The following is a 72,089-nucleotide window of genomic DNA, read 5'->3' as shown; positions in this document are numbered from 1 at the left end:
GCTTTCATTTTTCACAATGCAAATTTGAAAAGTGCTGCATAAATGAGCAAGGAGAGCAATCACAAGTACTTAGCCAGGATGGATGTGAGATGATGAAAATAAAATGAGGACTACTAAGGGGTTTTATCAACAGGGTCTCAGGGGAATAGGTGATATTTTGGTGGATTTATGTGGTTTTTTTGTTCAGCCACCAAAAAATGTAATTCTGCTTGCTTTTACAATGCACTATTCCAGTTGAAATCCAGACATGCCCTTAATCTTCCACACAGGGAGTGTGAATTTCAAATGAGGTTACCTGAATGGGTGATTCTATTTGAAATGTGCAACCCCTGTGTGGAAAATTAAGGTATTGTCTTCCATAGTTAGTGTATGGATATTTTCATCTGGAATAGCCCAATTTGTATGAAGAATGTTCTGATTACCCAGGACTGAAGGGCAGAGTGAGTGCCAGTCTCTTAATTTTACATGGAAATAATGTAAAATGCATGTTTTACATGCAGGGCTAGAATATATTTTGTTTGGTGTTTCAAAGCAAAAAAACATTTTATAAATAAATAAATTTATTTGTCTATCTACCCAGGGCCATAGCCAATTTAAGATTTATTTATGGGGGAAGGGACTAAAAAGTGGATCTTTTGTGAATATTTCCTTCAAAAAGGGCTGAATTCAACTTTTTTACAGAAAAAAGCAGAGGCTGTTGAGGGTGCTTTAATACATTCGGTTTCAATCAGTTTTAGGCTTCTAGCCAGCTAAAAATACTCTTTTTTCTAATTTCTGCACTGCTTGTTGGTAGACAGTTCAGGTAGTCAATTCTATGGTTCAATCAGTGCTCATCCTCTAAATTAATATGTAAGGCCCTACTATTATATTGGCCTACTGGTTAAGAAACAAAGGTGGCTGGTACTGAACAGCTCAGTTGAACCATGCACATCATCTAATTTGGATGCACTTTCATTTGCTAATAGCACAGTCATTAATGGACTACTTCTGTGTTTTGTTCCAAATTTGTTGCATGACCACCACCGTAGGCTATGAGTTGACCTACATATCCACACAATCAATCAATAATCAATTACCATTACTTCTTACTGGATTAGATGAGGGGAAAACTAGCTTAGCTCTTGATATTATGTCTGTAACTGGATTACCATGATCCTATTCACTGACTGGAAATGTCAGAGCACAGACGTAAGCAAATTAAGTTTTCAAATGTAAAAGAGCCAAAAATCCAGTCTTTGAGAAGTAATGCAAGGACAGCTCATTTGCAAATGAGAATTCCACTATAGTACTATCTGGGTGGGGTGGGGTGGGTAGAAAAAGTCAGCAATATTTCAAATAATTGAATTTATACTAAAACTTCATGTTTTGTAAATTTATCATCATTTCTAGGAGCATGTATTATTTGAACCCCTGAGAACTGCAAGTGACATGGAAAGAGAGAGAACAAATTCCTGGATCCAATAGACAAGACAGGTAGGCTACATGTTTAACTATCAGAAATAACATATTGGAGAGAAACCTGAAGTACTTTGGCCATATTGTCAGAAAACAATTTTGCAATGGACTATGGAAGGCTGACGAGGAAGGGGACGTCCACCAACATCTTGGACTAATGATGTGAAGCTGGTTTCTAACCACGGAATGCAAGGTGCAAGTTCGTGCAACACAGATCAAGTGAGATGGCATACTCTTGTGAAGACCACAGCAGTGCTACAGAGCACCATCTGACAGAGAGAGAGAGAAAGAGAGAGAGAACTACAGTCATTTCTGATTGGTTAATGTGTCATCTAAGTGACCAATCAAAATACAGCTTATAGATGTTTAAGCTCCATCCTCAGCCATACTAACATTCTTACCATCACCATATGCCACTGTCAATCAAATGAGATACTTAAAAATTGATGAAAACTATATATGATTCAGGAGCAATCCATACAACATCAAATACACCATGTGCTGCTCTGTGTTGCATACAGTGGCGGGCGCCAGGAATTTTTTTTTCCGGGGGGCATTGAGGGGCAAAGTGAATTTCAGGGGGGGCAAATGTACAAATTTTATGCAAAATTACTGCAAAAAGGTGAAATTTTCGTAATTTTGGGTTTTAGTGGGGGGGAGGCAACAGGGGCAAGAGTTCTGACTGGGGGCATTTTCCCCTCATACCCCCCCCCCCCGCACCGCCACTGGTTGTATATAGTATTTAGAAAGTCTGTCTCAGACACATTTGGTAAAAAAGCTAATTGCTATGCTTTTTTTTTTTTAGAAAATGACCTATGCGATATGCCACTTTTCTTACAGTCAAGGCACAATTTTTAATATGTACTTTATAGTATTCAAAAACAGAAACATAGTTACCCCTCCCTGCACTTATGTAGAGCCCAATTTCGGAGTAAAACTGTTCCTTTTTTTAGAATTCTAACTCTTACAATCATGCCAAAATGTGTACAAAAACAACAACCAAACTGCAAAAAAAGAAAGACACTTTCATTGGATCGCGATACGATGAAAATATCAACAACAAAAATTTCACTGTATTTAGTGGCCCTCCCATAAAGGAGTGGCTCTATCATCCTCTTTTTATAGTATGTTTCAGTTGATATCCATGAAGAAAGGTTTTTCCTAAAATTTCAGTTGATTCCGATTTTGCATTTCCAGGTGCAGTGACATTTTCATATAAAATGGACAGGAATAAATATACAAATTAAAATCAGTACTGCATGACGAATGTCTCATCTCAATTAGCACGGCCATGTTATTTATCAACTAAATTATTTATGTCTAAAACGAATGGCTCGTAAACTGCAATGAATAAATAATTAGTGTAAGCAGAAATTGTGTGTATTGGAAAGATGGTTTTAAAACATGCATCTGTAATTATTTTATTCTTTTTTGTAAATGTATGTTTTATTCTCCATTTTGAAATAATCTTTTGGTGGTTCCCACTGGAACCTACTACCTAAGTAGAACCAAATTGAAGCAAAAATCTACTTGGTACCATGCACAGGAATAACAAACCGATTCAATCATTTCTTTACCTTCCCAAATTGGTAACTATATTTAGCTTGTTTTTGTTGATCAACTGTGTAGGCTTATGGTAATATTTGGTATTTTCCCCCGGGTATTTTTCAAGTCATCTTACTATTTTTATTGTTTGAAAGAAAATTTTGTATAGAAATGACACAACTATAATTATTTTGATATTTTTCTTCATTTTCAGAGAATATAGACAAATAAGATGTATTTAAAATGGTGTAGCATGAGTCATCCTGGGGCACTAATGTGGGGGGACCAGGCTGGGGGGTACAAGCCATTTGTCAGCAATTTTCCTGTGGGATTTTCTAAATTTTCAAATGATCTCCTTTCCTAGTATGTGTTGCAGAAAAAATTGTGCTATTTCAAATTAGCAAGTAAAAAAGAGAAAAAAAGCACTTGAAATTTTAGCCTTCAACTGTGGCAGCTGCACAGTGACTTCATCAGTAAGCTAATGCAGCACACTTATCCAAAGGAGAGCAGGCAATGAAAAAATTAATAAAAAATTGATGAAAACCACATAGCAAATGGTTTTGAGCACCGTGCATTAACATGGGTGAGTTGGACTATCAGCTGTGCTTTGACAGAATCCATGATTGCTTAGCTAAAAGTGTTAAATGGACCTCAAATATTTGTAACACTGGAGAATAGTTGTGATATGACTGCCCAAAATGAATAATTTGTCAAAAAAAATTAATTACAAGAATATGACCAAGAAACATTCATTAAATTTCTCTTATAGTTGATTATTCCCAACTTGTCAAAGTGGCTTTATCTATAAGCAGTATTGTATACAGCCCTTTTGACATGGGCGCTTGCCCCCGGTATCAAAATAAAAAAAAGACAAGAGAAATTGGAGAAAAAGAGAAGAGAAACGCCTGTGTGCATGTGATTTTGCATATTTGACCATTTCAGCTTAAAAAACAAAACAAATTTAGGCCCACTTTGTGCGAATTATGTTCCAATTTAAACCATATCTACCATAAGCTTCAATATGTTATATTTACATGTTTCATGATCATTTCTTAGCTCACCAAGAAATTTGCACCCCCGGTTGCTGAATTTCTGTATGCGCGCCTGAATATGCACAATATACAGGGGCGGATCCAGGAAGTTTTGATAGAGGGGGCACCTTTTGGTCGACGACGAAAAAATGGTGTTAAGGGGGTTACCCCCTCGAAAACTCAACGGTTTTGGCCCATTGTTTGCTGTTCATGGCCGAATTTGTTAATTTTGTTAAATTTCATTTTTTGTATTTTGAAGTTAGGCCGGTGCCCATTGCTAGTAAAAAATAGAGGGGGTGCGCCCCCTCTAAATCCGCCCCTGATATAGGGAAGCAAAAACTATCAAAAACTATAGATATAGTTGACAAATTTCTTGTTTCACTGGATCCTTGTATTATATATAACTGGGTGTGAGCATAGATGGCATGAGTTTACTTGTGCATTTGACCCTATATGCAGTATACATTACATGAAGTAGGTATAGCAATTATACTGTCAGTTTATCATATTGATAAGTGTAGAAAATATCAATAACTAGCACTTAAAATATCTCCATACCTGGAAAAATTAGGTCAGCATGTCTCAATTACACAGCTATGGTATTGGCCAATGATTTGTTGGATTCTTCACAAAATAAATGCAAGAAGTTATTTTTAGATGAACTTGGAAGTAAGGCAAACACATATCATGGAAGATTGTGATCTTATTTTTGTTACCATCAGCTTTGTGTCTTTATTGCTATCATTATGCTTCATCATTTAAACTAAAATTATTATCATCATCAGAGTCATTAGCATTATCATCAGCAGCAGCATGAAAGGATCCAGGCTTACAATTTTACGGGCAATTTTACATGGTGGCTCTATTTATGCTTAATTTTTCATCTTCCATACCTTTAATGTGGGTCGTTTGTTAGCATCCTAACCCTAACCTTAAACCTACCACTGATAACTATGAACCCTAACCTTATAAAACGTAAGCCTTACTTTCAGACCAGCAACACTTTTTATTGTTTTGACTAGGGAACCGTAATTTCTGACTAGCGAACCTTAGGACTAGTGAATCTAGTGAACAGTTCCCTTATCTTCATCTCCTATTTTCTTGTGTATACACTGTCATCATGGTCATATGTCATCATCATAAGGGGCTGTGCAATAATTATGTGTACCCCCAGGGTGGTGAATTCTCAAAGTGGTCTGCCAAAAATCGTTTGCCCCCCACTTTCGATGTGCCAAAAAATCTTTGCCCCCCCTTTCCACGTGCCAAAAATCTTGCCCCCCCCCCTTTACACACTAAGATTTTGGTGAACCCTAATTTATAACCTTAAATTGTTTTATCATATAATGTGAACGTAGCGAGCAGGAGATTTTGAATATTTCAACGTGTTCCTAATGTTTTCCTACACCAATTTAGGGCGTAATATAGAAACGATGCCCAAAATATCTGTGCCAAAATCGCTTGCCCCCCCCCTTTCGACCTGCCAAAAATTGCTTGACCCCCCCTCCTTTCAACCTGCCAAAAATGCTTGACCCCCCTTTTGGCCTGCCAAAAATGCTTGACCCCCTTTTGGCCTGCCAAAAATCTTTGCCCCCCTATAATTCACCACCCCAGGGGTACACATAATTATTGCACCACCCCTAACATAAACACCATGGTCATCAACATCATCATGCACATAATGAAGATGATGAAGACAATGATGATATCAGCAGCATCATCATCATCATCATCATCAATCATCATCATTGTAGCCATCTGCCTTCATCATCATCAGAATCATTACAAAAGGTGTTTATATACAACTCTTCATTTTAGCCCCAAGCATGTTTCTGATATCTAATTGGTAGACAACCCCATTTTATTGTATTGATGAATATCAAATGAAATTTAAATCTTTCACCTTATGCATGACTGAAAAGAAAACTGAATTATTTATAAACTATTCCAAAAATATATTTAATTGTGTATTCATTTGTTGTGTCATATTATATTTCTCTACTGTGTTGTGCACTTAAATGTCACATTTTGTTGTGACCCTGATTTAATACCATGCTGCATTCTGTGTGTAATGCCACAGTACATACTTTTAGCACTTATGCCACACTCTCTATCGCCTCAACACATTTTAAAGGTGAGTACAGATTTGATGGATTTGGCGTTCTCCAAAAATTTGATATTCAAATTACATTACCTTATGATATCTAATACATGTGGGAATCACTTAACACCCTTGTGACATTCAAGACAAATGAGGATGTACAGCACAAATGACAAGTCTGGGAATAAATTCCCAATAACATGAGAAACCAGATGAATACTAACTTCCAATAAAGGGTGTTGACTCCCCGGTTCCAGCACTCCGGCTGACATCCATTTTTGAAAATAGCCCATAAACATAAAGCTACAAAAAAAAACCCACATGCACATGCATAATTCTCCAGGTTAGACCGTGGTAATCCATGGATGACACAATGTTACCAAGGTAACCTATGCGAAAAAGGCATGGTTGAACTATGGTCAACCATGGTTCAACCATGGGTTTTGACCATGGTCAAACCATGGTCAACCATGCTTTTGAAAAATGGCACCACGGCCAGAGACCATGGTCAACCATGGTTAACCTTTTGACCATGGTCTATCTAAAGTGACCATGGTCAACCATGGTTAAAACTTAGCATGTTTGACCATGGTTGAACCATTGTCAACCATAGTTCAACAACCAGGGTTTTGACCATGGTCAACCATGTTTTTGACCATGGTCAACCATGTTTTTGACCATGGTCAACCATGTTTTGACCATGGTCAACCATGTTTTTGACCATGGTCAACCATGTTTTTGACCATGGTCAACCATGTTTTTGACCATGGTCAACCATGTTTTTGACCATGGTCAACCATGTTTTTGACCATGGTCAACCATGGTCAACCATGTTTTTGAAAAATGGCACTGACGGCCAGAGACCATGGTCAACCATGGTCTATCTAAAGTGACCATGGTCAACCATGGTCAAAAATTATGGGGTAAATATTTAACAGAATAAACTGCATAATTATATTATTTAGATTTATTTTGTTAAAAATCTTATTTTAACTTATCAAATTACTAGTTTTTATATTCTATGGTGTCAAATATTTATTCACAACGTTGTAAATACGCATTAAATACGATTAATAACAACAGAGGGTGCTTTTTCTCATTCACTACCCAGAGTCAACCATGGTCAGGTGAGGTGATGACCATGGCTGACAATGCTCAGCCATGCTAAAGCATGGTCGACCATGGTATACTTAAAAGTGACCATGGTCAACCATGGTCAGGTGAGGTGATGACCATGGCTGACCATGCTCAGCCATGCTAAAGCATGGTTGACCATGGTATACTTGAAGTAACCATGGTCAACCATGGTCAGGTGAGGTGATGACCATGGCTGACCATGCTCACACATGCTAAAGCATGGTTGACCATGGTATACTTGAAGTGACCATGGTCAGGTGAGGTGATGACCATGGCTGACCATGCTCACCCATGCTAAAGCATGATTGACCATGGTATACTTGAAGTGACCATGGTCAACCATGGTCAAGTGAGGTGATGAACATGGCTGACCATGCTCACCCATGATAAAGCATGGTTGACCATGGTATACTTAAAAGTGACCATAGTCAACCATGGTCAAGTGAGGTGAAGACCATGGCTGACCATGCTCGGCCATGCTAAAGCATGGTCGACCATGGTATACCATGGTGACCATGGCAACCATGGTTGACCATGGTCAAGCCACCATGGCTGATCATCGCTGACCATAGTTAACCATGGTCAACCATGTTTTGACCATGGTTGACCATGGTTGACCATGCTAGCACGGTTGACATTTCGCCTAGGAACAGGCTCAACATAGACCCTTGCGAAGGAAATAAACATGTTAGCATTTCAACGTTATTGACAAATCAAGTCACAGACAAATTGATCCACATTAATGTCCTTTTAAAAAAGGGGTCAATATCATTACCTTGGTAATGTTTTTAATGTCCCAACCAACAGTGGCGGCGCCATGGGGGGGGGCATCAGGGGGAAAATGCCCCCAGTCAGAACTCTTTCCCCCCAGTTAATACCCAAAATTACAAACATTTCCACTTTTTGCGGCAATTTTGCGCAAAATTTGTTGATTTTGCCGCCCTGAAATTCACTTTGCCCCTCAATGCCCCCCTCCCCCGAAAAAATTCTCTGGCACCGCCACTGCCAACCAATAATCCCACAACTGTGCAATAACATCATCAGTAGGGCCTATGTTTCCATTTTGTTATCTTTGACAATATATTGTGGTTCTGTAAGGTTAAATAAGGAAATATTTGGTCAAAGTGGTCAAGACAAAGCATATCCCATATCTCAATGTACAAGAGACAATAACTATTTTAGCTTTGTGTGACGATAAAAAACCAACCCTGTTCTTTGGGCAGAAGGACCTTCCACTGGTTCTTGAAGAAGGATCAGTCGGTCCTTTTTTGTTCATTATTTGCAATTGACCCTAAAAAATCCACCAAAAATCAATCCACTTTTGGGTGTATCCTTCGTGTAAGAGAATACCAAACAAATCACAACTCTAATCCTAACCCTAATCCTACCCTAACCCTAACCCTAACCCTAAATCCTAACCCTAACTCTAATCCTATTAGTATTTCATGCTCCCTTACACTAAGGATAAACCCACTTTTGTCACAAGATTTTACATGTATATAGTAAAACAACAAAAATACCTCTAATAGCCCAAAATCTAGGTCGGTCAGGCCAAACTGGCTCTTTCGTTGACGCCTTAAGGGGAAAAAGCTACTGGCTAAAATAGACAAACATTGCTATGCAATGTTGAAAAGGCATAAAAAGCTAAGTGGATAGCCCTTGAATCCTGAAGTATACTCAAGCCAATAAGCAAGTACATTAGCTTGGCCACTAATGTCTATTCTCTACATATTCTCACTCAATGTATTGTACATAGTACTATTTGAAAAAATAATACGAACATAGACAACTTATGAGGCATCAACAAACTGATGTGGATCTACAGAAGATGTTATCAAAATAACATGGAAATGCAGTATAGGCCGGGAGTAAATAATGTATGGCACATTGAATGGTGCTGTCAGCTGAGTGCTTCATCATATCAGCTCAATAGCCCTTAATGTTTCTGACATATTTATAATAAAATGGAAATGAAACTGACCGTACGTGTAAGAGAGTGAATCTACTGGGGAAATTTCTTAAAGGCAAAAGAACGATCTGATATTATGAAATTGGTTGATTTTTTTCAAACCTAATTTTTTGCTATATTTATAATGTTTACACATGTCCCAACTTACACCTAAATGGAATCGGCCAAATTTGCTATATTTGTAGGTCAGCAAAGCAATTTAGACATAAAGTTGTAATATCATATATGACATGTCTGACATAAGCTAAAACAGCCAGTAGGGTTTCTTTCACTTTACCTGGTTATTTTGCTTTAAAATGGACAGAAGCCCTTTCTGATACTACAAAACATGTCCATTGCCTTGTTTTGTAAATTTACCGCACAAATTACTATCTATAGTTTCAAACCAAAACTGACAGTAATCATCTTAGCTCTTCAGGCAAAAAACAAAAGTAAAATAATCCAGAACAGAATCACCAGTACCTCATAGGTATGTGGTACATTCATAAACTCCACGTATCACACCACAAGCGCGTCCCAATCATAGGCGTAGATCCCAGGGGCAACGTGCCCCGGGCGCCACCCTTAGGGGGTACCAAATTGACCAATTCAGCATCAATTCTGCGCCCCTCCAAGCGATGAAAGTCAAAATTTTCCAACACAAAATCAATTGAAAGAACATTTTAAGACCGATATTCAACTTCTAGTAACCAAAATTAATTAGTGGTAGGCCTTACTTGTCCAAAATTCGGTGCACAATTGTTTAAAGAATGGGGGGATTATGTATCCTTAGCCCTGGGCGCCACAACCCCTAGCTGTGCCACTGCCCGCGTCTAAGATATTCTCGGGTGGGGTGGGGGCGCTACCAACCCTAGTTATGCCACTGTGCTGCTGTAATAGGCCGTTAACGGAAATTGCATGCGTTTTAGCCTGTTTGATTTCAAGGGCAAAATGTAAGTTGTGATTAAGATTTGTTTTTATACCAATTTACCAATAAAATTTTGTTATTTTGAAAAGAAATGAGTTTGAAAGTGACGTTTATGGATTCGGTTACTAACTTTGCATCAGTTGTATGTCGGGCATTGTGAAGACACTGGCCTCGATCAAAATATATTCCTCGGTTCCAAAAGAATGTCTTGAAATAACTGATGTGTAGTTATTAACCTCTAATTGGCTGTGATACACTGTTTTAGCTCCAATGAGATTGAACTCAGGACCTCAGTGCAGTCAGTGGCATCAAAAGCAAAACTTTAACCACAAAACCTCAATAATTAGTCAAATATGTAGATTTAAAAATAATAAACATAATGATTTGCTCTTTTGAACTTTGATAGTGGCGTAACATGGGTCATTATATTGGGAGGTTGACTTAATTGGGGGGCACTGAGCCTGAGCATGGCCCAGTGCCCCTATGATGCTATGCCACTGAACTTTGACTTTGAAATGTGAGTGAACTCTAATCCTGTGGTGGTTCACCTCAAGTTTGATGTCAATGCCTTTTCACCTTTTCAAGCATGCCTACAAACCGCCCTTGTACGGGTGTGTGTATGCTCTCAGGTACGAGTGCGATTCAATACTGCAACCAGCAAAATAAGCACCTATGTCACGACCAAACTTGAGGCAAATTAGCACATCTCTGATTTAATTAATTAGGTATTCCTATAATACTGACAAGTGTATACCTATATAGTTGCCAAATCAGTATAAGCTAGTATAGCATAATACTAATTCAGTATTCCACACCTCTATCACACCTTTGTCCATGTCTTGTAAATTTACCGTACAAATTACTATCTTGTTTCTAAACAACACCTCAAAGAAATTGAAATTAAAACTGACAGTAATCATCTTAGCTCTCCAGGCACAAAGCGAAAGCAAAATAATCCACTATGAATAGAAACAACACAATCACAGCGTACGTATGTCGGTCATGATATAAAACAGCGATTTCAAATCGGGTTTATTGCAAGTAAAACATTGCTGGTTTACGATTCTTTCCTCTTTTGTATGGCAAGCAGGAAGAAAGTAGTCACAATATTCGCTAAAGTGCCCACTTGTGTCGGGAAAATAAAACCACTTGCCCTGATGTTGTTACAAAACCATGGTATGATCTCGATGGTTAAATTGAGTAACGTATATGTGGTTATTAAACACGCTATGTGCTATTCCAGTTGAAATCCATACACCCCCTAATGTGACATGACCTTAATCTGATCTCTTATAAAGGGGGTGTAGATTTCAAATGTACGGTAGTCTCCCAATCAGGTAACCCCATTTGAAATTCACACTCCCTGTGTGAAAGATTAAGGTCATGTCTTCCTCAGGGGGTGTATGGGTTTCAACTTGAATAGCCCCATACGACAGGCAATTGCCAGGTATATACATTAATAACTCTAAACTCGAGTGCCTTCCATTATAGTGTGTAGAATCAAATGAATGAGAATGTACAACCTAATACTAAGTGACAGCTTTACAGTGAAAATACGCAATTTTCTCGCCAATTTTCAGTTTGAGTGGATCCAATTTCTCTAATGACTTGCCGATGGGTAAATTATGACTTTTCTAAAAATATGATGACATTGATCAACTACGATCATTTGTTCCCATTTTTTGTGATCTATATGATTATGCAAATTAGTACAAGTCTATTTCCATAAGGCAGTAAAATTGTGTTAGTATACAGTCTAGCAAAATTGCACATAAAGGGTTAATATTACATGGTAAAACAACTTAATTTGTGTTCATTTAATTTAAGATTAAACCAGAACTTGAACTTACGTAGGATGCAATTCCATCAAATTGAATTACTCAAAACCTATAAACAGATTAATATAGGGTAACCAACACTTGCAAATTTCACTCAAATAAAATTAGCAATTAAAACTACCAAGTATCACAAAATTTAAGTGCATCAAATATTAATATAATATAGAGCATGTTGCAAAGATGGAAAATATCATCATATTTCCATATAAAATTGATTTTATAAATTAAGTTTGATCTCATCAGTAATTGGTGATGTTATACAGGTAGTATAGAATATCAAATATATATAGAAGTATATATATATCTGTACCTTTCATCCAGTATTAATGTATTCAGAATTTGAGGCACAGTAATTCAATTAATTAGAGAAATAGTTCACATTATGCAAGCCTTGTCGTGACTGTGTAATGTGCTAATGGTGATGTACAGACAGAACTTGGAAATGCAGCAATGATTCAAATGAAACGGACAAAATTTGTTTGATTTCTGGCAAAAATTTGTAATGTGCATCAGTGGCGGAGCTAGGGGTTGTGGTGCCCATAGGCAAGGATTCAGAATGGTGCCACCTTTCATGAAACAACTTCACAAGGAGTGCATGAAAATGTGCACAAATACCACTATTTTGGATCAAAATCAAGTGGAATTTCAGTCTTAAAACAGTCTTTCAAATTACTATTTATGTTAAGTGCACAAAAGTGCACAAAAATTTAGACTTTCACTGCTTGGAGGCGGGGCAGAATCGATATAGGTGGTGCTCAATTGGTCGATTTGGCACCTACTTCAAGACAGGACCCAGGGCATGTGCCTCCCTTGCCCTCCTCGCTTCACAAGTGATATGCATGAAAAACAGCACACAATTTTGATATTACACATTCAACTTCACAGAGAATTATTATAAATTCAGACAAAAAAGTGTTGTTGCTGCACCGGCATCCACAACTCAAAATATTGGACCTGTCTGTCGTCTATCACACAGAAGTGGATGGTAAAAAAAATTCCCATCGTTTATTCTCTAAATAAATGGCAAATGCATGCACACTTGGTAGAAAAAGTCTAGTGCCTTGTCTGGCTACACATAGTCTGTTTGCAATCAGGGAAGTATGTAAATGAAATATGGCCCAATTTCCTACATACTATATCGGTCTATACTACTCACTAATGTGATTGTAACATTCTTGTATGTGTTACATGTGTGATCTAAACTCTTACATTGGACTTATTTTATGTTGTAGGATAAACCAAATATAATTTGCCTACTCCCATTATGCAGTGCGATATTTGGCCAAGTGAAAAAGTTTATTTTGGTGTCCTGGTCTGACAGAATGTGATGTAACATACTTTGAATGTATATCATCATTATGTAAGGTTTTTAAACTTTTGAGAAAATCATTACAAGATATAGTTTTCATTTAAAGAAATGATGCAACTCAAAGTGCATAATGTATAATGTATAAGATGAGATGGGCTAATCGTTTTAGGCACACACTCCCCTTGTGGAAGATGGAGTAGGCTAAGTACATAAACAGGCCCCATGTCACATGGGAAAACGTGGCAAATCGCACATTATTTTTGCAGAATGTTTACCATTTTGCAGATTTTTGGCGATATGATTACAATTTAGTCGATTGATTACAATTTGAAACAATTTTGTAAAATTTACCTTGATTTGCTGTGATTTATCAAAATTTAACACAATTTGTAGTGATCGGTCACAATTTGGCATAATTTTCGGCAATTTACTGTAATTTCCAGCAAGTGTAATTTTGAGCAATTTCCTGTTAATTCCCATGTGACATGGGACCTATAAATTTTTAAACACACCCTCCCTCTCTGAAAGATTCAGGTTGAGAGAGAGGTAAACAAAGAGCAAAAATAGAGAAGAAAATATGGTGCTATAGTGAAAGGCTAAATTTTTAGTCCCATTTCTAAATCAAAGTGCATTGTGGGACATGTATGATTCTAACAGGTGCAAGTAGGAGTAGCTCTGTGTAGTACTTAACTTGTTGATGCACAAAAGCACTTTACCATAATTGAATCGTTGCATCGTTCATAAAATCATTTGCCTCAAAATAGTAACATTATGCTAATTACACCTGCATTTGCAATGTATTTGATATCCTTGACTTATTTGATATTGTATGGTAAAATAGCAGAACATAGTTTGCATGGAGTATGGAACACATTGATTAATGGTTTTAAAACAAGGTATTTGAGTAAATTTTCAAATTACATTTTCCATACCAATATCATGAAACATTTTTCCACTCACCAATTAAATGATTTGTCTGGCGATGTATTCTATACAAGTTGGTTTCTCCCATATATAAGTGGTTTGAAAACATGGTATTCCCCCTGTCAGAAATCTTCCTCTCCCAGTTGCCCCCATTAATTCCCCCCAATTACCCTCCCCATTTTGTGAGAATTTCATGATTTTTGACCCATCTGAAACTTCACTTTTCTCCACATAAACATTTCTGGTGATACTACTGGCTTACAGTGAAAGTATTTAAAAGTATAACAATGCTGATGGTTAAATAAAATATTGACCAAATAGCAAAGAAACATATATTCTTTTCTTTGCATCATAGAAATAATATGAAACTGAACACTTGTATCAAACAAAACAAGTGAAGCTCTGCTTCAGAAAATGCTAGAAATAAGTGTTGCCAAAACTTTTCAGCGTCAAGGCGCGGCGCATTGACTCGCCAGGCCGCGCTAAAGGATTCTCAAGTAGCCCAATTTTTTAAGCTTCCAAAAAAGTGCCCAATACCGGATATTTGGGCGGATATACCCGAATTTAGAATGCAAAACACACAATCGGGCGGAAAAGCACTCGACTTTAAAACTTCCGGTACTTACTGGGAAGTTACTGACCAATCAATAAATGGTCACATTAAAACCCATTGTAATTGCAATTTGGAGCTTCAGAGACTTAAAACCTTTATAAATCGGCTAAATTGAAAGGAAAATACATCAAATTACTGCCGCAGCCTGAGACTGGCAAAAGTAGCCCAATTTTAGGCAAGTAGCGGCATGCTTTTTGGAGTAGCGGCAAGTGATCGCCAAGTAGCCCAATTGTGTGCTAAGGCGCGGCGTTGGCATCACTGGAAATAATACTCATATAAAAATGATAGGATTCATAGGATTAAGTTTCAATTTTCACAAGGCTTTGACAATAACAATATGATTGAGTATGAAGTTTTCTTATAGTAGCATGCAAAGCCATGCATCACATACAAATTCAACTTAGAACTGTTCTGCAGAGAGGAACAACGATTGTTGATGTTTACTATAGACCTGTCAGATACTTCTAAAACACAGAATGATCCCGCGATAGAATATTGCACCTATATATCACTATAATTAGAACTTTCCTTTTATTGACATGAATTATGTAAAATCAAGATGGTGTCAAAAATCCACCTAAAATGTATTCTAAACACCACTCTTCAAATTTGCACCAAAGACAGTAGCGAGCGGGGGGGCATGGGGGCAGTTGCATTTGTTGAATTATTAAAATGTGGTTTTCTGATTTTTTCCAAAATTGTTGTTTTACACCAAGTCTGTGTTTATATTATAGATTCCTTGTCTGATTTTTCTTCCCAAAAGGTATACTTGTTTATATCTTGCATGAATAATGAATGCATTTCTGAAAGTGCACAGTCCCCTTAAGAACATACAGTATATAAATGCACACATCACATTAAACTTTAGCCTGTACCAAATCACGCCGTGAACTGTAACTAAATTGCACAACTGAAAATAACTCGGAATCAATATTGGTCATCACAGTAGATCGTCCCATGTTATTACTACTGGGCCTGTCTAAACAAATGCCATTATAGCAAATAGTCTATCGCCTTACTCAATGATTAATACTGGCAATGTTATAGTGTTACTATGTGCTCAATGGATGCATACTTACTCACATAGGGAGATTAAGAACTACTAACCCAGTTTAGACACATATTTGAGATGGATAGACAGGCAGACAAACAAACAGGTTGAAAGAGAGTTTAGAAAAAAAATCCATCATCACTGATATCTAATAAAGGTAAGACAGAACCGGAAGTATCATTGCACATCTGCTATCTAATGAAGATAGCATGTAAATGGGTTATTCCAATTGAAATCCACATACCTCACATGGAAGATGTAGGGAGTGTGAATTTCAAATGGGATTACCTCAATGAGTGACTCCATTTGAAAGCTACACCCTTCTGTGGGAGACCAATGTCATGTGTTACATTGAGGGTATTTGCTATCTACTGTAGATAGCACAGAGCCAGAGAATATCTGCAGATAGCACAGAGCTAGAGAATATCACTTGTATGTCTATTCCAGATAGCACAGAGCCAGATAATCTTATTTATGATTGATGCCTACTGCAGGTAGCACAGTATCTAACTTGTAATTTGCTATCTACTGCAGATAGCACAGAGCCAGAGAATCTCACTTATATTTAATGTCTACTACAGATAACACAGAGCCAGAGAATCTAACTTATATTTGCTATCTACTGAAGATAGCACAGAGCCAGAGAATCTAACTTGTATTTGCTATCTACTGCATATAGAACACAGCCAGAAAATCTAACATGTATCTACTGCATATAGCACAGACCCAGAGACTCTAACTTGTATTTGCTATCTACTGCAGATAGCACAAAGCCGGAGAATCTAACTTATATTTGCTATCTACTGCAGATAGCACAGAGCCAGAGAATCTCACTTATATTTAATGTCTACTACAGATAACACAGAGCCAGAGAATCTAACTTATATTTGCTATCTACTGAAGATAGCACAGAGCCAGAAAGAATCTAACTTGTATTTGCTATCTACTGCATATAGAACACAGCCAGAAAATCTAACATGTATCTACTGCATATAGCACAGACCCAGAGACTCTAACTTGTATTTGCTATCTACTGCAGATAGCACAAAGCCGGAGAATCTAACTTATATTTGCTATCTACTGAAGATAGCACAGAGCCAGATAATCTAACTTATATTTGCTATCTACTGCAGATAGCACAGAGCCAGAGAATATCACGTATATTTGCTATCTACTGCAGATAACACAGAGCCAGAGAATCTAACTTATATTTGCTATATACTGAAGATAGCACAGAGCCAGAGAATCTAACTTATATTTGCTATCTACTGCAGATAGCACATAGCCAGAGACTCTTAATTTGTATTTGCTATACTGCAGATAGTATAGAGCCAGAGAATCTAACTTGTATTCCCTATGTACTGCGGATAGCACAGAGCCAGAAAATCTCACTTGTATTCTGCTATCTACAGAAGATAGTCGAGCCAGAATTACTGTTCACCATATCAGCATTATCAACAGACAGGGTACAATCAAACATAACATTTCCCATTTTCAATACAAACACATCCAAGGACATTGCTAGCTTAGTACCAGCAACTAAATTATTTTACCAAAGTGCAAGAAAATATCCTTAGTTCTTTGACTTGTTTGATGCATAACTATGTGGAAAGATATACAAATGACAAACTGTACAAATGACCAAATTTTACAATATATGTTCTGCCTGCACACACAAATCAAAATGAGGAATGAACATGCAACACAACTTTGCTCTCTACCAGAAATCCAGGCCTTTATCTTGTGAATAAAACATGATGGTTTAAATAATTTCCTGACAATAAAATTTTGGCACCAGTAGACGTGCAGTTAAAAGCATCATTTATTTTCTCAAGAAACATCAGATGTCTGATTGACTCATTCTAAACCTTCCAAACATTTCATAATGTATCTTGAGGTTTAGTCTGCCAATTGGCTATTCTAGTTGAATAACATACACCCTCTGGACAATATGGCCCTAATCTTTCACACAACAGGTGTAGAGTTCAAATGGAGTCGCCTATTCAGGTAAACCCATTTGAAATTCACACTCCCTGTGTAGGAGATTAAGGTCATGTCTTTCATAGGGGTGTATGGGTTTCATCTGGAATAGCCCAATATTTTGTGCAGATATACTTGACACTCATCAGAATGTATAAATGACCTCCATCTGAATCAACACTAATAATTTTGTGTAATGCTTTAAGGTTCAGGATTCAAAATTTATGAGTGTGTTTATTAACTACATAAAAATATTATGGCAACATGTAAACTATCGTTCAATATTTACTCAATCTATTATTTTATCAATTCAGTGTAATGTAGAATTAACCTTACAGACCAATTTTAAACCTAATAAAGTTTTCATCTTGCCGACAGCAAGCATACACACTGATCTATCCTATTCCCTGCATTGAGAAGGATGCATGGTATTTTTAATCCCTAGATTTCTTCACTCGTTTGGTGTTATCATAAGACGATCAATCCGGGGTGAGCAGGAACAGGCTTGTCCGTTGCAACGAAGGGTGTATTAACCGTCAGAGCGTGAAACACTATTAATAAATGTTGTGCTTGGCAGGCGGGTAGCGGTCCTACGTTGAACCGTGTCATCCATGCGGGACACGGCCGGCTCGGGAGATAAAACCCTGAGGGGGCAACGTGACTTGATTAAAAAATAATGCTGATTATGCGGTCATTAAATCTGCTTTGATGCCCTTGATGTGTGCTAAGTGGAAAAATATAACTGTCAATTTGAAAATAGTCTTGTAATGTTCTTACAAGTTAAAAAAATCCAGTTAATAATGTAAAATTGAATTTTGGATTGCACTAATAATGCACAGGTTTCAATTTGAAGAGTAATAGTATTGATTTTGTTTTATCACTCGATAGACCAATAAATGAAATCTTATTGTTGGGATGATGAAAGGTTAAACAGTTTGACAGGTAAATCTGCAGTTGCTATTGCAACATGCTTTGGTTTATAGCGGAAAAATAACGTACATCTTCACTTGGCATCTCATTTTAAAGGTTTGGAGTATTTTTAAATAAAACAACACAATATTTAAATTAATAAAATTTACTACACTATATAGTTCTCTAACACATGTGACTCCACATGGGAGGCGGTAGGCGCATTAAAATGTATTCTTGAGATGCGATTCAATGGGCTATTCCATTTATAATCCACACTACCCCTGTGGAAGATTTTGGAAATATCTTCCGCAAGGGGAGTGTGTTTTTCAAATGTAACAGGTGAGGTTTGATCATTTTGAAACCTATACTCCCCCTGTATTATGCTATTATAGCTTTACCTATAACTTCCACAACTGGAGTGAGTATTTCAAATGGAAGTTACCCAATAGTTTATTCTATTCAAAACTTATACTCCCTCTGTGGAAGACTTTAGCTAAATCTTCCACAGGGGTAGTGTGGATTTTAAATGGAATAGCCCAGTGTGATCTCCTCTTGTATGTGCAGACAGCATCACCACATGTGCACCCGACATGCACACAGTGTTGTGCCATGGGTGCCCTACATGCACATGCACCATAACACACTTAACAAGAAACCTGCTCACAACGCAATTATTTCCTGTATACAGATTCAAGTGCCATGTAGACACTTTCTATTATGGATGCCCATCCAGGTTTCTTGGTCAGGGGTGGCAAAATAAAATTCAGGGGCATCTGAAAAAAATTGCAATTGCATCATGCAATTTTTGTTTTTAGAGAGACTGCACATGTCTTCCAGCTTCCAAAAAAGGCTTTATTGGGACGATGTGCGCGCTACTATTTTGACACTATTTTTGCCCATGATTGGGGTGAATTTTGATAGAAAAGGGTTCTTTGCCCTTTTTCTTTTCCTTTGCCCTTCAGATTTTCTCTTTCATTTTTTTTTTGGGCAGAGGGGCAATTTTTTTCTTTCATTTTTTGTCAGACTGCCCCCTGTGTTTTTAGGATAACGGAGCAAGTTATCCCCCGTAGAACACATGGTAGAACACAGAGTAGAACACCACAGTTAAGCGGCTAAGATAGTAAGTGAGTTTTCTTTCATTTTACCTCATTAGTTTGGCTTAAAATGATCAGAAAACTTTCCTGATAGTTGTTACTATTATATTTTACAATATTTGGCAAAGAATATAACCAAATTAAGATTTGACCAAAATCATCTATTAAGGCTTTTAATGTACATCTTGCTATGGATATGATTTTAAAATTGGCTAACGTTTTTCATTCATCATCTATAGCAGAAGTTTGACAGTTATGTCATATCTGCATCAGTGATAAGGCAAATAAAACATGTGGAAGATTTTCAAATCCAATGCAGAATGAACTTGCATTTTTAGATTTTTTCCCCTGACTGATACTCAGTCAAAATTAATTTGAGAACATACATTTGGCTTTGCCTCTCCCACTCAAAGGCTAGCTATGCTGCTGCTTATAAACACATATAATTTTGCTCGTACTAAAACAAGCTGAGATGTGTGCAATTAATAAGACTAGTATTTTGAAAAGTGAAAATAAATTGCAATGTCACTGACATGATTCATTCTTTCATTGCTTTATCAAGATGTACTACATTAATTGAAATTTAATTGAAATACATCTGTGCCTTTGATTGATGTATCAATCATGATGGGCTGGTACGACAAATTGGCTATCCCAGTTGAATTCCATACACCCCCTTCCACACAGGGAGTGTTTTTTTTCTTACGAAAGACATGAAAGGCAGACACCCTTTCTAAAAGCATTATTTGGAGTTCAGGGCAATTATATTACTGATACAGGCAGCTGTACAACATGTATTATTGTAAGCCCAATTTATTGTAATGTTTTTGAGGAGGGTGTCAGCCATTCCATCTCTTTCGTCAAAACAACTCACTCATTTAGATTTTAGAGGCATATATGCTTGTAGACGGAATTCTATAGTATATGTACAGTACCTGAATATTTCTACTCTTCTTTTTTTTCAACCCACCACAACAACTACATCTGCTAAAACCAAACCTAGGCATAATTGTGATAGTTGTATAAAATTATTTTACATGTTACTTCATAAAAGACCACAACAATCTAAAGGCACTAAATTTACATTCATAGTTGAGTTTCACTCAGATATGAGTTTTTCTTCTACAACCAATTTGCAGTTACACATTTTCCGAGCATACCATGGAATAAATCAACATAATCTACACCTCATGGATATACAGAGGGCATCGGGCTATTCAAGTTGAAATACATACACCCCTATGAAAAACAAGACCTTAATCTATCTACACAAGGAGCATGAATTTCAAATGGGGTTACCTGAATGGGGAACTCTATTTGAAATCTACACTCCCTGTGTGAGAGATTAACATCATGTTTTCCACAGGGGGTGTATGGATTTTAACTTGAATAGCCAACTGAAAAATTGGAAGATATTGATCACAAATGGATTCAGGTTAGATTTCTTGAAAAATAATTTAAAATACCCTCAAAATATTTGGGATATTATACTTAGTATAGAGAGATATCGGCGTGATATCCCTTGATTTCACATAGCATCAGTAACCTAGTTACTATGGAGTTAAGTGTATCATTGCTTTTGAATTATTTTTTCAAGATTATGATCTGTGTATGCATAATAGAACTTTTAAATTGGATGAGTTTTTCTAGATTGTGATCTATTTAGTATCTATTTATATTCTGGACATAAATATAAAAGTCTTAAAGAAATCTAAATCAGTGTTACCTTTTGTTCCTTTTCATGTTTTCATAAAATTAACATTCAACATGTTGTTTTATTCTTTTTTTTGAAATTGTCCATGGTGTATTACATAATTAATAATGTGTGATTTCCATATAAAATAACTTTTTATATGTTTTCTACAAAATATTAATTTTCACTTTTAGATATGTCCCCTTTTGATTTCAAGCCGAACTAATGAGGTAAAACAAAGAAAATCATTATTTCATTCCAGCACCTATAATTATCATGAATGCATGTATCAGCTCGCTGATCATTATTGAGCGGAGCTTAAGGGATCGGAAAACAATGTTTGCACAGTATTTTTTGTAGGATCTGAGACCACATCAGACACACTAAATTGCATTCTGAATACGAGGAATGTCCTTCGGATATCAAATAATTTATAGTTGTTGATCTTTTAAAATTTGTGATATGATTATATTGCATCACATTATCAATAATAATAATTGTTGTTGGGCCAACATAGATGTCACAAATTCATGCCTTCCATTTAACTTCTGTTAAATTTGTATAACATAATGGTCAAACAAGACCGGTTTGACTGCATCAAAATGCATCAACTTTAAATAATTGTTCTATAAAGAGTACGCAACTTTTGTGTTATACAACTAGAAATTCAAATATGTTACACAACAGTGAAATAAATTAAATTTTGTATCCTGAATCGATCAATAACAACATTAGAGTGCACACAATTGATAATAATTTTCTCAGCTGCCTAAGTAACTATTTGACAACATGTGATTTTGTAAACAACTCATATCAAACTACACAGCTGACAGCATTAGTTCACTTTCTTTGAGAAATATTAGCCACATTTGACATAATAACAAAATAGGTCAACAAATCTTGTTGAATCTTTTCCGCAGCTTCCATCAAATTCAAACCCTTTAAGCATGAATTTTTCATGACTATTTCAACTATTGTATAATTATGTAAGCAACATTATGCAATCTTTGAGTTTGCAAACGACTTGTACCTAATTCACATCACTCGCACCATTGTAGTGTATCTAGATTTTTGGAATTACCACCAACAAAACTGAGCACAATACTGAGTGAATTTTACATCTAATTGTGTCTATGAGAGTTTGTGGCCAGAATTGTGCTACGTCCATATTTTATGCAGCAGCAACAACATTTGGAATAGAATCGAAAGTGAGAAAGATCCAGGGTACACTGTTAAAGAGGCTCCAGGAGATTTTGAAAAAATCAAATATAATAAGAAATCATTGCCTTATTTTGATAGATTGTGTGCTCAAAGAACCTACCGAATCAATTAACCCTATGAGAACTACCTGCCGATTGGCCAAAAAGAAGTTTATTATCAATTGGACCAATCAGCAATATTGTTAGAATAATTTCACCATGCAAAAAAATTGGGGTGAATTATTTGCAAAGCTCCATTCTGATTGGTGATTAAAGTGAAGATATCATGTAATTGGCCAATCAGAGGCAATGTTAGATCGGCAGGTAGTGCTCAGGGGGTTAAGGGACAAAAATCAGTAATATTGGAAATAAGACACATATTGTAAGCTTGAGGAATAAAGTTCTGGATCCGGAACTCAATTACAAAATCATATCGTATTTCTACATGAAAGATGCTGAATTAAGCTGAACTATATCAATTCAGATATAAATAATTTGTGTAAAATTTACCCAATGCTTTGTAAACTTTGAAAAAGTTGAGTAAAATTGTACACAAGTTGTGTAATTTTTTCAATCAAGTTGAATAGTGAACAGCAATGTAATTACACAAACTAGATGGTATTTTATCAAACTTTTTATAAAAATTGATAAGTTAAGTTAAATTTTACACAAATTGTGTAACATTTTAAACAACAGTTGCGACATTAATATAGTAAATCACACAGTATAATTTGTAAACAACTAGTGCAGAGCAACACATACATAGAAAAAACAGGAATGAGAGGGAGACAGTCGAAGAGAGAGACCTTTAATTTCATAACAGGATTGTTGCACAGAGACACATGATACCAAGTATTATAGGTAGGCGACCATGTTTCCTGCCAAGAGGCTACCTCATTCCAACCGGGTGCGGTCAAATTCATCACGTTTCGGTAAACTACATAATGCTGGGCTTCACTTGTGATCCCTTACACCCACGCATCATGCACAAAAATTATGTACAAAAATCATGAAAGGTTATTATCAGACTAGTGACCATGGTTTGTTACACTTGAGTAGTTGAATGGATTTTATGCAGCACACCTCTGTGGAAGATGTTGGGAATATCTTCCACAGGGGGAGTATGGATTTCAATTGGAATGAACACATTATGCAGCTCTATTTGAATTACATACACTCTGAGAAAGATTCAACTTGAATCTTCCACAGAGGGAGGGTGAGTTTCAAACACATTATGCAGCTCCATATTAATTACATACACCCTCTGAGGAAGATTCAACTTGAATCTTCCACAGAGGGAGGGTGAGTTTCAAACACATTATGCAGCTCCATATTAATTACATACACCCTCTGAGAAAGATTCAACCTGAATCTTCCACAGAGGGAGGGTGAGTTTCAAACACATTATGCAGCTCCATATTAATTACATACACCCTCTGAGGAAGATTCAACCTGAATCTTCCACAGAGGGAGGGTGAGTTTCAAACACATTATGCAGCTCCATATTAATTACATACACCCTCTGAGGAAGATTCAACCTGAATCTTCTACAGAGGGAGGGTGAGTTTCAAATAGAGTTGGTGAACATGCAGTATTTGCCTTGTTAACTACCAGCAGATAAATTACCGGTAGCATCTTACTTTTGGAAAAAGATTAAAAAAGTAAATGCCTCCAAAATAAAAACACAGCTTTTAAATTACTTATGTACCGTACTGCAATTTAACTTAAATGAGTATCATTTCCACCCCATGTGCACAATATTTCTTGGGAGGGGGAACATCCAAAACTTCAACTTGATGCGGAATAATGAAATCTGGTATACCCTGCCTGTACATAAGTATAACCCTACTCCTTACTGTAACCCTAACCTCAACCCTAACCGTAACCCTAAAAAATAGGGTGCACAGGGTAAACCAGAATTGTATTGAAAACACAGGGTGCGCATGCATGGTAAACCAGAATTGTACCCTCAATGTGATTACTGGCTTCCTTGACTCATTTCCTTTAAGATCAATGTATTAATATTGAAGTACCGTACACTGCCGATCTTGAGGTATATGGTATCCTGGTATCCCACTCGCCTTTAAAGCATTTGAAATATGATGTTTCAAGCAGATATGCCCTTTGTTAGGGACAAACTAGAAAATATCTATCACAAAATTCTACATCTCACATAAAGACAATATTAAAGCCATAATATATGATTTTGGTAAAATTTTAATTTCTTATTATATAACAAAAAATATTTATATGAAACAATAGTTGCAATGACTGTCCGCAAGGTTTCCTGTCCACTCAAAGCCCAAATAATGAGGTAAAATGTATGAAACCCCACCTGCTATCTTACTGCACTGTGGAGCTCTATTGGGGATTTATAATGTCTAATAATATTAGACATTAATTCCAAATTGTTCTGTTGATTTCAATTAAGTGTAAGTTGCACAGTGCAATCATATTTACAAATATGCTGAAAATCACTAAATCAGATTAAAAAAGATTGTACAAAGTATGGCTTTAAAATAAATGTATTTCATCTAGAGTGGTAAATTTTCATATATTGCTGAAATGAGGCCATGAAGTGTCTAACAGGTCAACCTTTGATATGCAGGTGATACTATAGCCCATATCAAAATCTTTTTTATCCGGCCACTGTGCTGGACATATCATATAAACCATAAGATTGAAAACAAGTAAATACTACACCATTTCATTATAAAAGAGGCCAGACTTGTCTCATCCAAACAGCTCCAGGTCATCGCCAAGAAACCTCTCAGTCGCTTAGATAAAGCTCCCTAGATCATCATGCTGCACAAGTGATTCCATGATTTACGTAATGTGAGAAACCAAAACATCCCTTGACTTCATTTGCTCAAAATTATATTTTGTGCAAAACGTGAGTGATGCAACCAGGGTATAACTGAGGGAGCAGGGGGGGGGGGGTAAATGTTCCTATTCCAGTTGTAATCCACAGGGCCAAAGTAAGGTTGAAAAAAGTGGAGCTGCTATCCTTAGACGAAAATACCATTTCGTCTCAGCTGCTATCAACATGTGGGATAAATACAAATATACAGCAAATTGAAATAAAGCTATAAAGAAAAACAACAAAATTTCTCTAAAATTGGGGTGGTCATGGCCTCCAAAGCTGCCCTGCTTGCTACGGCCCTGGAAATCCATACACCCCCTATGACCTTAAGCTTCCACACATGGAGTGTGAATTTCAAATGAGGTTACCTGAATGGGCAACTCCATTTGAGATTAAGGTCATATCTTTGATAGGGGGTGTATTAATTTCAACTGGAATAGCACATTCTTGCCCTCTTCCCCATTCATTTAGGGGCAAAGGTCAGGGGAGGGTGTCCAGGCCCAGAACAACCCTGCATCTTGTCCAGGCAGAAGTGGTTACCTATTCCAGCCTTCTAGCATTGCACCATTGGCATACAAAAGGACAAGATATTGCCACAAAAATTATCATATATAGTACATGATATGGAAGGATGTTGATTATACCAATGTAACCGTGGTAACATGAGATGCCAACACCATTAAACATTTTCCATACAGGGGCCTACTTGACACAGAAAGTACCATATTATATTACATACATACTCTCTTATACTGCTTTTATGGAAAGCAGTTGAGACATCACAAATAAATTTTCACTGAATCCTTACACCTCTGGGTTATTGGGCTATTCCAGAAATTAACGGCACCTACCCTATAGAAGACTTGGGATTCCCAAAATAAACATACCGGTACTGCAGTTACTGTCCGTTTTCCTATACACAATACACAGTGCTCTCACCATTGACGCGTGACCCCTACAAATGATGTATGTTGGGAGAATGGACACTTGCCTAGTTAACATCACTGTGTGAAAAATAACCAGCCAATATTTTATTTATTCTCCAAAACTTCTAGCAAATATATTTCTCTAACATGACCTAAAATTACAGCTAGGTTAGATGTTCAGAAATGGTCGCACTTTTGTAAAATATGAGTGAGGGCAAGGCATAGCTAGCCAACTCCCTGTGTTATTTGAATGGAGATTTGACCGAAAATATTGGTATCGGACCGCTCACTTCTGAAGGATGCCACAAAAAACCGGTAAAAGCTACATTTAAATTATTCTAAATAGGTTCTAGAAAATAAAGTTTTGTAACATGTCCTAAATTTTTAGCTAATTTAGGTGTTTGGAGAGGGTCGTACTTTTGTGTTTTAGGAAGGACATGTAAGCGACAGATAACACCAAGAATATGAAGAAATTATTTCTAAACCGTGTTAAGTCAAAAATCATTATGTTGCTCATTTTCAAGAATGCTGGTTTACAAAAAGCACGACATTGTCTGATTTCGTGAACAAAGCCACACATAACATTGTTTCCTTTCGTTTCCTTTATAATCGGTTACCCAACTGAAGCTATGAATACCAGCTTTATTGCGATATCGCACATGAAAACAGTCACTTGTGCACAACCAGAGAAGATCCGATTTAATCAGTTGAGCTGTTTCAATGAGTGTTATCTTGGTTTAATAGCTTTTAATGGGGTTAAGTCCTGCAAAGGTCGAGATGAATTCTACTGTAGACATGACTGCATCATGATTTTTTTTTATTTACGAGGTCAGATGTGTCAAATTTGTCTTCTATAGGGTATGTACCTTTTATTTCTGTAATAGCCCATACAGAGCAGGGTCACGCGACACAAAACTTCGGACGCTCTGACAGGTTGCATATCAATCTTCTGTCACAGTTCAATAACAGAGATTCGAGAGTGATGCTAAAGCAGCAGGCAGAGTTGGGGGTATGAGGCTATTATTGAGTTAGTTTCCAATATTCTAATAAAGTTTGGTTATTTCTTCATCATATAGGCCTTAATTTAGACGAAATTAGGGTTAGGGTTAGGGTTAGGGTTATTAGAAGGATAATGGTTAGGTTTGGGTTCGGATTAGCGATACGAAATCATTTACGTGGAGTATCAACTTTGATTTTTTTTTTTTTTTTTTTTTTTTTTTTTTTTTTTTTTTTTTTTTTTTTTTTTTAAGTTATTAAGCATATATAAAGATTCTTAAAAACGAGTTTGAAGAAAATTTATCTTGAGTCCCAATTTTTTCTTGAGAAAAAGGCAGTTTTGTGATTTTTCTTCCATAGATGACAATGTTAAAACTATTTTTGTTTTTATCCGTTTGTCAAAATGGAGACTCGGATGGCTTTCAAAATAGAGTACCACATGCCCACGGATATGATGATTGATATAAAAAGTTTGAAATTGACAACCAAAATCCAAATATTTTTCATTTTATACCAAAAGAGATTTTCCAATTCAGAACAAAATATTTGATGTGCATTTTACGAAAAATGTCAATTTTAAGCTGTTGAAATCCAAAACGGAAACAAATTTCGTTCCTTCAGGTTGCAAGAGATACGATGTGCATAGAAATGGTCAAAGAGTGTGCTTTTCTAGCACTTTGGAGAAAATCATATTTTCAAATTAATGCAGATATCCCGTTTTGTCGGTTGCGTAGGTCTATACATTTTTAAACATTGGATATTGATAAACTAATGATTGATGATCGATAATTGATTATCGATAATCGATAATTGATTATCGATAATCGATTATCGATAATCGATAATTAATTAGCCATAATTAATTCCACGCACAACCCCCCCATACCCAGAAGGAAATCATCCTTAGCGATTCCCAGTTTTGTCGGTTGCGTAGGCCTATAAATTTTTGTTAAATGATTGATTATCGATTATTGATTATCTATAATCGATAATTGATTATCGATAATCGATAATTAATTAGCCATAATTAATTCCACGCACAACCCCCCCCCCATACCCAGAAGGAAATCATCCTTAGCGATTCCCAGTTTTGTCGGTTGCGTAGGCCTATAAATTTTTGTTAAATGATTGATTATCGATTATTGATTATCTATAATCAATAATTGATTATCGATAATCAATACCCCTCACCCCCCAGTATCCACAAGGATATCATCCTTAGCCATTTGAACATGAGAGTCTGTTTCATCATTTGCGTGTTAGGGTTTAGAATTTAACTGAATGTTGATAACTGATTGATCATTGATTATCGGTTATCGACTATCTATAATTATATCTCCTCCCCCACCCACACCAACTCAAACACTACTTAACTATGGCATCTACTAGCGTGGTCGGAAATGGTTCTGCATTATGAAATATTTTTTTTTGGGGGTGGAATAATGGGCTATTCCATAAATTAACGGCACCTACCCTATAGAAGACTTGGGATTCCCAAAATAAATTTTTTTTGATTTACGAGGTCAGATGTGTCAAATTTGTCTTCTATAGGGTATGTACCTTTTATTTCTGTAATAGCCCATTGTGACTCCTAAGCTAGACAAAGATAACTAGAGCATTGTATCATAATACTGGACATAAGAATTATAATATCTAATAAATATGACCAGATATTACATTATTAGCCCCTTCCTACTCCATACAATGAACCTTCAGTCCATGTTTATTTACACATTCAGTCTGCCGCATACTGAACACTATTACGCCTTTTAAAAGGAATTACCAGGTCATTTAGAAAATGAATTCAAATCATTTATAGGACTAATTGTGTATGGTTTCAACACTGCTTCATCTGCAATTTGGCGATTTTGGCTATGGGGAGATTTAGCGGTGTAATTACGACATTAATTCAAAATTGCTCTATTGTCCTATAAACACACAAATTTGGCCGATTCCATTTGATATTGTAGGTGTGATATGAAACATTACAAATATGTGCGAAAATTGGGTTTGAAAAAAGATTTAACCAATATTATTTAAAAAATTGTATAGTACATAAAAAAGTACATTACATGTATAGCTTTATCAGAATCTGTTGAGGGAATCAAACAGTGCTAGCTCTTATAGATATTGAAGAAGTCGTAGCTTGTCAGGTCTTCTTTAAATACAGTAGCATAGTCAGGATTTTTCAGAGAGTGCCGGGAGGGCAAGGCGACTTTAAGGGGGGGGGCATAATTTGACAAAAATAGTCATTAAAAGCCTAAAAATCTAACAAATTCTGGTGGCCAGTATGTTTGATCCTCAACGGATCACTGAAATTCCTTTAAAAAGTTTATGCAGATCACATTTAGTCCATGTAGGGATGTATACCTTGTTTGAACCCCCAAGCTACTTTGGTCACTATTGGTAAAGCTATCTAGAGCATCTTGTTCTCTACTGGACACAGAATATGTCATAGAAACCGCAGGAAAACTGCAAAGAGGATGCAAGTTTTGCTCTATAAAATGGCCCAGACATGGTTGCTTTATTATAGTCTTATAGTAACTTAGCCCTGGGTTACCCACTCAACCACTTAAGTAAAGCTAGCTATATCATCATCACAACAAACATGATGCAAAAGAGACTATTTTTAGACCCATATCTACTTATGTAATATTTTGCCACCGACTGGTAACATTTCTGACATTGGGGGCTATTCCAGTTGAAATCCATACACCCTATGGAAGACATGATCTTCAATATGCAATCTTCCGCACAGGGAGTGTGAATTTCAAATGAAGTTACAAAAATGGGTGACTCAATTTGAAATCAACACTCCCTATGTGGAAGATTAAGTTCATGTCTTCTGTATGGGGCATATGAGTTTCAACTGGAATAGCCCATTATTTCAATACTATTGGTTCTACAACTAGAACATGAAGGACAATACTCTACTAACACTATCTCTATATGTTTTATGAGGTTTGTATTCTATGACTCTTTGCATTTGATATTGTATATTTGTCATTTTAAATTCACTGACCTTATATGCTCTTACAATATTATTCTATCTTGTCAAATCGCACAGAAATGTTTAAGGCAATTGCACAAGTACTTAAGATGCATGCTTTTAAGGTTGTTTTTATTTGTTCAAATGTCAATATCAATTTCAGTTAACAGTTGTCTTCAATTATCATTGCATTATAGTGATACATGAAAATATAACTCTCTATTGATAATGGAGATGCTGGTTATTCCAAATGTCCTTACAAAGTGGATAATAGGGAGCATTACAAGACCCACGCTATATTGTCTCAACTTATTGCTGCTTACTTCCTTCATTCCCAATTTATTTCGATCATCATCATCATTATCATCATCTTCATCAACATCATCATCAACTTCATCATCATTGTCATCATCATCATCCACATCCTCACCCTCCTCTTCACATCATCATCCTCATAATCATTATCAACATCCTCGCCATCCTCATCATCAACTCCATCATCATCATCAACTTCATCGACATCATCATTAACTTCATCATCATTGTCATCATCATCCTCGCCCCATCCTTCTCATCCTCATCATCATCGGTATCATCAACTTCATCATCATCATATATCAACATCCTTCTCATCACCATCATCATCATCATAATCATCATCATCATCATCATCATCATCATCAACATCATCATCTTCAATCATTGGCATCATCATCAACTTCATCATCATCATTGTCATCATCCTCTCACCCTCCTCATAAATCATCACCATCATCTCACCAATTTCCTTCTCCTAGTCCTAACAGTTTCATAGCACAGCTACAGTCACATAGAATATCACACAGCTTTGTAAAACAATTTGATTATTTTTGAGTGGCAAGTTTTGATAGACAATTTCAAAATATTTCTTCTGAGACATTAGTTTCTGATCCTTCAATGTGCCACGTTGCTAAACCCTGATTATATTAAAATCCTTGAAAATTTGTGAAGTGTTTTGAGCCGTCAACTGCATCACCATCTTTGCTGATGTTTAAAACGAGACAGCAGCATGGGCCATGGGATATTATTGTCCTTGGTAAAGACTGATGCGTGAACATCGGGGAGTAGTTTCCTGCGCAAAACCTCCTGCAAAGTGTTCAGCATTCATTTTTCATGCAATTTAAGTTTGCAATTTTCACAGATTTTCTTGGATATATGTTTTAAAAATGCTAATCCTCATAAATTACACTCTTTTTATAAGAAAAGAATACAAAAGAATGTCTGCAGCTTTGAAGTGTTATCGATGCCAAAAAAAGGGAATTTGTGAATTTGTTCGGTCTTGGAAAAATAGCATTTTACGGTAAGTGGTATTAACCCTGATAACGCAAATAAAATCTGATGGATCCATATTATGTGGAGGCTTACGGACTTCAACTGTGAATTCCAAGGTTGCAATTTGCAAGTTTTTGACATCTAAATTAACCACAAGTCACTGGGAGCACACACAAAATTAGAATGACTTGGTCCTTGGATACAATGTGTGTAAAGGATAATAATATATATTAAAAAGGTTTTTCATGTAGAACATACACATTTTGGGGAAACTTCAAACATTCTGCTCAAAGTTTTCACAAACTTTCTAAAGAAAAAGGTACAATTTACACAAACATTTGCTTAAAATAACATTTCAACAAATCTTTTCTTTAAAGTGAAAATAACATTTCAACAAATCTTTTCTTTACATTGTTCTGATATAAAATTCAAGTTACAATTTCCAGTAGTTTTTCATCCTAAAAGAAACCTACTTTAAAAAAAACTGATTTGACCATTAACTTTATGGCAACTAATTGGAGTTATTTTTTATTTTTTTAAATTTATTTATTTAACTTTTCTTCAAAAAATCTGAACAAAATTGTAATAAGTGAAAATATCACAATCTTATTTTGTAGCCAACAAAGTCAGTCCCTGATATTTTATTCAAGATTTTTACAAACAAAGTGTACATATTTTGATTTAACAAGTCAAAAAATTAGGCAACTGATGTACACCACTCTTATTTCCTTGAATTTGATTGACTATGCCGTCATCTTACTTGATTCTCATTCACAAAAGTTGAAATTTGCAAGATATGTCTACATGAACAGAAGCATTAAGCACATTATTGTGACACAATGCAGGTGAATGAGGTACTAGCACTCATCTGGCATGGTCACATTATTATGATATCACTATTATATTGAGCCTAAAATGGTGTCACATAGAATCTCAATGTTCATTCACCTACAATTTAACGACCACAGCTCAAACATTTGACCACAACTTGTGGAGAATGAATACACTTGAACACAAACCTAATTGTAACCTGCTACCACAATGAGCGTAAGGTCGCAAGTTGGTAGTTTCAAGACATCCTGGCTGCTGTATTGGTGTTTTTTGTTTCACACGCACCTGTTCAAGCCAAATAGTATGTCTGTATGTCCTTTGTGAATGGGGCACGATGGGCCATTAACGAAGGACATACTACTGGTTTGTACAGGTTCATGGCAAACCAAGAACATCATCTCTGCAGCCAGGATGTTTTGAAACTACACACTTGCTACCAGTGGCGTAGATTTCTTTTTGACATTGTGGGGGGGGATGGAGTTTGAAAAAAATTCTTGAAGTATAGTGAATCCAGCACCTTTTATGTTACAAATGCGCGCGAAGCACGCAAAATTTTTTGCTATTTTGAAGCTAAACTGATGAAATATGGTGCAAAAACAGCATAAATGCGCAAAAATTTGCACTTTGGGGGCGAAAATGGGCAAATATGAGGTTAATTTGGTCAGAAACCTATATTCAGGCGTCAACATTGGGGGGGATGATTGTATTGAGCATCCCCCCTGACAAAATATTGGGGGGATAAATCCCCCCATCCCCCCGGGATCTACGCCTATGCTTGCGACTTATATACCCATTTTGTAATAGCAGGTCACAGTTATGGTGTACTACATAAATCAAGGAAGATCACTTTTTCATAATTCTGCATGTGCACACACACAAAGGCCACACACAAAAAAATGTACTGAAAAATAATTTCATTAAATATGCACATGATGCTTTTTAAACATGCAGGTATCTAATTAAATAGGCTATGCCAGTTGAAATCCGTACACCCGCTATGGAAGACATGAATTTAATCTCCCACACAGGGAGTGTAAATTTTGGATGGAGTCAACCATTCAGGTATCCCCATTTAAGAATCACACTCCTTGTGTGGAAGATTAAGCTGATATCTTCCATAGGTGCAGACACAGGGGGTGTATAGTTTACAACTAGAATAGCCCAATAGTTCACCAATCAATGACAAGTCTTGAATTATAAAATGTCTGCTCAGTGCTCAGTAACAAGGTGTGAAGTAAAAGAAATCTTGCATTTATTTCTTCAGAATTTTTCATGTCTTTGACAAGATTTGTGCAACACCTCACGTACATTGAAGATCAAACTCATGATCTGAATTGCAAATGATTTATTCTTAGAGATTGAAACTTACATGTGAAGCAAACAAAAGTGTTGGGTTGCTATGCACTACTAGTAGACGTAGGAAGCCAAAACACTCCATCTGACATGATCTGATCTATTCAAACCAAAGTTGGAAATGTTGAAAATTGAAATATTACCATTATTAATTTGCTCAGTACCTAAGCTTATACTAGCTGATGTTAAAATTCCTGAATCCCTGACATACTTGTTTGCAAAGTTATTATCATTTCATAATAATTTTCATGTTTTTATTCTCTTTTTTCTGCTTATTTTTGTCTATATCTCAATTTCATTATTGCCGACTTCGGTCTGATTGGATCAGATTAACTCTCTCCATGCGGATGTCGACTGCAGACGACAAGTTTCAAATTTTAGTTTTCAGGATTGTACATTGTCATGACCATATTTGGGATCAGCATGAAAAATTCATCAAAGTGAGTACAAACAAGCCTAGTATTGGTTCAGTGGTTTTTGAGATAGCTCTTGATATTTTGAGAAAATGTCTCAAAACTTGGACTTCGTATGTTGAAGCCTATCGCTAGCACGCAGAGTATTAAGTCACATATTATGTATCAACATTGAGACTTGGTTTTAGGTTATTGCAAACTAGCTTATTATTTTCAAATATCATGAAAGAAAAGTATTTTGCATCCTTGAACCTAATATGTTTGTCTGATTTTCCTCTTTATTACAGCAACAAATTTCTTAAGGCTATTTAAATTGAATTCAACTTAATTGGAGCATAACATAAAATGAAGTATGCACTTAAGGATCCACAACATGCACATCTATCAGGGCACAGTTCTTTAACCCCAATACATTTGTACATTCATTGAATGACCTTTGAAAGTTTGGGTACAAAAACTCATACTCTGCAACTTGAGGTCAATTTTTGCACTATGATTGTTTAATTGAGGTTATTGGACTATGCCATTTGGATGAGGCCATTGTGGTCCATAGTGATGGGATCCAGCAACTCATTTAACATGTTTATAACCCTACAGCAACCAGTGTCTCACAAATAAATTATTTTTAGAAACTGAGGAAATTTAATAAATTTAGATATATGTTTTTAAAAATTAGAAAAAAAAAAAAAAAAAAAATTGTTACGTCAAGTATTAATATGAATCTGATTAAGAGACTTTTCTTCCATGATATCTTGAAGGTAATACAGTTAAGTTTGCAATTAAAACCAAATTGCTCAGTATAAACACATTGTATATGTTCAGTTTTCCTAAAACATTGTCTACAGTGCTGCTTTCCGATTATAACATATACTTATGAGTTTCTAGATTTCACACAAGATGATACAGCTTACAACATAAAAATGTGGCAGCCATAAGGTTTCATATTTCATAAAAAAAGGTACACCTCACCAATGCCAAATACCAATTACTATACATAGTTCCTAGAAGCATCATTCCATCAAACATACCAAATTACTGCAATTGTCCATTTCTCTGTATAATTTCATATACTTTAAAGTAGAAGCTACACTATGGACCACAATGGCCTCACCCCAATGGCATAGTTCAATAACATCAATTAAACAATCAGGGTGCAAAATTGCAGAGTATGCATTTTTGTATCCAAATTTTCACAGGTCATTCAATGAATGTACAAATGTATTGGGATTAAAGAATTGTGCCCTGATAGATGAGAATGTTGTGGATCCTAGTGCTAGTAGAAAACCAATTGCTTTAAGAGATGTAATGACCTTGAAAAATATAATATTTTGTAGTTGGATTTTCACTGAAAGTTACAAAAGGCCTACTAATTTACCTCACAAGCTTGTGCTCAAATTCTAAAAAAACATTTCCTAACAGTCAAGCTACTAATTGTAATTCCTCGGACAATTTGAACGATTTGAATATTGAATAAGAGATTACCCTAGAGGTCAAGGCTTACAGGAAATGTAGTGCAATATGCACATCTCTATAAATATTAATACAAAATGAAAAACAGCTTATAGGGGGTTTCAGTATGTCCAGCGATTGAAATCATCCAAAGACCCACTTGTGCCAGTCCAAATGCAGTGCACAAAAAGTATTATTACAAGTTGAGACAGAAGCAATTATTACAGAAGTCGCCTCTTAATTAGAAAATTAACAAGTTCTTTAGCTCAGAGGGAGAAATTTGGCCCTGTGCAATTTAATAACATGCTTCAGTTGGACTTCATGGAAGTAAGATGTGGGCATTTGAATGACAAATTCAGCAATTCACTCCCTCAGAGAGTCTGCATGTTAAACTGGGCCATTACAGCGTGACACTTTTGGAGGCTCTATTAGTGCCATGTCCGTTATTGGGCAGGAAAGGTCAAATCAAGGAAAGGTAGCTGCAAATGTTTATCATTTACTGTCAAATGTTTCATATTTGGTAAGTCACATTCAGCTAAAGTATTCAAAATGGGTGGGGATCTAAATTTTGGAGAATCACTATTTAAAAAAATTCTTAGTACATGTATAACATGTATCAATAATTTTATGTGTAGTGTACAATGTATTTAACCATTGCTATCCACAAGTCCACCCACCCAGCAACCAAAAATAACTATGGTCTCATTCCCATGGCACAGTTCACTGAACTCTATTCAAAATGCATAACTCAACATTTGACCTCTAGTTCTGAGGATGAGTTTTAGTACCCAACACATAGAAAGGTCATTCTATGAATATACAAACATACTGGGGTCATGGAACTGTGCCCACGTAGATGAGCATGTTTGAGATCCTAGTGACACACAAGTTTCTTCGTACAGTGTTCCATCAAAAATGGTTCCGGTTACTGCTTATTACATTACTTTGTGTATGTTATGCATGAACCTCCTCCTGCATGGATCAATCATGATTTGATTGCTCCGCAAATATACCAGCCATGATATTTTATTATTAAAATATGTGCCATATAGAAAGGCTAAGCTCTGTGCCGTATGCGATGGTAGCTATAGATTATACGATTCCATGTACTTTGTGAAAGTACACAGTACCTTTTAATCATTAAATGATTAATCATTAAAATGGGCTCACAAAAAATGTTGTGTGATCATATGGTGATAGAGATTATTAAAAACCTTGGTGACTGCAATATGCAATACCATTCACACACACAAGCTTGTGATAGCACGTAATGAAAAAGATTAATTTCTTTAAAGATTGTGAAACTATAATGTAGACATGCAAGTAAAATGTCAACTTTGCAGGGCTCGAAATAGACATAAGACATGGCACTTTGCTGCTGTTAACCCTACTGTAGTGTACAGTGCCTCCCTATTCCTGTTAACCCCCTGAACACTATCTGCCGATCTAATATTGCCTCTGATTGGTCAATTACATGATATCTTCACTTTAATCACCAATCAGAACAGAGCTTTGCAAATAATTCACCCCAATTATTTTGTGTGGTGAAATTAATCTAAAAATGTTGCCGATTGGTCCAATTGATACTGAAAACTTCTTTTTGGCCAATTGGCAGGTAGTTCTCATATGGTTAATCTTTCTGTCCAGAACCAACCTTGTGTGTAAGAGTGCCTTAAGCTGGAGCACTTTTCAATGTTCAAACTCCACCATCACAAACTCATTTTACCATTTAGGCTAGCTTTCTATGGATCTAAATTCCATTAGAACACATTTGATCAAATTATGTGAAACTTTCCAGATCTACATCATGCAAAAAAGGCCGCACTGAAATTAATTGGGCTAATGCAGAGTTCTTAATTGCGTGAGCTTGTATGATAGATGTATTACGTCTGACGATAATATATTAATTCCATAATCTAATCTATATGAAAAATTGCAGTGTACAGATAGACTGCAATGGTAGGCTATAGGATTTGTCATTAACAGTAAATCATCCACTCCCAAGTTCCAGCATAAATATTGTCTGCTTTTATGATTCACATAATTGGTTTGCATTTATTGTTAAAAAGGTCAAATGTCTATTTGCAAAATAAACCCACTGCAAATATTAATTACATTCAGATGACTTAGTACAAAAATGGCAATGGGCTCTTCTATAATTATTTGAAATCCACAAACCAACAGGAAGACATTATGCTCCCACACAGGGATGTAGATTTCAAATGTAGTCACCCATTCAGGTAACCACATTTGAAATTCACACTCCCTGTGTAGGAGACTATGGTCATGTCTTTTACATTGATATCAGCAGTAGATAACAGTCTGTTATATATCAGAAGATAACAGTATGTGTTATATTGCTATCAACAGGAGATAGCTGTCAGTGTGATACTGCTATCAGCAGTAGATAGCAGTCTGTTATATATTGCTTAGCAGTAGATAGCAGTCTGGGTGTATGGATTTCAACTGGAATAGCCCAGGAGATAGGGAAGAAAGCATGACAAAAGCTGCATTGCTGTGTAAGTTATAACCGATGTAATGCAAACCATAGGATATCTACTCGCCTGTTACAACATATCACAATTAAAGTTGCGGAGATGCAAAAGTCGTTCCGTACAAAGGGAAAGGGAATAAGATATACAGCGTGTGTGATAACGTTCATTCAAACATGTGTCTGGTCAAATAAAAGATGTAAAATACTGATGAAGTCACCCTTTTCTGATGTAAAGATGAACAAAATGCAACATGTGTCACTACATTTTATTCAAAGAAATCTGGGTGAAAATACAATAAAGAGAAGTATAGGGAAACAGAGAGAATGTTGTCTACTGTGTTGTCTGCTCTGCAAAACCCTGTGCAGTCATGTCATGACCCAATTGAAACAAAAAGAAACAAAGTGAAATCAAGTTTTCTAGACAAATCATCAAGCAGCAAATAAGTGACCATTTCAAAGTTTAGAACCTAAACATTGAGAGCAGGCCTTCTAGTTTATTTGAAGTGCCAACTGGAAATTTTAGTGATCATGAAATGCCAACATGTTAAGGGAGGATTTTGTGAGGGAGCGTGTGGGCGACCAAACACATAGCGGGTGGGATCCAGTGTGAAAGCCCGGCCGCGGGGTACAGGGGGAAGGGCCCCCAGAAGCTCTGAGATTTTAGGGCTTTCTAAAGGCTCAGATGTAGTATTTTCACCCTTTTTGTAAAAATTTTTTGTAGTAAATTTACCGTGCGCCACTTCGACTAACTCCAAGCGCCACAAGTGGCACGCGCGCCGCCAGTTGAGAAAGCTTGAGAAGACCTGCATTGAGATTCTGAAAATAAATTCTTCAAAAACAACCCTATTCTATTGCATCTTTTTTTGTAGGAAGAAAATACCCATAGTCAAGAAGACAACAATGTTGTAAGCAGGTAGCCAGCCAGACAGCAAAAAGGAAATTGATCAAATAGAGAGCAATACCATGAGCTAGTTCAGACGGTGTTGCTATCTGTATAATCAAATTGTACAATACATGTTCTACTGACCACCACTAGCATGTTTTTTCAGCTCGCCAGACATCAGACAATATTGAACTTTAACACCTAGCTTGCCTCTTTTTAACAGTCTTCTTGTGTGCTACCTTTAAAGCCACACTATTGTGATATCTTTAAAAAAAATGTTGGCGAAAAGGTCTTTATTCATCAAAGCAGCACACATTTAAAACCCAAAAGCAAAGTAGGTCCTTCACTGACCCTGAAGCAAAGAGGACAACACAGAACAAAATAATTTTACAAAAAAACTTTACACCACAAGGGACAACAAAACCAAAAATAACAGAAACATCACATAATTTCTTGGACATTTAAAGTATCAGTGCTTCGGTGAAGGCTTATAATTATTACAAAACCAAAATCATGGTAACAATTATTTTAAAAGATAATGAAGAAGGAGGCAGTCTATGCTTCACCCCAGAACAAGCCCGAGTACCAACTGTGAACTCAGGTAGTGCAGTGGTAAAGACTCTGGACCGGTAATCCAGCGACCGGGGTTCAATCCCAGCGAGTCCTGATTTTTTCATTCTCAAAATTTTTATATGCCAGTTTTCTCGAGCCCAAAAATTAGTATCTTAAAAGATGAGTAAATTTACTTTTGTCCTGTGTCTCAATGCCAACTATGACAGCTACTGGCATCACAAGAAACGGTTTTGTTAAACCTATAATATCATCAATGCGTGGCCTATATTGACTGCCTGCTGACCAAGTTAGCGACCATGCCACATTCTCTCTATCATGTCTAGTCATCTCTTTGCATCAAAATACTGGCAAGAAGGGGATATGTGCTAGAAGCCTAGTACAGCAGTCACGACCCCCTCACCATTAACCTCACTGGCAGCACCTCTTAAAAACAGTGGCAGCACCACGGGGGGCATGGGGAAAAATGCTCCCAGTTGCCCCCAATAAAAACCCAAAATTATAAAAATTTCCATTTTTTGCAGCAATTTTAAAGAATCTGAAGACTCAATTTTAAACCACATTTTCAACAAATCCTGCAATTTTGTGAAACTATTTTCCAGCAAAGGTAAAAAAAACCAAATTTTTCTCACAATTTTTCTTCAACTATACACATAATTTAATTTAGCATTTATGAGAGTTGTTGGCTAGTACATGTACTAGAACTGTACTGGGTCTTCAACTTTATCAATACTGCTGATTTCCTCATTATTTTGCTAAAATTTCCTTCACTCAGGCAATTTATAAACAATTCTAATTATTTTATGCCTTCGCATGGATCACTGAATAGGCCTTTAAAGTGACTCAGTGATGCACAGCGAATGTGTTAAAAATACAATTTGTAGGAATGTCTTAAAAGTGAAGGATAGGTCAATGAAATTATCATTATGTAGTTATTTCATATGAAAAAAATTAACAAAAATGAAGAAAATGAACATTGATAAATATGAAGTTTCTTGTAGCTACAAGTGTCCGTACATACAAACTCACCAACCATTAGCCAAAATGCAACATTTTACCCATTATTACATGCTGTGTTTGGTCTTATCATGTGCATAATATGTTAGCATTCTATTCTCTTCAGAAAAATCTGAATCACGGATAGTGCCTTTAACATTTTGCTATTGGTCACATTCATGTCTTTGTTGAAGACACAACATTTCTACATAGTTGAACAGCATTATTTGTTCATTCAACATGGTACCTCAAGAGCAAATAAATTGATTCACAAGACAGGTAAGCAATGAAATTTCTAGTTGTCTGATGAATTTGTACAAGGATGACAGGACTTTTATGATGAGTAAACAGTCCATGTCCAATTTAGTTTCCCACACTGTTGTTGCATGTTTTATGAAGTTAAAATTGATTATGTTTAAAATTTCATTTAAATGGAGCTAGCAGCTTCCAATTAAAGCTGTGTTTTCTGTACAATTTTGGTTTCACTTTCAATGTCTGTTAATCTGCATAGACTGCATGAACAACAAGTGTAGTCATGAAAGAGCTCATGAACTTGGCATTCTTGTTTAACACTCTCCATGCTGGTGTCGACTGCAGACGACAAGTTTAAAAAAATTAAAACTTCAAAAAATTTCAGAATTGTAAATTTTCATGACCATATTTGGAATCAACATAAAAAATGCATTAAAATGAGTACAAACAAGCCTAGTATTGGTTCAGTGGTTCTTATGATAGTTCTTGATATTTTTAGAAAATACCTCAAAACTTTGACTTTTTTATGTTGAAGCCTATGGCTAGCATACAATCCCACAATTCGTAATTCATTCCACACATTCAAAGGATCTACAGGTTATTAGTGAACTGTGGATGAAGAATTAGAATAACACAATACACAACTTCAAGTTCATTTCATTGCATTCAAAATGCTCCCACAGGTGAAACTGTGCCTAAGAATTGAGACTATTGATTCAACTGGCAGATTGTAAAGGAGTTCCGGTCCTATTTTTGACCACTTTAATTGAAAACTTAAAAATGACCTGTAATTTAATGTGGATCCACTAATCAAGGGACAGCTGTGCTTATATTACCATTCCCTAATCTGGTTTAAACATCAACCAATCCAAGCTGCAATTTTATAGAAATCAATGAGATAATGATAAAAATAAAGATGCCGCCACCACCAAGACACTAGGATCCACAATATGCTCATCTATCAGGGCAAAATTCTTTAACCCCAATACATTTATACATTAATTGAATGACCTTTGAAAATTTGGGTACAGAAACTCATACTCTGCAACTTGAGGTCAAAATTTTGCACTAGAAGTGTTTAATTGAGTTTTTCAACTATGCCATTAGGATGAGGCTATTGTGGTCCATAGTGAGATTTTACACAAATATTCTGCCTGTAGAAATACAGGAGTGGGAGGTAAACTGAACGCTATTATTCAATAAATATTAATAAAATCCTGCAAACATAAGATACTCCATATTAAAGGCAATTTAATTTAATTTACTACCTCTAAGACCCTGAACTTTCTCTCTTTATTTGATGCAAGACGATTTTGTACGGCGATTTACAGATTTTCCACTAAGATTGTAAATATTTTGCCCTTTCATCACTTTACTTCATCCTATTTTTAGCCGTATCCAGTAAAAACTTACCATAATTTCTTATGTACCATATTTTTGGGGAAGCAATATTTCCCATCAAATTGCAGAATTTCTCCATATTGGTCAATATCAATACAGCCAAAAATGCATGTACGTTATCACAATTAACAATAGTCATTGATTTCATAAATAATAAGGATCAATCAAACATTGATGGTCGATCGAAAGATGCCTAAGTTAGTATTAGCTTGTGGTGCAAATCTGTGGACAATTTCTTCCAACGATTCTTGAATGTGTTCATCAAATTTCATTCTTTTGTAAATGTTTAACTCTACACAGTAGATACTTTCCAGCAAAATTATTTTCCAAGAATGATTCCTACTCTTTTATGCAACAAAATTATATGGAAGATTTGTGAAGATGATTACACTTAAGCATTGAACAATTTTTACAGTTGGTATTCATTTTCAAAGGTGCAGATATTTCAATTCATCAAAGATCCTAAAAATTAGGATTTTTGGTTTCATACAAATTCTGCTAATTGGCAAAAACAAACAATTTATGCTGTGAAGAATAAAACCTTGATTATTTCAAACTCTTTGAGCCAACAAGCAAGTTGAGTGTGTTGAGCTCTCAACAACTATATAGCAAAATGGAAAACGTGTGTGACGTGGAAACAGCTATTATAGAAGATTGTATGAAGCATTTTTGGTCATTTTGCAGAAGCATTTTTGTGTGTTTCAATTTTTGTACTTATTTATTATTTTCAAGCATTTGTTAACAACTATGCTTTTATAACTTGTAAAATAGCTTAAAATATGCACATTTACCTATATTTTCATAATCCACCAAAGATTCGTCACATTATGGCTATCTTGCATTCACTCCAGATGTTTTTCAGCTAGGCTTTTTAGGGAAAATATGCACTTTTTTGCAGTTTATAAATTGGTCATAGCAAATGTACATAACATGGTGGGTACGGTATATAAATCTTCACAAAGTGGGTATAAAAAATATGGGTCCCTTGGATGTTATGGAAGAAAAAAGACCTTTAAGGTGGTACTACACCCCCTTGATAAATCTGTGACTATTTTTACATTTTTCTCAAAAATAATAACACACTGGTGGGTAACAAAAGTTACATATATTATAGGGGCAAGGAATCCAGTTACTACACTGGATTTTCAGTGACTCAAGACATTATTTGTGATAAGAAAAGAGGTACCGCTAGAATGTACCTCATTTCTATATATATTGAACCACTTGTCTTGAATCACTGAAATTTCAGTGAAGTAATTGATTCCTTGCCCCTATAATATACATAACTTTTGTTACCAGTGTGTAGTTATTTGTTGAGAAAAATGCAAAATTAGTCACAAAATTGATCAGGGGGTGTAGTATCACCTTAACCCATTAAAAAAACATACCAAGTCACGGAATTGGAAAATAACTAGTTTTGAATTGTTTTAAATGCATGGAAGAATATGCACTTGGAACTGTTAAAAAATATGGTTTATAATATACCCCTGTGTAATTAGATGTAAAACAAAAATCACTGATTAACAACATTTTATGTTCATATTGAATAAATTTAATTAATATCCTTAAAAGTCATAATTTTCCATTTTAAATACATAATTACAGAACAATAAAGGTCACTGTGAAAATAATATGTACTGTAGAAGTGATTTTTGTGTGGTTGATTTTGAGCCAACTTTGAGGCATTTTTGTATGTATTCCTTAAAAAACAAATGATTACAGATACATTGTATATTATGACAAAAGATCAAGGTTCATCAGGTCTGTTGATTAAAGCAGTATACAGATTTTTTTTATTATGCGTACAATATTGTATGTACAATATATACGTTATTTAATCTATTGCCATTCTATTTCCAGTAATGTTTAAGTTCTAACGAATGTTGGAGGACGTAACATAGATAATATATTTCTGCTAGATATTGTATGTAACATATTATCGATTTTTCGTCATCAAACATTCGTTAGAACTTAAACATTACTGGAAATAGAATGGCAATAGATTAAATAACGATATATATTGTACATACAATATTGTACGACAATACTCGGAGTCTGAATACGACTTAAGACAGCTATTAAAGTTCTTTGTCAAAACCAAAGGAAAAACTTATGGTTTTCTGCTGACAGTTTTGCCAGAACCCTTCTGGCTTTCTCAAAGCGATAAACAACATCAATCGTTTTGAGGAAGCCAGAAGGGTTCTGGTGAAACTGTCAGTAGAAAGATGTAAGTTTTTCCTTTGGTTTTGACAAAGAACTTTAATAGCTACATTGTATATTAATTTGTAGCTCAAAATCTAAATTCAACAAACCTTGACATTTGTTGTTTGACATGCTTCTCCAAAAGTGTAATAATTTATTGTAAATTATAGTTTGTTGTATGAACATTGTCTAAGCACAAAATAGTCACTTTTAACAGCATTTCAACACACACATTTTTAAAAATCATGAGTTCAGTGCATGTGTGTACAAGTCCATAAAACATGACAAAAGTTAGCTGGTATTAACACATAGTTACACAAATAACTTATACAGTATGTTGTTTATCCATAACTATATATATATGCACTGACTTTTCAAAAACTTATCAAGCTAGCATTTTTCACACGGGTGTTATTGGCGGTGTTGACTCACCAATAGCCGCCACCTCATCAGCGAATCCTTCTATATCTTCTTCTTCCGTAATCACAATGACTTCATATGGACAGCACTCTTTTAATTCCAAATATATACAGAGCCATGCAAAGAAACCTTTTTCAAAATCTGAGATGGAGGATTTCCAAGCAGACAAAAACCAGGAGAGTTGACCTATTGCAGTGTAGGTTGATAGGCCAAGAATGATGATCACAAGTACAGGTGGAAAAATAAGAATAAGGAATGGACACATGGTGATACGGCACATGATGCCTCGTTGTTCGTAGTAATAAAGAAAAATGTTGTACCATGTTAAGACACCAAGGTAGCCACTGATGACACATGTGATTAGGAATACAAAAGGGATAGCAATGAGACTAAGAACCACAATATGAAATCCTCTATCAACACCAAACAAGCATTCGTCTTGTTTAAACACACTTGTGTCATACACCTCTAAAGTGTGTTCCTGATAAACTGGTTCATCGTCGACATCCAGCATAGGACAGGCACTACATTCGCCCGTGTCTGTAATATATTCATCTTCATGATATGATGGTCTTCTCACACAAGGCTTGCGTTGGTCCGACGTGCATGGATTCTCGAGGAGTATCTCGCGCACTTCAATGTTTCTATTGATGATATCCTCCTCACTGCCTGTTGATAAATCTATGAGGTCTTTGGTAAACTTTGTGGTGTTATTACTATGATTACAGCTCTCACATCGGAAAGAGTCTGTCATGATCTCTTCTTCATCCTCGTCATAATCTCCTCCAGCCATGGCGGTGTACTCGAGATGCTTTGTTTTGTTAACAGATTTGGGCATGTTTATTCACACATAATCTAACTTAGATCCATGGTGCTTCCTGGATCTGGAAAGAAAACAGAATAAAGACACGTGAATGCAATCGCCCAGCATGAATATTCTACATTTTTCAAGGCTTTTAAATCGTTTATTTTTTTGAAATGTAATTTAAAGGTTTGAATGCTTCCAGTGAAACCTGACTTGAATACAGTAAATTAATGAGTTTGTAACAGAATAGGCTACATTTTACATGCATACAGTATTCAGATCAATGAAATGAAACCACTCAGAATAAAACATCTTCAGACAGACATCAACCTCAAATACTCCCTTTTATTTTTAAACACCCCAAGAAACAATCCTATTTATGGGTCATTAAAACAAAGTTGATAATAACAAAATTCTTCAAGGGCACTCATGTTTATTAAAAATAGTACTAAGAAGTGGCAGATTTGGATCCTGTGAAAAAGTTAGAGTGCACCTCAAGGTTTTAACTCGATAAATATGTTTCCAATGCAAACATGAATGTGTGAATAAAGTGCAATGAGTCTAGGGGAACCAAATTTACACCTATCACTGTATACACATTGATATCTACCTAGAATAAAAATAAGCAAAATTGAAAATAACTTATAATCTGACAATATCAATTTCATACATGTAGCAGACTTGATTTTAATCAATTCACCCACAATAGTACATATTAATTGATGTATTATGTATGTTATACGGTACCTATCATTGGTACAATATTTTATAGCTTTTTATTGATAAGAACGTAGCAAGTGATGACTGGCAATCAAGGGGAAAATTTCAGTTGAAAATGACAAAATACAAAAACAAGGAAAATGTCAGGCTCCACAGCAAACTGGAAATGGAGTAACAAGAAAGTGAAGGCCTTGTGCTGAATTTTGCTTGCTAGCTTTGAGCAAATGCAGTGATGTAAATGTGATGCTGGAAAAATAATTCTTATTTTAAGGACGGTTCTCTAAGAGTAGCTGAGAGTGTTTGCAACAAAAGATGCATTACACTCAAAGCTAGCTGCAACATCGAATAATACCATTCGGTTCAAGAGCTCGTAGTCTAGATGAGATTAATGCACAGACACAGCAGCCGACAAAGACAAGTAGGATGAACAGAATAGAGAATCAATCGCGAACTCACCTTGTAAATCGCCGCGTAAAATCCTCAAGAGCAGTCAAAAATCGTTCCGTGCGACCAGGAGAACTATGAAAATACGTGTTACAACTTTCCAACTTTTTCACCAACTGAAATATCTTGGTAGCTGGCGCAGTATCATCGTTTCGATGGATACAGTCAGACACAGTGACGAATGGAGTTCATCATAATAAATGCACATGTATTTGTTTATAAATTAGACGGACTGGTCGTTGTCGCAGACTTTCATAATAATACGCATAATTGGCGCTGAAAGAAAAAGACTGTAAAATAAATAACAGTTGTTCTAGTAAGACTCTTACATATTTCCCTAAAATACAATTTGTCATAAATTTAAGTGTAACATCCAAAAACTTGGTTCTAGTAATTTATTTTAGATATTGTTCTATCATATTACATTTGAAATTTTAGTTTTTACTGTATGAAATAACCACAATACGTTCAATAAGTTCTGAAAATATCAAAATTTTTCTCCAGTATTAAAGAGGATTGCGGTCATTTTCAGGTCAATTTGGCAAAAGGCTGTACCACTATTCAAAAGAGGTATTTTTCGTGATGACTGGAATATTCAACTTATTATTTACTGCATTAATATTATTTTGATTCCTCCCATCAAGTTTTTAAGCAAAAAATGTTTAACTTCTGATTTCTAAACTAATTATAATTAGGATAAATGGTTCCAGGTTTATTTCCCATAGTTGTTAATGATTTCAGAAGTTACCTTAGCCATGAATGGAAAATTCCAAAAATTCACATCACATCCAAAGCAATGTCATGTAATGGCGCTGCATAGTGAAAGGTAAGGGCAAGAAATTTGTCATTTTTGCGTGTTCTTTCCGTATGTTTTGCCTTAGTTTATGCTTACATTTAAATTAAGATATGTTACTATTGAACGTTTCTATTTTTAAAGTAATCCGTGTGCAATTTCTTAGTTAGAATCCCTTCAGAATTTGCCGAATTGTGATGTAAGTAAGCTTTACATTACAATTTATTACATGTCATGAATAGGTAATGTCACCCTGATGAGTAAGGATAAACACTTGTGCTGAACGTCAAATTGGTCACTTATCGCTCACTGTTCAAAATGTGACATCTACACCAATTATAGTCCCCGAAACGGTCTACTTTTTAGCCGACCTCAATTCCGAAACATTTAGTGATAGTTAAAAATGCGATCCCCAACCCGCTAATAAGCCCTTAAATTAAGGGGGTACTACACCCCTCAATAAATTTGTGTCTATTTTTGCATTTTTCTCAAAAACTAATAACACAGTGGTAATAAAAGTTATCCGTATTATAGGGGCAAAGTATCCAATTACTACACTGGAATTTCAGTGACCCAAGACAAGCGGTTCGTTATTTAATAATTTATGATAAGAAAAGAGGTACAGCTAGATATAGGATGTACCTCATATCCTATCATATTTATATACTGAACCACTTGTCTTGAATCACTGAAATTTCAGTGAAGTAATTGGATCCCTTGCCCCAATAATATACATAAATTTTATTACCAGTGCGTTACTATTTTTTGAGAAAAATGCAAAATTAGTCACAGATTTACCGCAGGGGTGTACCCCCTTAAGTAGGTATGTTCATAAAATTTTGAAGTTCAATATTTTTAGCTGAAAGTTCTTTCATTTGAAAGAGAATCAAATTACCTACAATAAGGGGTCAATCATGTTTCTAGTGCATATATAGTATATACTTTTGAAGTTACAGACAAAAATAGTGTCACCAAATTGTCCAAAATTTTGTGTGTGAAATTGTGACAGCAGGCACATGTACAATGTACACTACTGTATGTGACCCCAGATGACCTCCTATTCTTTACTGTAAGAAAGCTGTTTTGGATGGTCTTGATTTACACACAAATTGCTTTTGCGCTTTAACGAGTGTCCACTTGGTGGAACATAGATTGCACTACATTGTATGTGATAGCTTATGAATCCATTATTATCCCAGTACCAACATAAGTCAACATAACTTAGGGTTTGGTTGTCAAAATTAATTTTTAGTAATTTTTTCCATTGAGCCCCACAGTAAAGCCATTTTTGGACCGTACAGGCACATTCCACTTCCCTATGGACGAATAGCGCCACCTATAGTGTGAGATGTGAGCCTGGCTACCTTAAGGCTTTGGACGAATTTGTAGAAATCTCCGCGGAGTCTGAAATTCTCCGGTACAAACATCGAAAATGTCGCATTTCTCAGTCCCGGTGATGATACTATATCCGCATCGCTGTTTTCATGATACATGAATGCATATGCTCTGACCCCTGTAAGGTCAAAAATGTGGCGTTGATTTCAACCAATCCGATCCACCGATTGTTACCATGTGGTCGGTTTCATGAATATTTAATAAGCAGCTTGATACTGACATCATATCTGAGGTGACCAGGAGGCAGGAGATACCATTTTGGTCAACTGAACTCGACTCGTGCGTTCTTTTGGTTCACATAAATCGAACAAAATTTTCAATAACGGGTAATAGTAGGATTTCAATTATTAATGAAGTTACTTGTAGTTTTGAGGAATGACAAAGTTGTTTTTGGAAACTTAGATGTTTGTTTCAACTGATGATGTAGGATCGCAAGGTGAGTGAATTCGTGAAGAGATTTGCTTGTTTGAGTGATTGTAGGATATGGGATGTAGACTAGTCCTCTGTGTTTGACCTGCTCCGATGTCTCAATTCACGCGGAATTATTCGTACCTGCTTACCAGACAGCAATACTGCGTATTGCTGTATGGAACCAGACATAGGTAAATGTATGATCATCAAATTTTCAAGTAGGATATTTCTCATGGGAATTGTTTTGTTTAGAAAGGTGATTATTTAACTTAAAAAATGAGGGGTCAACCATGTCTGTAGGACAAAAATTAGCAAAGTTTATGGGCAAATGTATTTTCCAAATTCTGTGACCATCATTGGGCCAAAAACAATTAATTGTTTGCTTGCCCACAGCCGACCGACCTTAAAATTCGTGCCGAACGTAAAGACTTTTTTTTTTCTTTTTCTTTTTTTTCTAATTTATGAAAAATGACACAAAAAAACGTTCTCCTACAAAGACAAAATACCTTCGAAAATTGAATTTCAACACTCGCCATAGCAAAAACACAACCAAAGCCAATTCTATAATCAATACTACCGCAATTAATCAATAAAAGTTTCTAACCAATGCAGTGATTGGATATCTACCCATCCGCAACATGATAATCAGCCAATCATGTTCAGGTTTCTATACACGATGGCACTGTGACCCGAGTCTGCAAAGGCTGCCCCTCGCCCATTTTACCCATAATTCTTTTTGTAAGAAATAAAAAGCCGAAATCGGGTGCTCACTTCCGGGTATATCGGATCTTGTGGTAAATGTTTATGACTGTCAAAATTGCACTCACACTGTCATCAAATTTTGTCATCGTGATCGAGTTGGACCATTTTATTGACTAAATAATTCAATTTGGTTGCTGTGATGTCGATTCTGATATTGCGCGATGTGAAGAGCCGTTCCGCGCCTTTCTCAGAGAATTTTTTTTAAAGCGAGCAATGATGCAAAAGCTAGAATCTCGGCGAGAATTTCGCGATTGCATTTTCTCTTGAAGCCTAGTTATACCAGAGAGAATGAAGTTGTCAAAGATCACGGTAGCAGCGCAGGAGAAAGGGCCATGGCGTGGTGTATCCGATTCCGGGATCTGATTCCTGTATTTGAGAGAAAATTTTTTTTTTAAAGAAGACCTACAGACCCTTCCACTTGAAGAGGCCCTGTGGGCAAGCAAACAATTAATTGTTTTTGGCCTTGTCCGTACCTACTGAATTACTGCACAAAAAAAGCAAGTATGCAAGTAAAATGCAACATTTTTCAGCACGGCGATCTATTTTACAGAAAAGCGATTGTATTTGAAAAAATCTTACTCTCACTGTGCATGTAGGTATGAAAGGTGAATTCAAATTTGCCATCAAACCACATCATTTTATACTAGTATATCAAATTACAGCCCTTGAGTAATGAAAGCCAAAACTGAAAACCGTTTTGTCATAGCACTTTCCGTAGCAAAGTTACATCTTGTCAAAGATTGACTTTCATCAAAAAGATTCAGCTAACAAATGCTGTTTCTAGATCTTAAACAGTGATGATGATAGCAGCTTTTCTATGTGGAACTGCTATCAAATCCCTCTAAAATTCCTTGTGTGATTATCTCATCACCAAAAAAAATCATCTATTTGTGTCAAGTGAAGTATAGGTCACCACGGTCATCCGGGTAAGTTTTTAACATCCGGGTTATATGCCGTTGACAACAAACAAAACGTAATGCCGATGTTGTGTTGTTGTTTGGGTTTGGTGTGCTTTGTTTTCAACGGCTCCTGACCGGAAGTGACGTAGCTCCGGGGTCACCTATAGACAACATATTTATGTACTAGGTTTCCTTGACCAATCTGTTCTTTTAAATTTCTATGTAAATATGTATTGTGTTTGGGCCCCGGTTTAGGCCGATTTGGCTGACTAGCAAATGTGTTAACTAGGGTTTTGCCTCTCATACCTACTGTATGATAACTTCTGTATCAAGGTATTCCAGTCAACATTTTTTTTGACTTTTTACGTAATGTTTCTGGTGTCCAAATTTAAAATTTTTGTATTTTCCTATGGGGATTGTTAAGCCATTACATTTCTGTGGTCACAGTTGGGAGTTGAAGGAGGCCCTCTATAATAAGCAATGTGGGCAATGGCATACCTAGCTTTATCATGTTTATAGCGTAGGCTAAACATGATGAAGTAGTAAACCCTCGTAGTAAACATAACAAGCATATCTGCATCCGTATACATGTAGTATACAGATACATATTAAGGGTAGACCTTAGACTAGTATACTAATCTCAGGGGTAGATGAGGTATTGTTGGTCGAAGCAGCCAAAAAAAAAAAAAAATTTCATAGTGAGTAAATCAATTAAAAGGGCATTTCGTGATCCACAGCATCATCTCCGACTTTTCTCCAAAAAAGTTGAGATTTTTATATCACTGGAAACCTCTGGCTATATAATGTTTATGTGTACAAAAAATTTCTTGCAAATTATTTGGTTTAGCAGAGATATCGTGAAATTTGAATTTCATTCTGGTAACGAAATTACAACACATTGTCTATGGAGCAGTGTAATACACATAATCATGCATAACTCGCAAATGCAAAATCGGAATCAACTGAAATTTTCGGAATAACCTTTTTTCATGGATATCTACTGAAAAATGTCATCAAGAACCACAGGACCTACAAAAGTATATAGTGCTATTTGAATTCTTCTACACACTCGCTATGAAATAAGCGATTGCTGAATAGGGTGCAACTCTACTACTAGTCTTATTACAAGATTGCCCTACCCCAACCATAACCCGTAAACCTAAACTCAGTAATTTGCTAAAGCTCACTACCATTCCGAAGATGCTGTGAACTTCCAAATTGCAACATCTGGTTTAAAATAGTTGCTAACCTTAAGTACACTCGTATTAAAGCTTATAAATGCGCCATCAGATCATCGTCACGTTGAGCATGGACTGCACTATCAGTGTCAGCGATCAGCAATAAAAACTCACTCGAAAGGCCAATGAAAAAAAAAATGCTGTAACTTTTGTAACTTCTAAAAATTCTCACCCCTACACTGCTTTATAGCATGTGCAAAGTCAGGGATAAGTTCTCGATAGGCCCTCGTTCAACCAGGCGACCTTGCTGAACAGGACGACAATGTATCGCTGTATCCACTTCACAAAAGGCTGAAAAGCACTTTGTTCTAATCTAAAATCTCACTGGCTCAAAAAATATCTATCGAGAAATTCTTCTGCAGCATGAGACTAAATTTGGAGGAAATTGTTTTTTGAAATGTGCAACATCGCCAGAAATCATTCACTTTCGCCGGCTTTAGGGGGATTTTCCCTCACTTTAATCAAATCGAATCCATGGGTTCCAACAGTCTGATTGCTTACACACATTCAGTGGGTGTAAGATTTCCCCAAGTCAACATCTGAAAATAGGTCCAGAAAGTACATGTACCATTTCCCCAAAAAAACCTGCCAATTTTTTTTGTTTTTTAAGAACTTATAGACTCTAAATTACTTGTTATTGAAGGTTGGAACCAGAGAAATACTGCTACAGGGTGTCCAAAAAAAAAGAGGCCCCACATTGCGCCCTCTTTTTCTTCTATTTCTGAAAAGTTGACTAAATATATATTGGTATGTAAAGAAACCTTTAATCGTTAGCTTTAATAAACCAAAACAATTATTTCAATCGGCTCACAACTTTTGAAGATATGCTCTTTTGAATAAAAGTACCCGTTTTCACTCTGTCCACGGATAGCAAACAGAGTGGTTGGGATGGCTCATGCTGTGGAGTGGCCTGCACGATCACCAGACCTCACACCACTTGATTTTTTTCCTTTGTGGCAAAATCCAAGATCTTCGCAAACATATTACTGAATGCATTCGCAAGTATCCGGCGCACAGGGGTGGTACGCAACGCAATTGATGAAATGAGAACCAGGGCTTGAAACCTGTATTCGCCAAGGAGGCAACCAGGTCAGAGCAGAGGAGGGCAGAGCAGCACAGTTAACTCACTTCAGAAGAACCAAAGACACACCAAACAGCCTTTTAGGGCTACCTTTTATCCTAAAAAGAGAAATGACTTATGTTGTAAAGAAAAAAAGAAGAAAAAAGCAAGAAACAACAAAGTAAGAAAGTAAGAAACATAATAAAACAAAAGGCATAAATATTAAATAACCAAGAAAAAATGAGTAATTGCAAGTAAAGCACTTTAGAAGTCCCATTCGGCAATGTTTGGCATCCATTTTACCCACAAATTAATGTCACTATTAACAAAATCCATTGCCATAAACCACCGGTAAAGCCCATTCCATAAATAAAGTTATTTTGAGGAATGTTTGATATTCATGCATGTTATGTGTACTCCTCGCTTTTCAATCTTTGAAGTAGCCAAACCTTCTCCGTGGACAGAGTGAAAAACGGGTACATTTCTTTAAAAGAGCATATCTTCAAAAGTTGTGAGCCGATTGATATATTTGTTTTGGTTTATTAAAGCTAACAGCTTTTAAGCTGTTAAAAGGTTTCCTTACATATGGTCATTTTCACGGTAAAGGGTGTAACTTTGGATTTTTAACATTTTAATCCGTAGTGTTCTAATAAAGCCACAGAATTCCATGATTTTTGGCCACATAAGTCATCTAGTTAGCAGCTACCTTGGGTAGCATAATCAGCTTTGGGAGTTACTGCGTTCAGTTTTAGCAGGCTTAAATGTATTTAATATTGCCATTTTGTAAAACTATAAAAAACAGTAACATTTTGTAAAACCCTGTGTTTTCTTCAGTTAGTTCATGGATAATTTTTCTTATCCTGAAAGTACAGTCATATGTTCAGTAAACACTGCCACATTAGATTTAATTGTGAACGGCCCTGTATTTTTGAGAACCGGACTTGATATTTGTCGTTTCGAGGCTTCATTTTCCGTTAACAATTGTTAACAAACTTTGTGGGTATAGCTTTGGTTCATAATTCTTGGTTATTTCTTCACTTCTTCTTGATTCATAACAGTTGTTATCTTAACTTGAAATGGGTAACAAAAATTAGTCGATTTGCAAGCTTTTAAAATTTTTATAAAATCTTGACTTCAAAGAGCCGTTTTTCCGTTAACTGTTTTGAAGCCTCCGAAACAAACTGTTCAGCAAGCTTGTGCAAATATAAATAAAAGAGCTCATCCAATCTATTTATCAAAATGTAGCAAAGTAGATCCTCAAGTCACATGTTTTTAAATTGTGGAGATATATATCACCGTTTGAAAATGGGACCCAATACAAACTTTCCGTTAACAATTGAAGCCTCCGAAACAAATGAAGCCTCCGAAACAACAATAAGATTAATTATCATCTATGCATATATCTAAATTGGTGTGTTTCATACTGATATCTGCATTGTAATTATTACTTGATATGTGCAGAATGTCATAAATTTTAAAAAAATTGGACATTATGGTTAATGTTTGAAAAATATACCGATACCCAAAAAAGACTGTTTCGGAGGCTTCACATGCAAAAAACACCATACTTAACAAATGGGTGAAAAAATTAACATGTGATAAATCTACAATATCTGCCGATAGAATCATTGATTCAATACACACAAGAAAATAACAGCTTAGATGATCCCAACACTGTTGTTTTCAAAAAAACTACTTCTGCAATGTTTAACAATTGTTAACATGAAGCCTCCGAAACAAAAAAAATGACTTGCTGTGATAATTTACTTTTTGTCACAACTGAAATTCAATACTTAGAAGCAAAGCATGAAAATTGGTAATTGTGATATTTTTTACCTATTTTTTTATGTCAACTTGTAGTAGTTAGCCAAATATTTTACTTTTATTAGGGATAACCATCAAAATTTCATGTTGACCCTATTGCTACAAAAGATTGTTTTCTGAGTAGAACTAATCAACAGAAGTATTTTGGTGGTTAAATGGTCAAAATCGGTCAAAAACTTTTGAATTATGAATTATCAAAGTTTCCCATTCTGACCGGTCATTGGAACGAAAAAAAATGACAAGGTCCAAAAATAGCAGTTGGGAGCAAAATTGGCATAAGCATATATTTACCTTTATATATTTCTTTATTTTAACATATTTGCAAACATGAAACAAGCATATTGTGAAAGTATCAAAGGGTTTCTTATGAAATGGCACTTAACTAGTCACTGGCATAACTTATTTTTTCAAACCAAGGCATTGAAATCATGCATTTAGAGGACATTTGCCAAAAATCATCCAAGATAGCCGATATGGCACAAAATCAAAATTGCACTAAGTAGGTGAACTTTTTTTTCACAACCAAGAATTTCAATGTTATTGGGTTTAATATGACCAATTAGTAGGTGTATGTAAACAAAATCTTAAGTTTTGAAGGTCATTGACTCATTCACAACAATAGAGATTATCCTCATCATATGCTCATGTGTATTCCTGTAGTATTCCTCATTCAAACCAAAGTAGCACTCAATACATTATGAGTATCTTTGTTCAAACCAATTCAATGCTTGACCTCGGAGTTACCTGCATGACTATCGCGGGCTATTTTGAAACAGTTATGGTTACACATTCAGGTACTTCTTTTGAAAGTCCTAAACAAGGTATAGCCAGCAGCAAGTTGTAGATGTTATAGGCCTAAATATAAGAAAAGCGTTTAGGGTTAAGATCAGGTGAACAATACATCGAATGAGCACGAAACTTCACATTTATGTTCAGAAAGGTGTCTTCTTAACATGATTTGAAAGGAATATAAAAATTCCAAAGGGAAGCTGGTGATTTAATTTGTAACTCGAGATCTACTTGTTCAATTTTTAACCTTTTACAGAGGGTATGATAGAGGTATTACTGGCAACTCTGCCAAATTACAGCTCAGTAGGCCACGTTTTTCACCTGATCTTACTGATTTGAATATTTTGTGCCATTCTTGAGCAGTGCTAAACTCAGCCACTGGCAATTAAGCGCACTGGGGCGATGGACCAATTTTGACTCGCACTTACAGAAAAACAAAATAAGTTATGTTGCTGTAATTTGCAAGATAGTTACAAAATATAATTGGCAGTAACTTCCCCAAATTTTACAGAAAAATATTGAAAAATAAAAGAATGAGATCAATTTAGAAATGTATGTGCAAGCAGTGCACAGTTGAGCTCCCTGCATGTCTATGGGAGTGTTCTAATCAAGTTGATGGTTCATTGGTCATCCCTACTTTTATGATCACCTGTGTTGTTAACTGAAGCCTCCGAAACACAAATCGCTTGAATTGCCAATTCTAAAAATAACTCCAATTTCTGTGAAACTTGGCTGGGAGGTTCCTTTCATCAAGTAGTATTTGTACATGAAGTTAGACATTCAAATTATTTTAGGAACCCAATTAAAACTTAAAAATATGTTTAAGGTTTGGAAATTTCCATTGTAAATGACACTTGATGTTAAAAATTTTCAAAACTGCAATTACAAACATAGCAAAACATGGTATAAAATTTAACTTATATCTGTTGACTTACTTTGGAATGGGATTTCACATGTATTCCAGCTTTCATGTCATAATTTTCTGAGGTTATGTAAAATACATTTTGTCTTAGATTTTAACCAAAATGTTATGCAAATGTCAAATTTTTATTAGAAATCAAAAGGTTTAAGCCTTGAAACATTATTTTACTGGAATTTAAGTTGCTTCTATGCATGATTTCAGTAAACAGAAACATATTTAAGTGGTTTGAAATTTTGACCCTAAAAATCAAAAGTTACACCCTTTACTGTGAAAATGACCATATCAAAATATATTTGATCAAATTTTCAGAAATAGGAGAAAAAGAGGGCGAAATGAGGGGCCTCTTTTTTTTTGGGACACCCTGTACTATACTGTGTTCTGTGTTGTTGACAAAGGCCTTATCAACCACAGTACTAGAGCTGCAATGGGTAGATCTATTATAATATGACACCGTGATAGACTTACTACAACATTGCAACTTCTGTTGTTTTTTTTTAAAAGTAATTTATAGCTTCACTTTCTTCTTGTTTTTCGTAGGTAACCTTAAACATCAAGCAGGCTTCTGTCATCATGTCTAACACAGATTCAAGTTTTGCTGACTCAAGTTTTGATCAAAGTAAGTTTCTTGCTCCAGTTACTCTGCATGGGTGTAATTTGTCTGGAGTTTTCTGGATTTTTTGTGGCCAAAATTTACGCCACAGTCCGTTTTAGAGTATTTTGAACCAATTTTAAGCTGTTTTTCTGGATTTTATACTGTTTTCTGGATATTTCACAAGCTTTGAATCACGTCCCTGAGTTAGAGACAAGAAATTTCCAGGACTGACCAGACCAGTTTATCTAACCCATAGCTAAGGTTTTACTCTCGAAAATGAACTATATAATTGGGACAGATGGGCCGGAGTGTCATTCTGAGGATCTGGTCAGGCTTCAGGCTACTTCCTTCGGGTCAGTTTGGGTAACCAGGTCGAATTAACGTCCTAACTATCAACAGCAGGGCAAACATACATTTTTGCTGAACATGCTGAACAGTGCATCGTAAAATTTGCTAGGGTTTTTAATGCAGCACATTGTAAATGAAAGGTCATACAGCGAAAGGTCTGCCTTAAATCCATCATAGAACTTCTTCCTATTGTGTGCTCTGTTCTTGCATCAAACTTTTCAATTTGCATGTCTGTATCTGATTCATTTGGCAGGTTTTCAAGATGGAGACAATTTACATGGAAGAGCATCACGTAAAAGCAGCAGCAATTCTTTGGGTAACGGTGCTGGAAGTCTTCAGCTAACAGGTAAACTAATGGTCATAACACCTGAATCAATATCAATCACACTACAAAATGGTGGTGGCGGTTGAATAATGAAAATACATCTGTCAATTGTTATGGGAAATGTAAAAGCAGTTTCCTAAAATGAGATTGTATTAATTGTCATCATCATCAGTCGGCTGCGGAGCTTTCTCCAACTATTGCGATCTTGGGCAAACGAAACAATTTTGTTTGGCTGCAGCATCCCTTCAGTATCTCCCAGGAGATGCTGGACATACTGTAGGTACAGTGTGTGTGGCCATCCCAGTTTCCTCTTCCCATGTGGTGGAATATGAAGGGCATATTCTTTCACAGGCTCGCCGTCTTCAAGACACAGTATATTGCTGAGAAATTTGAGTTGATGAATCTTGACTCTGGCAACCAGTGGAGTGGTGTTGGTCAGATTGTAGATGGTTTCATTTGGATTATTAATTATAGATTATAATATTTGATGAATTAAGGGGGTACTACACCCCTGCCCAATTTTATGCCTATTTTTGCATTTTTCTCAAAAATTATAGCGCATTGGTGACAAGTAAGATATGTTTATTATAGGGGCAAGAACTACAACTACTGCACTGGAAATTTTATTTCAGCACAGACAACAGTTGTGGAGTTACAGTCAAAAATGAGGGAAAACCAATATTTGATCAATAAATCAATAACTACTTGCCTTGAGTCACTGAATTTTCAGTGCAGTAGTTGTAGTCTTTGCCCCTATAATATACATATCTTACTTGTCACCAATGCACTATAATTTTTGAGAAAAAATGCAAAAATAGGCACAAAATTGGCCAGGGGTGTAGTACCCCCTTAAGTTTGCAGATCAAACTTTTAGGACAAAAGGGCGTAACTATAGAATATCCACTGTAGATTTTTACAGTTGGTGCAAAGTGTATTCTTTTAATTAAAAAGTAAGATTCATTTTAGGGTATACAGTAGTTCTCATATAGTATGTCGTAATGTCAAGCATGACCTTGTTCAAAATAACAACATACTTGATGCGTTTGTGGAGGTTGTCATTCATCCCTGATTAAGCCCACCCCCAGCTAATTATTCACATTTACACTGAAAATGTTCTCGTTTTCTCACAAAGATGCATAAAGGGAACAATATTTGAATTGTATGTAAGTTTGAAGACAATCCTTATTCTAAACCAATAGGGTTACCCCCTTTGAATTTACTTTCCTTTCTAACCAATGAAACTGATGTGCTTTTTGCGCTGCAGATGATGATGATGATTCTGAAGCTTACAAGAGTTACAAGGACAGGAGGCGTAGTGCCCACACAGCTGCTGAACAGAAGAGACGAGACGCTATTAAGGTATGCACCAGGTGGCATTGAAATTTGCTGAGACAGAGCCAGTGTCCTGATAAGATATATGGGGATTGTCCTGACATTTGAATATTAATGCCTGTCTAAATTTGACCTTTTATGATTTGATGCTTAATGCATCCTACTAAAGTTCATTGAAGAAAGCTATGGCACGTAGCGTTGTATTGCATTAATAATACAATATGGAAAAAAGTGTTATCCTGATTTAGCCCAAAATGTCCCCTGTTTGAAGCAGTTGTAGAGTACCAAGGATTCTGAAGTAATAATATACTTATAGGATAAGCCACACATTTGCGCAAATGAAGTCAGTCACACACTCAAAGACATAAGACATTGATTGAATTTCATTTACATTAACTGTATTTTTCATTTTCATTTTCATGTACAGAAAGGATATGAAGATCTTCAGCTGATAGTTCCCACCTGTCAACAAGCAGATTCTATGGGATCACAGAAACTTAGTAAAGCTACTGTCTTACAACGATGTAAGTACACCAATGTAAAGCTAAGAATAACTTTACAACAACTCTTCCTATACCTTTGTACAGGAGCCAAACATTGGTAAATGGTGATGAATCCACACTTTTCTTGAGGGTATACGCGAACGCAATTACGTGTTACACATGAGCGTGTAAAATTTGTCATGCCTGGAACTTATATGCGTAAACATGCTCTGTTGATAGTGTTGAATTCTGTTTTTTTGGAGGGAGCAGCTAAACATTGCTGCTTATTTCTTTCGTTTCATTGCCGATATCAACAGAGAAATCACTGATTTTCTGGTGAAGTTGAATGGCAATGACTAACTGACAGTCCAAATAGAATAATAATGTGAATTAGATGTTCTTTAGCTTGTTTGCATTGAAAGCGTCCAGCACGTCTGCATGGTTAACTTCACTCGGGCTGCCCTCGCGAAGTAAACCACGCAGACGACGCGAACGCATCATTGTTAAACGGTGATGAGCAACGGTAAAACATGATTGAATCCCTAAATGTTTGTCTAATTGATTGTGGACAGGCCCACAACACTCGGTACAATAATGGATGAATAACAGTAAACCATGCCACTTTTGAGAGAGCCATCTAAGATACTGAAATTGCAAGTGTAAACTCTAGATGAAAACTATGTGAGGCAACTATATATAGGCATGGGAACGTTAAACGCATGTACCGTAAAACCCACACATGATCCGTTAAACGTTTAGCAATTGTGGTAAACGTGTAACACGCAAGTCATTTTGAACCTTCAATTTTCCATTTTTCAATGCTAATCAACAGTTGAAAGTAACAATAATTTACACAAAACTTGCTCAAAACATTAATTATTTAACACTAATACGTCGAAATAATGCATAGTTTCTGACCGTTTTGGACCATTTTACCTTATGTACGGCGCCATTGGTACTAACATATTCTGTTAGAAATTCCGGTTTTGTGAGGTGCACCGCACCTATCGTATATTCATGAAATCTTCCCGTCAGACTGGGCTGGATCAATGCGTGTTAATACGTTAAACGCACGCATCACTGATGCGTTAAACGTGTAGGAAAATAAACAGAATAACCCATCCCTAGTGATTATGTAACTTTGACTTTGAATGTTTTGTGTTTCCTCTGTTTACAGCAATTGATTATATACAGTATTTAGTGCAACAAAAGAAGAAACAAGAGGAAGAATTAGATGCTCTGAGGAAAGAAGTCATGGCTCTCAAGATTATGAAAGCGTAAGTTGTTTAGAAACAAATTTATTACATCCTTGATTAGTTAAAAATGGGGCGTAACTAAGTGAGTCACTTTTTTGAAACAAAAAGTATACCGGCCAGAAATCATCTAAATGACATATTGAAAGGGCGTGAGTGCTTACAACCATCTTGAACTCAGCTGAGGCGTTGTGAACCTTGATATGTCAATTTACTGTACCTGACAATGAATTTTGCTGCTTAACAAATCAATTTTAGTTTATCAATTTTGCAAAAGTTTAACCAGCAAACCTGATGTTTCTCTACAACAAATATAATTCACATTTTCTTCTTGTTTTGTCTTCAGGAATTATGAGCAGATTGTAAAAGCCCATCAGAGTACACCAGGACATGGACAGAATCAAGTGTCAGATCAGATCAAATTCAATGTGGTGAGTAGCCAGGCCTCAAAATAACTCAGAATTTCTATGTGCGATCCAGGCCCTTGGATCTTTTTAATTTTTTGGGCCCTCTCAAATATTTGAGGGCCCCAAATATATAATCCAAGAGCTATCAAGCTGCAGACCCATCAAGCTATAGAAGGGTGTACTCCAAGCTTCAAAATAAGCCAGAATTTCTAAGGGCTATTCAGGGCCCTTCTCTTTTGGGGCCCTCACACTTTTTTGAGGCCCATGGGCCCCTGGGCCCACCTTATTTCAAGTCCTTTGAGTAGCAGTATCTTATATAGACACCCATCTACCTGTCTTTTGGCTGAGAAGATTTGCCAGTTTTCTTATGTCAGAACTTGCTTTTTCACCTTCACCATTAATATTGATTAGTTTCAAAGCCAAGCTAACAAAATCCAAAACTGTCATAATATCACAGCATTTCCAAATGTCTGTTATTATGTGACCCAAGGAAAGCTATGCTGCATAACATTTTGTGGCTGTTAATTTCAAATTTCAAATTATTTGGAAAGATTTTGTGTGTCAATGAATCTGACATTTTTTTTCCACAGACTTTTTAACTCATTTGTGACAGCATATGATGGACTGTACTATAATCTGAGGAAGTCATCTTTCAAGTAAACCAAATTAACTAAATTGCATTTTTCTAGTATCAAGCAGAAATACTTGATAGCTTGGAAATGTTACTCATATTAGAGCATGATATTAGAAAAAATAGAGATAAGTAAGATAACTTATGTTTGCTGTATTATCATTTCAGTTCAAAGCCATTATGGATGCACAGTTCCAGACATTCAATGCACAGATCTCTGTAGCAAGCTTTGCAGATTTATCAGCATGTGTGTTTAGTTGGCTAGAAGAATATTGTAAACCACAGGTAAGATGAAAAATGCCATGTAATTCACTGTAGAATTGGCGTAATAATTGGATTAACTATATTGCAATAGATGAATGCAATTGTTGACTATTTCGCCCTGCACTACAACGTTCATGCGGTACCTACGCATTGAACTATATCATGCTGATCACTTGCACCTGTAAGATTAGTATCTTTGAAAAGAGCGGTATCGTATTCAATCTATGATTGCAGGCATACACAGGTGATGAGTGCAACCTGCTTGTAGTGCAGGGCGATATAGTCAAAATTGTATTCATCTATGCTATTATAGTTAATCCGATTTATTACGTCATTTCTACAGCGAATAGCCTGCTGCGCACATGTGACATTCATGTAATGCACCCTGGTTTTATATCAGCATATGAGTTTTGTTGGCTACTTGGCTAGAAGAATATTGTAAACCACAGTGCACAGCCAGATGGAAAATGCCATGTAATAGCCTTCACACATGTGACGTTCATGTAAATGTAATGCACACTGATAGATTTATCAGCATGTGTGTTTAGTTGACTAGAAGAACAGTGTAAACCACAGCCAGATGGAAAGTGCCATGTAATATCCATGTGGTGGTCATGTGATATCCATACAATGCCCATGTGACATAAATATAATGCATATGGGTATAATTATAAGCATGTGTGTATAATTTGAGCTACACAACAAGTATACTGCTGCCCTGATTCGTCACCTTTCTGGGTTGATGACTGTGTTTATATGACTTTGCCACCAGATTCTGGTGATCTGAGACTGCACAGTTGCATCTAAATTGACCTTAGGACTGCATTTGTTATTGAACACATATTTTAGAACTTCAGATTGCGATTGTTGGGAGAGAAATTAGACAAAAATAATGCACACATGCTGATGTTGATGCATCTAATGCACGAGCCCCAAAGGCATCAGCATCAGCGCTAGTGCATTATTTTTGTCTAATTTCTCGAGTAACAAGTTATACGCGTTCCTTAACCTATTTCATACACAAGAAGTGATTTTTGCTGTTTTTATAACAAACTTGTCGCTTAAATGTTGAAAAATACAAGCAAATATAAATGCATCAACCCGCAAGAAAAATGAACATGTCCAACCGACTATGCACACAGTGCGCGCCAGTGCTTTTTTCTAATGCTTGCTCTGATTGGTTCTATCTAAGAGTGTATGAATTGATATTAGAAGGACATTCCTTGTATTCAGAATGCAATATGAAGTGTCTATAGTGTGCTCTCGTGCCCCCCCCCCCAAAAAAAATACTGTGCAAATGTTACTATCCGATCTCTAAATTGAAAAAGTTCTGCAACAAATTCTGAAAGTCATTTACCCTGTTTCTTAATATTATGTATTTGTTTGTAATTTTCCTTGCAGACTTTACGTGAGCTAGTTGTGGATGTGCTGAGGAAGGTCCAGAGTAATCAACTTTATTAAACAGATCATAAAATCATGGTAGTTTGTGCAGTTTCAGCAGTCTACTACTTCACACACTTTCCTTTTCTACACAGCATTTTGGTAAATGGACTGAAAGATTTGTTTAAGAGAGCCACAAGTTAGCTCAGATAGTCTGATTGAGATGCAAGAAAGTTATGAAAAGCCATCATATTGTAGAGGTCTGCCGTCTGTTATTTTAAAGTCTTACCAACAACTTAATTTTGTAAGAAATTGTAAAGAACTTAAACAAATTCTTCCCAAGAGAATATATAGAAATTGTATTTATTGTAATTCATAACTAAGGCAACAAAACAAAACCTGTTCTACAGGACCGACAGACCCAGATTGTGCTTTGTCAGGAATTTTTTAGATGTGTGCAATTTAAATTTTCAGATTTTTTAAGCTTTTGGTGATTGTTAAAAATATTTGAAAAAAAATAAATGAAAGTAAAAAATCCAAACTTACCAATCCTACTTGGCAAGTCTGTCCGCTCCTGTAGAATGGTTATTTTTTTTGTCACCTAATCCTAATGGACATTTGAAGACAAACTTGTACAGTAATTTAAAAATCTGTCAAAAACTTGTACATGTGAAGGTTTACCTAAAAGCATCCAAAATCTTGATTTAATACTGTGTGAATTTTCCAAGAGATGATTGATGATGCTATAAATGCATAAGCTATTTATGTCCGATTTCTCTAAGCTTGGCTAGTCGTCAGGGTTCCTAAGCCAGCAGGCTAGCCCTACCAACATGGATCCGTTTTATTGATTTATCTTTCTAGGTGATGTATGATGTGACATTGCAATCACCGGTTTATAGGAATAATTGTACTTAAAGCCGGATGGCTTAGGAAGCCTGACCACTAGTCATGCTTTGAGAAACTGTCCCCTAATGACTTAGACAGTACAACTTGTTTAGAGTGTTTGTCTTGAAATATCCATTAAATAAAAATGATATTTTTAAATTTGATGTGAACAAGTTTTGATAAGAAAAATAATTGTGGCATGTTATGCCTGTTGTACATAATGTAAATAGCTTATTTCAATGATCATAATAGAGTTATGCATCTTGTCACTGCTGATATAAGGCAAAAAAAAGGTTTGTCTCAAAGCTCACGAGTGGTTTGAAAACAAATGCGAAATGCGCATTTATAAAAGTGCCCATAAATATAACTTCAGAAATCAATATTAGTTTAAGAGGGCAGTTTGAGAGAAAATTTGCCTAAAATTTCCTCAAATTTTATTATTAATTTTCTGTAAATTTTATGGAAAAAATTGTCCTCATAAACAGATAAAACTGTATGATGTGAAATTTTTGTAGCAAAATTCACCGAAAAGGGTCTAAAATACAGTGATGTGGCACTAAATATCTAAAGAGGACAATTTAACAATAAACTTTTTTATAAACTTCCCAACATTATAAAGAAATTAACTGCATCACCTAATTCTGTTCAAGGTTAATTCCAGTGATAAGTTTAGAACTCATTAAAAATTAAGTTTGTACTGTTGAGGAATGAGGATAAATAGTACGTACCTGGTGGGAATCCATGCAGCACCAATGTGTTGTTCACTTGGCTAAGGTGCTGACCTCTCTTGCCTCGCCTCGCCGCACCCAGGTGTAATGGGAAGCTGCTAGGAGATAATTACAGTCTAAGTACTGATAGGAGCTGCACTATGTGTGCATCCTTGTTGAAGCAAAATAGTTCTGGTGTTTCTCAGTGGCAGTGAAATAAATTGTTGTTATAGTAGATTCAATCCATCTTGGGACGTTTTTTTCAACAAATCCAGGCTGCCTGTCAATCATCTGTACCGCGTCTTTGACGTTATTTGATTGCCCGGTTGCCTGAATTTGTTTGAAAAACGTTCCACGATGGGTTGAATCTACTATAAGTGCGCTGGTACCTTAATACAGTGAATTTCATGTTAAATCACAAACATTTATTTTATTTATTTGCAATTTGAACTCTGAACTCATTTTTGTGAGTAATGGCCAGCAATTATACCAAACAACGCATAAGTAATCACAGGGGTAATAGAGAATGTAAGACTTTGGTGTCATAACTTGCATTATAAATTGATCAGCTTACAATAAGGAACTTTTATTGTAATGTACATATATAGGCCTAATAGCTAGAGTTGCTTTATTTTTATCTAAATTAATAATAAAAACATGTTTAGGCATTGAAACTAATGTTAATATTATTCAGGAGATGTGTAGTGGGACATTAGAATATGATTTATATAGTCACATATTTCTGGATTATCATGATATTACTTCCCTTTTCGCTATTGACCCCCTTCTGGGGTATGAGAGATATTAACATATAGAGTGTTCAATAGCGCACTACTGATGTTGTGGGTGAAAGCATTATATATTATATTCTTTAAATGTAAAAGAATGAAAATCCACTCTTTTGGAGGGACCACTCCAGAAAGAATGATCAGCGCTTTTCAAAATTATAAACACTTTTCACCGTGGAATTGAAGTTCATGTTACTTCCATTTTCCAAAGATTGAAATTTTCACACTTTGGGGATTGATCACTCAAGATCACTCTTTTGACATTAAGAGAGTATGTATATATGCACGATCTGGTCCATGGGGGCCAAAGGAGGCAAATTTGAAGTTGAGATAAAGGCAAGAATATAGAGTAAAAAAACAGGAAAATACTAGTAGTAGACATCACAAAACTTTAAAACCAAGTATTCTAGACCTTTGGTGTTTTCAGTATATGATAGCCTAAAGTTCTTAAAAGGTAATAAATATTATAACTCAATTTTCAGAAATGCCTCCTTCGGCCTCCATGGACCAGATTGTGTCACATTATAATTTCAGGGAGGATGTCTTTGAGTCAAATTTCTTATGGATTTTGTGATGATTCTCCACAATTTTAATTTTAAACCATGTATTCTGTCAGTCCATCTATCATTCTTTTCCCTAGTGCCGGAATGAAACTTGGCATTGGAGTGTACATGTACATGTATAGTGAAATTACAGTTTTTGTTCATTCTTTCCAGTTTGATGCAAAGGATTTAACAGTTCCTTGAGCAGAAATAGACAGAATATCAAGACTGGTCAACATTTTTTTAATGTTTTCTTGAAAGGATGATGATGCTGTTTCAAATTCTGTTAACTTTACCATTCACTACACCAGTGGGCTATTCCATTTAAGTTCCACACTACCCCTGTGGAAGATTTTAGAAATATCTTCCACAGGGGGAGTATGAATTTCAAATGGAATTAACGCATTAGCAGCTCTATTTGAAACTCACTCTCCCTTAGGGGAAGATTCAAGTTCAACCTTTCTCAGAGAGTGTGAAATTCAAATGGAGCCGTAGAATGTGCTCATTCCATTTGAAATTTATACTCCCTCAGTGGCAGATATTTCCAAAATCTTCCACATGGGTAGTGTGGATTTTAAATGGAATAGGTCAATCAGTTTCATAGGGAGGTTGAGGAATAGGCAAGTTCTGACAGCACTCCAACCAACAGAATATGAAAGCAATCTTCTGTTTTTGGAAGTTACGTCCCATTCTCACATTTGGTACTGAATTTTTAAATATCCCAATAGTTAAAACTATTGAGCTATTCCATTTAAAATGCACACTACCCCAGTGGAAGATTTTGAAAATATCTTCCACAAGGGGAGTATGAATTCAAATGGAATTTATAGCACATTACAAGTCGTATTTGAAACTCATCCTCCCTCTGTAGATGATTCGGGTTTGAATCTTTCCAGAGGGTGTTTGAAATTCAAGTCGAGCTTCCTAATGTGTTCATACCATTTGAAATTCTTAGTCAGTGGGAGTGGTCTAGTTCGTAGACACGTTTCTGATTGGACAATCGAATGATTTCGGTGCCGCCTATCAGGCCGTAGACGCACCCCACGCCATCACGCTGCCTTGATAATGCGCCACACGCAGCGTGTAGAGGTGCGCGAGGTATCGCGCTGGATGCGTAGACTAGTGCGAAATACGCGAACGCGCTAGCAGTACGCGCAACAGAATATGTGAAGTTGTAAACAAGTTTCGTTCATTTTATAATGAGGGGAGTTTTTATGGCGGTAACTTAGTTTTTGCTTTAAAAAATTGTTTACAGTTATTAAAATAATATTTAACTGACTAAGAATGAGAATAAACGATAGGAATTTTTATTTTGCCTCTCCTCTACCTATGATAGATGACAGGCAGGTCCAATATTTTTATCGTAGTGGATACCGGCTGCGCCGGCAACCACTACTCAAAATATTGGACCTGCCTGTCGTCTATCACACGGTAGAGGATAGGCAAAATAAAAATTCCTATCGCTTATTCTCTAATTCATACTCCCCTGTGGCAGATATTTCCAAAATCTTCCACAGGGGTAGTGTGGATTTTAAATGGAATAGCCTATTTTGATGTTGAAAACATAATTATGAAACATTGCAAAAGCAAATAAATATATAATAACAAACGAAACAGTTTGGTTCAATCTCTTTTGCTTTCTTTATAGAAGTGCTTTAGATTAAAACACTTTCTTAAGGTGGTACTACACCCCTTGATAAATATGTGACTATTTTTGCATTTTTCTCAAAAAATAATAACACCCAGGTAAAAAAAGTTATGTATATTATAGGGGCAAGGAATCCAGTTACTACACTGGAATTTCAGTGACTCAAGACAAGTGGTACGTTATTTATGATAAAAACAGAGGTACCGCTAGAATGTACCTCATTTCTTAATATGCGCTACCTCTTTTCTTAATATATATAATGAACCACTTGTGTTGAATCACTGAAATTTTGGTGAAGTAATTGGATTCCTTGCCCCTATAATATACATAACTTTTGTTACCAGTGTGTAGTTATTTTTTGAGATAAATGCAAAATTAGTCATGAAATTTATCAGGGGGTGTAGTACCACCTTAAATCTTCCAGAGGGGTGTGGCTGATTTCAGATGGAATAGCGCATTGATAGGACTCCATCGAAAGTGATATGACTAGGGTAGTTTCATTAACCGTGCATTATTTTAGATGCTATGGAATGGATGTATTGTGTGTTCAACATGAATTACTCTCGTAAAGCTTAAAGCCATAATGTATGATTTCCATCAAATTTAATTTTGTTATTCTACATTCAAAATGTTGAAATAATACTAGTACCGTAACCACTCGGGTATAAGCCCACCCCCCTAGATGGCAGATTTCACTTCAAAAATGGGGGTGGGCTTATAACCGGGGAGGGGCTAGTACTTGAATTTAAAAATAAGATCAATCATCCCCATTTGTATATGCCTGATGTACCCATATTTTCTATCATCAATGTCAATTTTTTAAAATTATAAGTATGGAATGTTAATTATCAACTGATATTTTTTATACTTGTTCTTAAATGTGAGAGAAAAGCATTGATTTGATTAAAGAACTTAGCCAAAATTACAACTGGGCTTATACCCGAGTGCACCCTTGTTCCCAGAATGTTTTGAAAAATAGGGGGTGGGCTTATAGCCGAAGGTGGGCTTATACCCGAGTGGTTACGGTAATAACTACCTGGAAGGGTTGCTGTTTAAAGCTGAAATGGGAGGACATAAAGCCATAATAAAATTATGACTTTATGTCAAACTTTGCTCTGTTAACCTACAACGATAACAAATTTGGCGGCTTCCATTTAGGTGCAAGTTGGGACTAGTCTCGAGCCAGACTGTATATGGCTATCACGAACATTAGGATCGACGAGTGTCAGACCGACGCAAACTGGCTGTGTAGGAGACTAAGTTGGGACATGTGTAAACATTACAAATATGCAAAAAAATCAGGTTTGAAAAAAATTACCCAATTTCATATTAGGCCAAAAAAAAGGTTTGTCTCAAAGCTCGCGCGCGCATTTGTAAAATTGTGAGATTTGGAAAAAAACAAATGCAGAAATTTTTTTATTTCAATAAAAAAATTTTTTTTAGTTTTTCCAGAAAAATTCGGCGAAAATCAGATTTTTTTCTCCAAATACCATGAAAAAAGTCAGGAATAAAAAAAAAGTCGCATTTCGCATTTGTTTTCAAACCGCTCGTGAGCTTTGAGACAAACCATTATTTTTTTTTTGGCCTTATAAGATCATGAATTATGGCTTTAAAGCAGTTTGTTTACAGCATTCTGAGAAATTGATGAAAGTTATACTTTTGGTTCAAAACTTTGTACAGACAATGATAGGATTACACTTTCAATATTAAGGATGGGAGCTGCATACAACACCAGTGTTGTATTTATTTTCAATGTAAACTTTATAAAAGGACAGTCAACAAACTTTGTAGTGGTCATAATTAATTGAGGACATTCAATATTCAATAGAGAATTCCATCTGCCAGTATATATGCCTCTAAATAAGTTTTTATTTTTGACGAAAGAGATGATGGGCAAATAGTACCCTTCACAAATAAATGTGTTTGAGCAACTATATTATAAATACAGTCGGCTTTACAAACATGTAATATTGGAAGACCAATCTATTGAAATGTTTTTGTGGAAGGTGTCTGCTTTCGGTCTCTTTAGCCAAAAAAATCTCAGCAAAATGGCAGCTAATGTTGCGGCGCCTATTCTCTAGACCTAGGATACATCATCTTAAATTGTGACGTAATTCTAGTCATCCTTCCCATAACACAACATTCCCTGATGATACTCGTAAATAATGTAGTGAGGTATTGTTTCTTTGTATCTGTATTTACTAAACCTCTTGTTGGTGATTGTCGATAAAACATTGATCAATAAATGTTCATTTTAGGGAAAATAGGTTAAACTAGAATGTATGCATGTCATAGGGTGGTGTGGTGACAGCAGAGAAGAGAAAGCTGCTGTACCTGTAGTACCTATTTCCTTCCCATTCCCATCCAATCATCAAACTCTGTTATTAGTGTATGGAATATGGAAACCAAATGTTTACCCAATACTGTATCACATCCAAGGACTTCCTGAGTGAAACTTATCAAGTCATAGTGTTAGACTTAATTCATTGTCAGGCTCCGGACACATAATATATTCAACTCTCCTGGATATAGTTTTCACTTTCTGGCTTCGAGTTAATGTTTACTTAAAGAAGAGCATGTTGTGATCCACAGCTTTATTCCCGGGGCTTTATTGCCCAACTCTTCCAAAACAATTGAAATGTCATAACATCTGAAACCCAGGACTATACTTTTTATGTGCATAAACTTTCTTGCAGATTTGGTAGTTGGACAAGGATATATCATTTCTTGAAGTAAACTATATTAATCTAATGATATGTACTTAGTGTATGTAGCTGGGAGGAAAAGCTGGCCATCATTTTAAAATTTTGACCTTTCGTATTGAAGATATACATTTTTTCACCAAAAATGAAAATAATACTACGCAAACGTTGCTATCCATTCCCTTTAGCTATTCCTTGAAATTTGTGTTGGCTTTTATGAGGACCACCGAGAGTGCCTTTTATATTCAGCCCACACATTACATTTCAACTATCCTGGATGTAGTTATTTTCAGTTTCCATCTTCATATATGTCCCGATGTACGTAGGCATCAAGACACTACAAATGTCACAACACTGATGGATGGAACCAATTTAATAGGTATTTGGTTCAAACCCCAGCAGTGGTGTTATCATGTTGTGCCCTAAGACAAGGCCCTTAACAGCTTAACCTCAATTGTCTCTCTCTCTCTCTCTCTCTACCCAGGTGCATAAATAAAGTACCAGCATAATAGTGCTAAGAAGGTTTTTCAGCAGAATATAATGTATATTCTATTTATAGTTATATTACAGCACTTTGAATCCTCTAGAAAAATGTACTATAGTGATTCCGAAATTAATAATTTTTTTATTTTAAGGT

General features: G+C 35.8%; 2 protein-coding genes across 2 annotated transcripts; one reads left to right on the top strand and one right to left on the bottom strand.

Moving 5' to 3' along the window:
- Window positions 1–44,559: 44,559 nt before the first annotated feature.
- Window positions 44,560–47,253, bottom strand: LOC140141827 (uncharacterized). Its single transcript, XM_072163692.1, has 2 exons — window positions 47,086–47,253; window positions 44,560–45,988 (listed from the first exon to the last, which is right to left on the bottom strand). Exon 2 carries the CDS (start codon window positions 45,940–45,942, stop codon window positions 45,085–45,087), a length of 858 nt encoding a protein of 285 aa, XP_072019793.1. The 5' UTR covers window positions 45,943–45,988; window positions 47,086–47,253; the 3' UTR covers window positions 44,560–45,084.
- A 515-nt stretch (window positions 47,254–47,768) lies between these two features.
- LOC140141826 (max-like protein X) lies at window positions 47,769–68,062 on the top strand. Its single transcript, XM_072163691.1, has 9 exons — window positions 47,769–47,899; window positions 57,704–57,782; window positions 58,360–58,452; window positions 59,696–59,790; window positions 60,191–60,287; window positions 61,423–61,522; window positions 61,845–61,929; window positions 62,705–62,821; window positions 64,202–68,062. Exons 2-9 carry the CDS (start codon window positions 57,737–57,739, stop codon window positions 64,259–64,261), a joined length of 693 nt encoding a protein of 230 aa, XP_072019792.1. The 5' UTR covers window positions 47,769–47,899; window positions 57,704–57,736; the 3' UTR covers window positions 64,262–68,062.
- Window positions 68,063–72,089: the final 4,027 nt, after the last annotated feature.

This window comes from Amphiura filiformis, chromosome 20 (assembly GCF_039555335.1).
Source record: "Amphiura filiformis chromosome 20, Afil_fr2py, whole genome shotgun sequence".
NCBI lineage: Eukaryota > Metazoa > Echinodermata > Ophiuroidea > Amphilepidida > Amphiuridae > Amphiura > Amphiura filiformis.
This window is presented reverse-complemented; position numbering and strand designations above follow the sequence as displayed.

Bases quoted from the DNA above. Each gene is read 5' to 3' on its own strand.
- LOC140141827 (XM_072163692.1), bottom strand. From the start codon at position 45,942: ATGCCCAAATCTGTTAACAAAACAAAGCATCTCGAGTACACCGCCATG.
- LOC140141826 (XM_072163691.1), top strand. From the start codon at position 57,737: ATGTCTAACACAGATTCAAGTTTTGCTGACTCAAGTTTTGATCAAA. The intron at 57,783-58,359 runs GTAAGTTTCTTG...TTCATTTGGCAG, and splicing joins TGACTCAAGTTTTGATCAAA to GTTTTCAAGATGGAGACAAT. The intron at 61,523-61,844 runs GTAAGTTGTTTA...TTTTGTCTTCAG, and splicing joins GCTCTCAAGATTATGAAAGC to GAATTATGAGCAGATTGTAA.